This window comes from Cervus elaphus, chromosome 5 (assembly GCF_910594005.1).
Source record: "Cervus elaphus chromosome 5, mCerEla1.1, whole genome shotgun sequence".
NCBI lineage: Eukaryota > Metazoa > Chordata > Mammalia > Artiodactyla > Cervidae > Cervus > Cervus elaphus.
Genome location: NC_057819.1, coordinates 9,485,570 through 9,537,619, shown reverse-complemented (window position 1 = coordinate 9,537,619; position 52,050 = coordinate 9,485,570). Strand labels below are relative to the sequence as shown.

General features: G+C 50.7%; 2 protein-coding genes across 3 annotated transcripts; one reads left to right on the top strand and one right to left on the bottom strand.

Moving 5' to 3' along the window:
• Positions 1–3,184: 3,184 nt before the first annotated feature.
• On the bottom strand, positions 3,185–17,289 carry LOC122693771 (trichoplein keratin filament binding). Of its 2 annotated transcripts, none has more exons than XM_043901575.1 (13): positions 17,199–17,289; positions 15,463–15,656; positions 14,441–14,651; positions 13,644–13,700; positions 12,029–12,097; positions 11,234–11,407; positions 10,326–10,438; positions 10,073–10,139; positions 8,681–8,853; positions 7,757–7,838; positions 6,243–6,428; positions 5,553–5,696; positions 3,185–4,533 (listed from the first exon to the last, which is right to left on the bottom strand). In XM_043901575.1, exons 2-13 carry the CDS (start codon positions 15,654–15,656, stop codon positions 4,501–4,503), a joined length of 1,503 nt encoding a protein of 500 aa, XP_043757510.1. In that variant the 5' UTR covers positions 17,199–17,289; the 3' UTR covers positions 3,185–4,500. The 2 variants fall into 2 exon arrangements, with proteins under 2 accessions (XP_043757510.1, XP_043757509.1); XM_043901574.1 differs by having other exon boundaries at positions 17,083–17,238.
• A 12,552-nt stretch (positions 17,290–29,841) lies between these two features.
• On the top strand, positions 29,842–51,661 carry LOC122693770 (glycolipid transfer protein). The gene is made up of 5 exons (XM_043901573.1): positions 29,842–30,102; positions 44,082–44,140; positions 45,098–45,231; positions 48,074–48,224; positions 50,482–51,661. Exons 1-5 carry the CDS (start codon positions 30,000–30,002, stop codon positions 50,662–50,664), a joined length of 630 nt encoding a protein of 209 aa, XP_043757508.1. The 5' UTR covers positions 29,842–29,999; the 3' UTR covers positions 50,665–51,661.
• The last annotated feature ends 389 nt before the right edge of the window (positions 51,662–52,050 follow it).

Sequence of the window (52,050 nt, the reverse complement as noted above, 5' to 3'; positions counted from 1 at the left end):
GCGGAGGTCTGGGGAAGCTGGGCTTCATCCTCCCAGCCCCACTCCCAGGCCCTTACAAGCACAGCTTCCCTGACCACACTCTGGCCCAGAATTCTCAGCCCGTCTCCCACCCCAGTGCCGCTGCTCCCCGAAACTCCTCTCCCCCCCTCACCCCTTCCCACACCTTCCTTTCTTGGGACTCGTCTTCCCCTTCTGTCTGTCCCCTCAGTCCTCTCCCTTCCTCCCCAGCCCTTGTAGCATTGCCTGTGTCCTGCTGCCCGCCAGCTCTCCACCTCTGCCTTTCAGAGCCCCAGGTATTAATTTCCTCTCACCTGGCCTAGCCTCCTCTCACCTTTATCCTGTAAGGACCCACTGGAAGGACCGTCTCTCTCCCAGGCCCTGCTTTCCTCAGGAGCCCACAATGCATTACAGACAGGGTAGTTTTGAAATCTAATTTGGTCTTACAATTTGCACACTATGGCCTAAGAGTTAGCTGTTAGTGCCCCCTCTTGCCCCACACCTTGCTATCTGCTTCCCTCTCCTAGACCTCCCCTCCCAGGACCTCTTTCGATATTTCCCTACCCCACCCAGCCCCCTTCCTTTCTGAGGGGCTGAATTACCTACATAATTACCTACATATAGGCTCTCATTGCGGAGAAGGAAATGGCAACCCACTCCAGCGTTCTTGCCTGGAGGATCCCAGGACGGGGGAAGCCTGGCGGGCTGCCGTCTATGGGGTCGCGCAGAGTCGGACACGACTGAAGCGACTCAGCAGCAGCAGCGGGCGCTCATTGTGGGCAGTCTCTGGCTAAGTGCAATTTCCTACAGTCGCAACTGAAATGACCTCCCATTTTGCAGACGAGCAAACAGCCCGGCTGCTGGTGGCGGTGGTGCAGGTCAGAGCACAGGGCCTGTGCTCAGCCACAGGTTCTCACTGTCACAGAGGAGCCTCCAGGACGTGGGCTGCACGAACGTAGTGGACGGCAGGCCTACTGGAAGCAGGAGAGGGTGAGGGATGGCCGCACCCTGGACAGAGGTGAGGTGGGAGGGAGGTGGGGGGGCAGACCCGGAGGGACTCCTCTGGACTGGGAGCATCAGGGCGGGAAGGCAGGGATGCCGGTCTCTGTGTGGGCTTCTGCCCACCGTGGGTGCTGGGGGCTTTAAAGGAACGTTGAAAACTTGGGTGGCCGAGCTTGTGTTTGGTTTCCAATTCCTTTGTTTTTTGCCATAAGTATTTCTCTTCTCTTCTGTCAGTTTCAAATTGAGACATGTGGAAACCGCTGCTCAAGTCAGACTCTGATCTCTTGAGCGGAGGACACTGCCCAACTCAGCTGTCTCAGCATTCAGGGCAGTGTTGTCTACACAAGTGTGTACAGAAATGGAGGACTGGGTATTTAGGGGCAAAAAAATGAACAAAAGGGAACTGCAGCCTTTTAAATCAGCTAATAACCAAAATAAAGTGAGGGAGAGAAAGAAATCACTACTGCATCGCAAGGAGAGCATCACAGCATAAGACTTCATGTCATCATCACGGAAGGCTGAGAGAGAGGTCTTCCAGCTGTCTAGCTAGAGATGATCCTAAATGCATGCAACTGAAGTTATGTGTCAGTATGTTCACAGAAACCCAGTTTTTAAAAGAAAAAAACTAGAAGCCAAATGAGAATGAATAAATAATACCATTTACATTAGCACCTAAAAATGAAAAGTCTTAATAAAAAATTTTTTAAATTACAAGCTTATATCTTATGAGGTAGGTTTTTTCCTACCTTTTATCACTTTTGAGCAATCAACATTAAGTCATAAATAACTCTCTAAAATAAAGACATGATGGTGTCAAACTTGCTAAAATAAAACTCCACATGGCCTCATGGCCAGATTTCATCACAGTCAGGAAGCACTGCTAATGCTAATGTGTTTGAAGGCATTATAATGATGCTCTGTATTTTATGAAGGCTGAAAACTACCTAAAAACCCAGATTGTAAAAAAAAAAAAAAAAAAAAATTCATTATGGGACTTCCCTGGTGGTCCAGTGGTTAAGAATCGTCTGGCAATGCAGGGGACACAGGTCCAATCCCTCATCTGGGAAGATCACACGTGGGACAGCTGAGCCCGTGTGCCACAGCTACTGAGCCTACGCTTTCTTAGAGCCTGTGAGCCGCAAGTGTTGAGCCCACGCACCACAACTAGGGAGTAGACCCTGCTTGCCACAATTAGAAAAAACCTGGACGCAGCAATGAAGACCCAGTGCAGCCAAAAATAGATTTCTAAAAACGTAAATATTAATTTATCCATAAGGAAATACGGATGCACTGAATTTATTTATTGCACAAATGGTTCCTTCAGCCCTAAGAGTTACAGCTGGTTCTGTGCCTGCCAGGGACATCTGCGCATCCGTGCACTTGTTTGATTCCTGTCCCTGTTCTTGTTCAGCTTTGTAACTTCCCCAGGCCTAGCAGCACATCCTCCCTAGAGAGGATATATGTGCTGAGTGAGCAAAAAGAGTGAAAATCATTCACATACAGAACATGTGAGTAGCGGCTTCAACACCATCTGTTCTAAACAACTTGAACCTTGCAGGAGAATCTGCTGTAGAATGATATACAAATCATTAATTTTATAGTAAGTAGGAAAAGTTGCTTAAAATAATAAAACCAATATACATGTATATATAGCTACAACACAATCAATAGTTACGAGCTAAAAAGAGTATGTGCTACACCAGAAATAGTTAAGACAGTGGAAGCTCTAAATCTGGAAACAAAGATCGAGGCCCAGTTTAGACAGGAAACATTTAAATGTATTAGGGTAGAGAACTAGTGTAACAGAGAATGCGGAGTCTCAACCACGGGACTGCCAGGGAATTCCCTATAATAAACTTTAATGCTAATAAGACTGCTGCCAGGTTTCACAAACAAAAAACTCAAGGAAATAAAAAATATTCAGTAAATATATCAGTGCCTATTTACCAGGCATTCTGTCCATTTTGAACTCTATCCTGGAGCTCGGACAATGTATGACTGCTTGTAATTCCCTGTAGTTTTACTTAGAAGAGGTTCCAGTGGAAATGAGAATGGAGACAATACCACTGACACAAGAAAGTGAAAATATCCAAATCTGAAAGAGATGTGGATTAAATCAGTAAAACTCTTATCATTCTATACAACCCACTTTGCAGCAGTTATTAAAAGCAACAGTGACAAAAGCTTGGAAGCAGTGCCATCAAACCAGAACTTTATTTCACAATTAATGAACATCTGAGAGGAGGAAAGTAAATATGAACATGCATAATGAAAGCAGTGCTCAGGGGATCATAGTCAAAAAAATTTAAGACAAGAAAATGAAAACCAGACTAAGGATGTAGTTCTCAGCTCAATTTGTTTTTATGGCACAATAGAAATGAAAGGCAGTGCTGCCCTGAGACTCGGGATTTTTTAATAAACTCTGGTTTTTAATAACCTGGAACAGAGCCCTGTAATTAGTTGTAATTTACTGAGATATGGAATCTTGAGCACAATATAATGAAAACTGAAACCTCAGAGGAAAAATATGAAAAAAAAAATACAAGTCATGAAAATATGATTATTGCTGCAAGGAATTTATAGCTATTTATAGAGATTAATCTAGGACTATGTCACATTGATAGAACAGGGAGAAGAGACATTTTTGGCTGATCTGCAGTTGAGTCTGATCTAGTTTCTTCAGGTTCAGTGCCTCTTCCTCTGGGGACATAAATCTCAAAAGGCTGCACATGGCTGAGCCCTTTCCAAGACACTAGAGGCCCAAGGTGTCCTGCCAAAAGGTTAGCCAGCCAGGTGACCTTTTGAGGCTCACTTACATACATTTTGGGGTCACCCATCACCCCCGACAATGCTCTATGCATATTCTACCAAAATGCTTCTAAAACAAGGAAAGACTCATTTCTCACCACCTTTTCAGAAAGTATCCATGGACGCCACCAGACTGTCTCAGGGTTCATAGTTCTTTTCTTCCAGAAAACAAGATGTAATCATTTTGGGACCACTAAATTAATAAACCCTGAAATTAATAAACTAGACCAAGACCCACAAGTTTGTTTTCAATAGAACAATCAAATTTTAATGGCAATTTTAAAAACTGAAAAACTTGTCTCCTATCTGTAGTTAAGAGTCCTCATTGGAGGTCGACAATTAGGGGTGAGACAAGAGGAAACTCGTAGCCTGTCATGGAATACAACTTGTAACTCCTAGCACCGATTTAGAATCTAACATTATTTAACAACATATTACAAGACTGTGACAGCACTGTCAACGTGTGACTATGAAGTCCCTTTCTGGGATAAAAAAGGCAGGAAAGGGCCTCCTGGATAGCCAACACAGCTTAAAGTCCAGCCAGACCCTCACTCCATTTAATTGTGGACCTGAACATTCGCTGAACTATTTTACAGTGACCCGAACACTGGAACAGAGCCTGTAGAACGGTCTGGCGGCTGCATACCAGAGACCTCACCATCCTCACTCTTTGTGCTTACAGTACCAACGAAGTCAGTTCCAAGCGATTCTGGGATGTCCATAAGGCTGAGAAGAAAGAGAAAACATAAGACTGATTTAAGTCAGTAGTCACTGGAGCATTAGCAATTAATCTCAAGAAACAGCTGAAAGCACCATTTTATAAATGGCTGTTTTCAGTTACAGCTAAGTCTTTGACCCTAAGCCATAAATGAGGCACTCTGACTTTTTAAAGTACCAGCCCTAAGTAACACTTCACGTGGCTCTGTGAGACCCTGAGCTGAGACACGCACTGATGCATGGTGGAGGAAGTTTGGAAAACGCTGTTCCCTGCACTCTAGAGCCCCGGCCGGCTGGGACACTGACGCTCTGCAGCAAGTGTGGCACCTGCTCCGCTCCATCAGCTTCCCAGGCTTTCTGACCAGAGGAGCCGGCCTCTGTCGGGCAGCACATTAGTGCCAGGGTGGCCCTGGTCAAGGAGAGACAGCGGTGACATGCCTGGTGTGCCCTCGGCCCCTTCACCGGTGCTTTACTCATCAGCTCCCCCAAAACACGGGTGACGGCCTTCGCTTCTCTGTGCTCCCCTGATGTCCTGCACCAGGGGTCACTCAAGTACTTGGGGAGACAGAGAAAGAAGGAAGGAGAGGACCAGACGACAGGGAGGGGGTGACCAGAGTGCCAAGGGCAGGAGAGGAAGGAACCCAGGTCCTGGTCACCCGGCTCAACTGGGCTCTGCCGTCCGGACAGCTAGGACCCAGCCCCACTGCACCTTCCCCCCTCACTAGCTGCCCCAAAGCTCTTCCCAGATTGCTCTCTGTCCCAGACAGGGCCGCCAAGCACCAGCAGAGCAGTCGGGACCCCAGTCATTGGGCTGCAGCGGCAGGAGCCAGAGCAAAGTCACTGCAAGGTCTATTTGAGGCCCAACGAAGGATCGAACAGACCCTGTGTCCAGGCTCCCTACCAGTCAGGAAAGGAAGAAACACACAAGAAGAGGAGCAAGGAAGAGTCCAAGGTGCTGGGAAGCAGCCCTGTGCCCGGGGCTATGGACAGGGGACCAGGAGAGCAGGGCCAGCTGAGCGGCTCCCTACCTTGGGCCGGTAGCCCTGCTTGGCCATCATCTTTGCCTCCTGCTGCAGCAGGGCAGCCGTGAGCTGCTCTGCCCGTCTCGCCTCCTCTTCCTCCTCCTTCTCCTGCTGGTCTGCCTCCCACACCTGCAGCTGCCGCTCTGCCACCTGGGTACCAAGAGGAAAGTCACCCCAGACGGGCCACGGGCAGGACCCTGCCTCCGATCCCGAGGGACGGCCTGGGGTCCCCTAGCTGGAGCATCAGCGCTGAGCACCAGTGCCCTCATGGGAAGGACACTCATGGACCCGGAGAGGTTATGTGTGTGGTTGTATGTACCTTGTGAAACACTCTGGATGTGGCCACGTGTTTGGAAGATTCTTTTGTGTTAACTATTATGTACTGAATTGAATAAAAGAGGCTTGGGGCCAGAGAGCCAAGTGCTTGCAGAGGCAACCAGGAAAGAGAGGTGAGGGGCAGGAACAGTAAGCTTTGCTTTCCTAGGAGATGGAGGACCCAGAGCGGGACTGGACCTACAACCAGGAGGGTCAAGGTTCCAGTGGGAAACAAAAATGGATGCTCTGAGCTCCTGATTGTGGGCTTCCTACACAAAGTCCAGGCCAGGCTGTGGAAGTTGGTCAAGGGCCCCGAGCCCTGTGCCTTGATGGCGCAGCAAGGCCTGCTGCCCGTGCACTCGTCCCAGGGCTCAGCCCCACCTGAGCTTCCAGCTCCTGCTTCCTGGCCGATTTCAGCTCCTCACTCTCCTCTTTCTCACGACGAGCTGACTCTCTTGCCTCCTCAAGATCTTGAATAAGTTGCTCTCTGTGTCTCAGGGATTCCTCCTGTGCCCGTCGGTTTTGTTCAATCTTTTCCTGGATCTGTTGCTGTCTTCCTGTCAGAACCTATCCTCAGCAGAAAGGAAGAGGGGAGGTTTTAGTTAGACTTTGACAGATGCCTCTTTCACCAGCTGTGGACCGCTCTGCTGCAGCAGCTACACGGACACCAGCCTAATTCTCCGCCTCAGGCCTAAGCGCACCAGGCAAGCCGACCACAGGGTCAGCTATATTTCCAGACAATCGGCTGTATTTCCCACACGTCCCCATCACACACGAGGTGCACGCAGACTGTGCGTGTGCAGACAGTCGAGCACCAGAGAGTCGGAAGCAGGCAGGGGTGGAGCTCTGTCCCCACAGACACACAGCAACAAGGTGACTCTCACTCCCTATCAGCGAGTGCCAGAAAAAGCAAGAAACCACGAGCCACGCAGGCAGCCAGAGGCAGAGTTGGGGTCATCCCGCCAACCTTGTGGCTATGAATTCACTGCTCAGAGCAGCAGAAACCCGGATTCTGGAGGATTCCATCCAGACAATGGTCCAGTCTCAGGAACCACCTGCCATTCCAGACAGTCAGGCTCTCTGGACAGGACAAGTGGCCACAACAAGGAGGGATGTTTTAAATGCGGGGGGCGGGGGGAGTCAAAAGATGCTGGAGAATATCTGGTATTCCTAAAAGTAAAAGGGCACCAGCTGGGACCCACTTTCCCACAGGTTCTAAAATGTAGCATGCTGGTGTGCACGGAATACAAGGTCCATATTAAACCACTTTAAGGTAACTTTCAATACATGGATAATAAAGACTTTTTCCCCAAAAAAAAATTTCCTTTGAATTGGGGTGTGTCTTATAACGCACTACTTCTAAATGACAAATGAAACAGTCATGTTCTTTAGTCTGCTTCTGGTGTTGCACCCCAAGAAAAATATTAAATGTGGAAAAGGTTTCTGCAACAGGTGTTCAGCGCAGTGTTTCTCAAAAGGCTCCAATTAGAAAAAATGGACCCACAAAAGGAAATAGAAAAACAAACTATTGTCTACCCACGTGATATATGTCATCAAAATGATATTTACAAAGAAGATATAATAATATATTAAAATGACTGAAATCAAATAGCTCAGTATAATAAGTAATATGTAGAAAAAATGTTATGCAGAGAAACAGAAGCATAGAAAGAAAGAAATAGTGGCTGTGGAGATGATAGGGGTCTAGGTGACTTTTTGGTTTTACTTTTCTGTACTGAAATTTTTTTCTAGTAAACATATTACTTTTAGGATGATATTAAAAGATGATAAAATAACCTGAGGGGACTCTGTTCCCTGAGCATTCGGCAGGGTCAACACATGGTCACCAACCCCAGACACCCGCCCGGCCGAGCTGCACCCCCTCCTGGGATTACCTCGCTCATCAGCCGGTCTCGAGCGCTCCTCTCGCGGGCCCACTCTGCCTCTCTCTTCTCCCACATTTCCTTGGCCTCTTCCCTAGGGAGACATGGAGCGGATGACAGCAGGCTCCTTACCACCGCCAGTGGTAGAAGAGAACCAAAGAACAATCAAGGCTCCATGGCACCAGGTAATGCCCACTTTCTGCGGGGTCAACCTCCAAGTAAACTCAGTGGATTACAGGTGAGGATAACCTCACAGAAAATACTGCTGTCGTAAGTACTTTTAAGTCCCCTTTTTTAACACTCCCTCTCCTTACAAAAAGCACTGGTGATGACATGTACCCAGGACATTTACACACAGAAGTGAATGAACCCTTGGGACTGGAGAGGAGGAGGGGCACGCGGGTGCCTGAGCTGTCACCACGTTCCTGCGGTCACTCTAGCTCGCCCTGTGGTCCGGGAAGGTGAGTGGTCTTGACTCCCCGTGGCCCAAGTACCCTGCAAGCCCAGCACTGGCCTGGACATCAGGGTTAAACAGGAGGAGGACCGTAATGCACTTAGCACTGCGTCTGGCACACAGTAAGTGCTCAATAAGTGTTACCTGTTACTCCCTTATTTCACTCTACCAGATGATGTTCTAGGATCCAGACTCATTTATACAGGCCTACGATGCATTCAATGTCTCCATAATTTATAACAATTTCCTTTCAAATTTCTACGGTTTCAGATGAACAGATCCTTACTTTAAACCCTAGTGGTTTCCACCTTAAATAACCCGAGGGAAACACCCACAGGCCAGGTCCATTAGCAAAGGTGTGCTCCTCACGAACATGGAGAGGAGCAAGGACGGGCATTTCAACAGCAGCAGACAACCCTCACAGCGACTTGCTGACCTGTGGGGACTGCGGCAGGAGGGGACGCCAGGATGCCACCTCTCACCTCAGCAGCATCTGCAGCTCTGCCTCCCGCGCCCGCTCCAGCTCCAGCTGCTCCTCAATGACCCGCTTCATCCAGGCCACGTCGGCCAGGGCCTGCTCCCGCCGGGCCTGGTGCACACGCTGGTTCTCGTCCTCCTCCTCTAACAGCACCTGCAGGATGCGCTTGTCCGCCTCCTAGAGGACAGACGAGGAAGCGCAGTTACCGCAGGTAACAGGCCCTCTTGGCGGGATCCTGGTCTTCTGCGGAGTCATGGGGCTGTTTCCAGAGCAGGCAGGGTGTGACTGATGGCTCAGGGCCATTGTAGACGCCACAAACGCCCAGGAGTTTTTCTCTGCCCACCACCAGGAGAGACCCTCTGTGCCACACGCACGTCCTTGCCCTCGGACACACCTGGCAGCCCAGCTTTCTAGAACACAATTTGCAAGCAGTTCCACTTCAGAGGACATAAGCTACAGAAATGCTCAAAATGCTCCTTGCAGCTGTTCCATGCGAGGACAGCCAGCCAGGATGAGAGATCTCTCCTGTCCCGTCTCAGCGAGGGAGCCCATCTAAATACTTGCCAGAAACACTGAGCAGCTAGCCAGAAAGGGCAAGCTCAGTCTACGAACACTGATCTTGAGGTCTGAGGTGTACTGTTAGGTACTGTGTTGAGCAATGCCACGTCAAGTACATTAAAAAATGAAACCAAGAAGCCCCAAACCCACCACTTCCCTGAGTGTGTACGGCTCACCCCTGAACAACGTGGGTTTGAACTGGGCGAGTCCACTAACCACAGTTTTTTGTCAGTAAGGATAGTACTTGTATTTTTATTTTATAGATCTTTAATATTTTAATTTTTATCTTGGAACATAGTTGATTTACCATATTGTGTTAGTTTTCCATATACAGCCAGGTGATTCAGTTATAATGGAATATATCCATTCTCTTTCAGATCTTTTCCCATACAGGTAATCACAGAGTACTGAGCGGAGTTCCCTTTACAGACCTTTATATTAACTAAGTGGGGGAGAAGTGTCTGACTGGAGATTACAGTATGCAGACTCAAAAGAACTGGGGTTTGAGTCCTGATTCTATCCAAACTGTCTTAGCTTCCCGCCCTTCAGTGAGTCATTTATCAGTTCCTTTGTTTCTGAGGCAGAAATAACAGTACACAGGTTTTCAATTCCATGGGGGTCAGTGCCCCTAACCCCCATGTGGTTCAGGGGTCAACTGTATATCCAGAAAGATGCATACCCAGACACCTCTGGGGAGGGGCAGGGATTGCAGAGGCTGCTGGTCAAGAAGGGATGTCTCTTGATGTTTTCTCATGAGAACGCACCCGTTACTAAGCAACGAAAAACATGTTTTTCAAAAGAAAGTACAAGCAACACCAGGCTGTCACTTCAGACTTACCAGTTCCTCTTGGATCTGCTGTGTGCGTCTATTGAGCTTCACATTATACTGATGTCTCAGGAAGCGTCTAGAAATGAGAAGATATGGGTTGCCTTTAGTGTTTATGATCATAAAGAATTCTGCAGAGGTTAGACTGTTACTTTCTACAGACTGTATCCTTTCTGCTTTCAGGGTTACCAGGGCAAGCCTGAGAGAGTAAGAGCTCGCTGGCTTGGGACGGGGGGGCGAGGGCTGGGGGCCTTCCCACACGCACCCCAGTTCCGCCTTCTGCCGCAAGGCTGCCATCTGCCGCCTCTCCTCCTCCAGCCTCTCCAGCTCCCAGCGCTGCTTCAGCAGATTCTCCTGCTCCTTCTTCAGTTTGGTGGCCTGTGGTGACAGGACAGCAAACCCGGTTAGGCTCGTCATCCCTCATCTCCCTTTCTAGCAGACACGATCCAACAAGGGCGGCCTGGCCACCTGGTACCCAGGATCCCCTCCCACCTCCAAGGCACTCAGTCCCTTGGCCCAGCTCACTCGGTCATCCCAGCTGGGCCTTTCCCAGCCCCGCCGACAAGAATGACCCCACATGGCCCTGCACTGCCCACACTTACTGCAACTTAACCTCTGTCTCCCCGACCTGACACAGCCCCCAGCTGTATTCCCAGCAGCCAGTCTAGTGCTCGGGCACAAAGGACCCAGCTCTCGAATCATTGAGGCCTGGGGAAGGGGGTGCTGCTCCCCTCAGCTGGATGGGAAGATCTAGCCCTCAGAGCTGCTGGGCACAGGATTCTCAGAACAGCCTCCTGAACCAAAGATCCTCATAGTTTGCCCCAAGACCCCAAAACTGCTAGCTGGGGAGAGCTGTGGGCTGGCTCATCAAAGTCAAGTCTACCAAGCACTGTTGAACTCTGGGTTCTCAGAGGCCCTCCGACAGCAGGCCTCTACCCACATCTATGGGGACAGGTGTGACCCCCCGAGGGTTGGCATTCAAGAATCCGGCACACAGCGGGAGTGCGGAAGAACCACCGGTGGAACCACACGTCAGGAGAGCCCAGCGTGGCTCCCCTTCTTAGAACCACCTCCCAGATGCCATCTCCATGTGGAGCAGCTTCTTAAATGCCTGTTTCCTCACAACAAGCGGCTGCGAGTGAGGTGGCCCTGGCAGCCGGGGCGTGCCCTCACCTCCATCTCCTTCACCTTCAGCTCCTCCATCTGCTGGCGCAGCGCCTCCGCCTGCAGCTTACTCTCCAGCTGCCTCCTGTCCTCTTCTGCTTTCATCCGTTCCAGTGCTTCCCGGCGGGCCGTTTCATACTCATTTTCAAATCGTTTTTCCTTTTCCTCTTCGGCGGCTTCTTGCTGCATGTAGCCAAAGGAACATGGGGGTCAGCGTCTGTAACACGGAGCCAGCGAAGAGCCCACCGCTGGTCAGCAGGCCGCAGGGCCCGTTCACTCCAACACGTCTACACCTGAGCAGGCTGTGAACTCACCGGCCGTGAGGCCCGGGCTCAGCGCTCACGGTGGGAGCCACGGGCGTGGTGCTGCTCTCAGAGATGAGGCTGGGAGCACAGTGCCCGGCACGGAGGAGGGGCTCAGGGAACGGGGTCCCTTCCCTTTCACAAGTCGATAAAACACCTTCCAAAATGAACCCAGAGGCAAAGTGTGGACTTCCATCACCAGAGCTGCTGCTGTCAACCCAGGCTGAGTTTACGATGTAAATTATATCCAAAGAGGAGGCTGGCAACAGTACAACCTCTAAGGATGCATATTGCGTCTACCATCAACCGGCCCTGGACACCTGGTCTCATTCTGCCCCAAGAGTGATCACGTGGGGTTCTTGTCTGTGCAAGAGCAACAAACATTCCGTTTTAACAGGTGCTTAGTAAACCGAGCAAATGTCTATTCCTGGACTGGAGACACTGAGATGGAAAACAAGAAACAAATTCAAAGACCCAGAGAGTCTCCCAACACATACCACACCTGTTTTTTTTCCTCTTTCTGCGTTTCCCAAGCGTTTATCACATGCCTCTTGTGAAGGTCCGATTCGATCTGAGGATGAGAAGGCAGAAAATATAAACTTCCTCAGTGGTTCACAGGATGGATGCTCACTGCTGAGCACTGTACCGTGGCCTGGAATGTGACCAGGTGTCTTACAAGGAAGTGCATGGTGACCCTAACATACACGGTCTAAATGCAAGTCAGGAAGAAAACCAAAGGACCAGGCAATTCTAAGCCATCTCAAGAACTGGAACAAAGTATCAGAAACTTTTCTCCCAGGCCTCTTGGAGCTGAGCGGACACTGAAATGGAAATCCAATCTCAAAGGCTACTGTGATGGGTCTAAAGCCTGCCAGGCCCCAGGGCAGCAGAATCTGGGTGAGGAGCAGACTCAACTTTTTGCCTGGCTCCCCAAAGCTCCCTCTGCAAAGGAGCAGCTGTGAAAACACATACCGCCTGTATTGATGGATGCAACAAATTTGGGGTTATTAATAAGAGATCTGGGTTTAAAGACTCTTTTAGATCAGAAAATGAATCGCAACAATGTCCAAAGGCTTTTGTTTGGAAAACTTTTTATACAAGTTTCAAATTTTTCTCAACTTACAAAGGTAAACATTTGCAACTAACTTGAATGCTCTGAATAAACAACTTGAGTAGCTGACTTCCGAGGATCCACTGAAATCTACCAGTGTCCGAGGAGAGGTTCAGTGCTAACCACATGACACACCAGAGCAGCCAGATGCTCTATTATGACTGGCAACTTCTAAATGTAGTTATGTGCACATAAATTAACACCATCAATTAAGTTGTTCAGACAGTAAAGAATCTGCCTGCCAATGCAGGACACCCAGGTACTATCCTTGGGTCAGGAAGACCCTCCTGGAGAAGGGAATGGCAACCCACTTCATTATTCTTGCTGGGAAATCCCACAGAGAGAGGAACCTGGCAGGCTATAATCCACGGGGTTGCAAAGAGTCAGACACGACTTAGAGACTAAATACAAATTTATACACAAATTATAAACTGAACTAAATTAATGATTTCTGTCATGGCATTCTCTCCCGATAGCCCAATCTCTGCTGAATGATGTCACCCCAGCCACAATGCCCCCCTTCTCTCCTTGCCCCAAAGTCTTATGGATCTGTCCCCTTTCTCCTGCCACTCCAGTTCTGACCACCATCATTCACCTGGGCTGCAGCCGCAACCCCTCAATTGACATCACCCCTTCCAGCCCCCTCAACACTGCTGCTGCTCCCTAAAATGCAGCCAGGACCCCGCTGCACCTCTGCTGAAAATCTTGCAGGCGCTCCCGGGTGCCTCCAGGGGAAAGCCACCCAAAGCTGTCCCAGGTGGCCCCACCTGCCTACCCAGCCTCCACTGTTGGGTTTCCCCTTTCCTATCAGATGTCCCAACCTCTCGCAGCCTCTTGTAGATGTTAAATAACCAAATGAACCAGATCTTCTGTGTGGAGCCTCTTTCGAAAGTGGCTGGAGTGATCTCTTTTTCATCCCAGCACAAGATGCAAACTTAAAAACAAGGTGAGCAATGTGATTTCATCTACTTAGGCAAATCAATGAGAGGATCTCTTTGGTTTTCACCTCTCGAAGTTTGGGGTCATTCTTTTTCCAGTGTTCATACAAAAGTCGTTCAGCAATCTGCCAAGAAAACACAAAGAGGGGAGACTGACGTTGCTTTTCCAATCCATCCACGTTTCGGGTAACCCACAGTGAAGTCAGCTGAGCGTAAGAGCTCCTCCACTGGCAGCCAGCACTGCGCCTGCCCTTCAGACCTCCCTCAGGCTTCAGGAGGTGTCTGGCTCTCAACAGACACCAATCAGGTGCTGACAAATGACTCATTTCTTTGGCTACACCAAGCGACTTGTGGGATCTTGGTTCTGCGATCAGGGATTGAACCTGGGCACTCAGCAGTGAGAGTGTGGAGTCCTAACCACTGGACCACCAGGGAGTTCCCACAAGTGACTTATCATGGTGATAAAAGGGGGCCAAAATCTGATGCTACAGATGGGTCCTAGATGCTAAAGATCTACTTCAAAATATACAGCAACCTTAAAAACAGAGTTTGGAGACCACCACTACACACAACTACTTTGGAAGTTAGGTTAAAATACACCAGTCCCAGCCTTTCGTGGGCCCAGAGAACTAGAATAAAGAAAAAGGACTCAAATACAATGATTTAAGGGGCCCAAGAGAATAGAGATGACTCCTGGAAAACACACACAAAGAACGACTCAGAGTCAGCAGTTTTCCCGGCTGGCTCTGGAGTAAACTGCCATCTCATCAGGTCAGAGCCCCTCAGGGGGACCCCTCCTGGCCTCACTAACAGGCTGGGAACTCGGGCTTCGCAGCCTCCTAAACAGCTCCGTTTGCAAAGTTACCAGTTTCCTTTGCTCCTCTCGGGCTGCCTTCAGGTTCCCATGCTGCTCCCGGATTCTCCCTTCCCTCAAGTTCATGCTCAGCCTCAGCTCCTCCAGTTGCCTGGCCAGCAAGTCTTGCTCCTCCACCAAAAGCTGCCTGAGTCTCTGCCGTCGGGCCTCCAGACGCTTCCTCCCCTCCTCCTTCATCTTCTCCCGCTGGTAGGCATGCATGCTGGGCGAGAGGGGCCACCATCAGCCAGGCGTGCTACCAGCTGCACGGGGGATGCATGGCTGGCTGTGTGGGTGACAGAGGCTAAGCCACACAGAACATGGTGACCTGGGGAGGTGTCCTCCGGCCAAAGTGAACAGACCAGGTAATAGAACCACTGTGCATAGCAGAATCTCGTTCTTGCAAGAAAATATATAAGAGGCGTGTATATGCACATGCTAATATTATCTGAGCAGTTACTATGTACTAAATAACCTGGATGGTTTTTATAGTAGCCATGACATAAATCCTATAAAGTAGGTTCTGTTTTAGCCCCACTTCACTGATGAGGAAACTGAGGCTCATTTTTTACAGCAAGTGACACAGTCAGAATTGCTATCTAGGTCTGTCGGACTCCAAAGCCCATGCTTTTAACTTCCATATTTTTTTTATGTATCTCTCTCTATAAAAATGGGTGTATGCTTGTATCTATATTTACATACAAACACAGATGAAGAAGTGTACAGGAAGATATGGACCAGACAGTTCACGGTGGTTCTCTCCTGGGGAAATGGGGCTAACAGGGGACTTCTGGATCCTACATACATGTCTCATCATCTTATCTTTTTCAATCAAATGTGTTACTTCACTGATGATCTTTTTTTCAATTTCCAGTTGGAAAGACATCACCATGTGAGTACCCATGGAAATCACCACATTTCCATGCAAGTGTCCATGCCGGCCAGTCACCCTTCCCCAGGTCCCTGAGTCAGTCACATCTCCCGGCAGCAGGTGGCCCTCCAACCCTAAGGGAAGGCGCTCACTGCACAGTTACCTCCGCTGGTAGGAGGCCCTGGAGCTCCACTCTGCCTGTTTAGAGCTGCAGATGTCAGACACCTGGAAGTAGCGGCTGTTCCGGTCCCACTGCTGCCGAAGATGTGCCTCCTGCTCCTGGCGGCGCTGTCGGGCGGCCTGCTGATCCGGGAGCCGCCGGCTGCACCAGGAGGAGGGCAGCGTGGGGAGTGCCATCTGAGGAGAAGAGCGGCGCTGAGAACAGGAGCCTGCTGCAGCCCCTCGTCCCTTTGAGGCCTGGTCCTCACCCCCGGGCTGCACACTGGAATCGCCTGGTAGAGCCTGGGCCCCAAGGCAGATGAACTAAGTCAAAAAAAGTCTCAGTGTGGGCTCCCAGACATCAGCATTTTAAAAATGACTTGCTACCAGGACTGCAAATCATCTAGCTGAAGAAGCCTGGCCTGTACCCAGCTGTGAGCCTGACATCATTAAGGGCAGTGCAGAGACAGGGAGCCAGTCCTGACGACACTGGACTAGCACACCGGGGGTTTCTGTGCTCTGCCTAAGGTAACAGAGAGGATAACTGAAGGCATACGGATGTGGGCCAAGCTCTTGACTGATATGACCTTTTTCATTGTTACTATCGCCCCGTTTTTTTTGGCAGCTGAGGAAACTTAAGTTCAAAGAGGTAAAATGACTTGCTGAAGATCACAAAGCCAGGTAGCAGAGGAAATTTATACAAGAGCTGGGAGCCTAATTCATGTTAGGCTGGGATGAGGGCCCAAGCTCTGTAGACTGCAAGACGGTACCTGTTGGGACCAACATGCCCTGGCTATGAAGTGAAATGAAAGTCGCTCAGTCGTGTCCCACTCTTTGCGACCCCATGGACTGCAGCCCACCAGGTTCCTCTGTCCATGGTATTCTCCAGGCAAGGATACTGGAGTGGGTTGCCATCTCCAAGTGTCACACCTGTTCTGGATGAGCATGGAGGGAGATCCCTCCTCTTACAGATGGAAAAACTACCACCCAGAGGGAAGAATCAATTTGCACGGGTCAAGGGGCTATCTGGGGGCACGGCCGGAGACTCGAAGGCAGAACCAGTCTCTCCAGACACCTCCCTCCCACCACCCCCGGTCCAAAAGCTGCTCCAGGTGCAGGGTCTACACAGTGCCTGGCTGTGACAGTGCTCAAGGAGCTTTTGGCGAATAAACAAACTCAAGAGTCCTTCGAACTGGGAGGGAAACTATCGCGTCTGAGTCAAGCTGAGCCTGAGGCTGCCAGGTCATGATCTGTCTTCAGACTGTGGCAGGCCTGACAAACATTTTTCTTTGCCCCATAGGCCGCCTGCGGATAAATCTTTGCACGAGGATTCAGGAAAGTGAAGATTCCGGCCCCAGATGAACCATCAACAAGTTGGGCAGCTCACTGAACAAGTCGCATCCCTCTCTCAGCCACATACGACAAAAGCGGTTATAGAGGAAAGGGTCGGACCCAGGCCGCGCGAGGAGCCGAGTGAGGACTGGAAGCCGAAGCCCCGGGCGCCCCGCGATCGCGTCCCGGGACGGCGGGCGCGCTTCCCGCCAGAGCGGAGCAGACTGCGGCAGAACTCTGAGGGTCCCCACCCCAACGCCGGTCCCCGGCCGAGCCCAAACCCCCGACTCACGTTTCTCTGCGAGCCGGAGTTTCCCAAGACTGCCCCGGCCCAAGGTCCCGCAAGCCCCAACCCCAACCAACCCCTGCCCGGCCCACGGCGACCCTCTCCGGCAGCGTTGCACTTACACCGGCCGTTTCCCCGCGCTCGTTGCCGAGGCAACGGGCCGGCGACGGAGCGCCGCGAGGGCCAAGCCTCCTGCAGCGCGATTACTCGGCGTGCAGAGAGAGAGAGAGAGAAAAGGAATCTGTGTTTTTCCCTGGTGCCCCCTCGTGGTGGGCGGGAGCTCAATCGCAGACGTCGCTCATCTAAGGAAAAGAATCCATTCAGGATGGTGGCTACCTGAGCGAGGCAGGTGAGCGTCGGGGAAAATCAGAGGGATATAATATGGAAGGGAATTATAAGCCAGTCGCCCTCAAACCTGGCTGCACAAGAAAATCATCTGGAGAGCTCTGAAAAATCCAGATGTCCAAACCGGACTCCAGACAAACCCCATCGAGCACTCTGAGGGAATCAGAGGTTGTCTAAGCCCCCCAGGTGTGTTCGACGTGCAGCCAGCTCGAAGAACCGCTTGTGGTAAGTAGGTTCGAGCTATTGGCAACTTTCTGTCGCCTTAGGATGGTGGTGGGTTCAAGGGTGTTCCTTCTGTTAGTATGTTTTATAACTCACATGTTACGTGTATCATTTTATGTACCAACAATTCTCTTAAAAAATAAAATTAAAAGATTGGAAATTCCCTGGCAGTCCAGTGGTTAAGACTCCCTGCTGTCACTGCCGAGAGCCTGGGTTCAATCCCTGGTTGGGGAACTAAGATCCCACAAGCTCTGCAGTGTGACAAAAATAAATGAAAAACCAAAGTATTAACTCCTTTATTCATGCTCTTTTCATTTTACCATTTTTGTCTTCATTTATTCTTCCCTTCACCCTTTCCTCCTTTTGTTTTATTTTTCTTTTAATTTTATTTATTTGGCTGCCAGGGGTCTTAGTCGCCGGCACTCCCATTTTCTAGTTGTAGCTTGTAGGCTTAGTTGCTCTGCCGCATGTGAGAACCTAGTTCCCCAACCAGGGATCAAACTTGGGTCCTCTGCATTGCGTGATGGACTCTTTACCACCAGACCACGAGGGAAGTCCCCTCCTTCCTTCTTTTATTCACTTCTCTGTTTTTCCTGGATGCAGTATAATGTCTGGTTGAACAGAGTGACCTCTGTTGCAGCCTCCACCACAATAGTCGTGTGGCCTTGGACAGGTCACCTCATCACTCTGAGCCTCCGTGTCCTCATCCGTGAAATAAGAATGTTCAAGTACTTGAAAAACAGCCCATTAGACTGGGAAGGCTGTGACACGTCCATAGCCTATGCAAGTCAACCTAAACCTAGGCCAGAGCCAATGCACCCCAACTGGAGAAAATGAAACTTAGCAATCACAAACAGCCAATTGGGCTTTCCCAAACAAAGCAACCTCCTAACTTATGATTTCCTTGCTTTCACATCTTCTTTCTAAAAACCTCTCTCCTAAATACTGCCGGTAGAGTGTTCTGACCACCTTTCCTTTGCCTGATTCCGATCAGCAAGTCTTGAAAGTTTTACTGTGCCTCAGGTTAGCTTTAAACAAGAATACCGACAGGGCTGCTTTCTACAGTTGCCCTTATGAGAGGAAATGAAAGTTTAAATGGAGAGGACTCAGGAGCAGAGCACCTGGTGCATCTCAGGTGAGCATGCACTCTCATGTCTTGCCTTTTTTTTTTTTTTCTAGTTTTTTGGCAGCAATACAGGACATGTAGGATCTTAGTTCCCTGACAAGGGATTGAACCGCGCCCCTCTGTGGAAGCACAGAGTCTTTACCACTGGACCACCAGGGAAGTCCCTCTCACATCTCCCTTTACTCGACACATGTTTACTCAGAATCTGACCTGCCCCGGGTGTGAGATCCCCCGGAGTTAGCCTCTGATTGGTCCCAATCCCTCGGGCTAAGCTTACAGCCAGTCATCCATATTGTGTCCCCAACGGAGAAGGGAAGCAGCCACCCACTCTGCTCAGCCCAGCCCAGCCAGAGCCACACACACAGCAAAAAAGCCTGATTAATAAATTGTTATTGATGGGCCTCCTTGAGTGTGATAGGAACTTCAGAAATGCGTGAATTGTGCTGTGGGAGACGAGCCTTCAGGTCCTGGTTTTGCACCTCTTGGCAAGGACCTTCCACTCGCTGGGCCTTAGTTACCTCATCTGTATAATGGCCTTAAAGGCCAAAACAAGCTCAACTACTGGGATCAAGGGCCTAGGGCTTGATTGACCTTGTCCTGGAAGCCTGAGGCCCCAGGCCATAGCCTCTGTCCTTTCTTCTGGGACAGGAACCGCAGCTTGTAGGTTGTGGAATTTGCCCAAGGAACCACAGCTTGTAGGTGGTAGGCCCAGCCTTGAACCCAGCTCTGTCTGATTCCAGGGCCTGGACTTGCTCTGCCGCTCCACAAGGTGAGGGATCATTACCTTCCCTGCAATGGTTCTAGTGTCCAGCACGGTGTAGTCACTTAATAAATATTCATCGAGAATGAATGAGTAGATTCCCCCCAACTCTGAGCCCCTTATTTTTTCTCCAAGAGAAAAAGGGAAAGATGGTGTTGAAAGAAATAAAAAAGAAAAACAAAAAGGAGCTAACATTGTTTGAATACCTACCACATGCCAGATGCTTTTAGATGTATTTTCTTGTTTAAGCTTCCCTCCAGCTTCACCCAGCAGGTGAGGTTCCTGCCCTTGTTCTGCAGATAAGGAAACTGAGACTCTGAGAGGCCAAGCAAGTCTCTTGCCGGCACCATGAGAGCCAGGATTTACATCCAACTTCCAGAGCTTGTGAACCTCTTTTCAGCTTGCTTTTCCGGAAATGTGTGGCTTACAGATATAGCTCTTAAAAGAGGCCAGTAGATGTGGACCAGTTGGGTGCTCAGGAATATTAAATATTTTGTGACAGGTTGATGACTATGGCCCACAGAGGGGTAGCCCTGGCAGGTAGCCATCGAGATGGACACTTGCACGCACAGGCCCTGGGCCAGCGCACTGTTTCTTGGGGCTGTTCCTGGGCTTGTTTGGAGGTGTTCTGGCAAGAGAGGAGAAAACAGGAATGGGAGTGGCATGGTAACTCTGAAGCGGCTTCCCTATTAGCTGAACCGGGACCGTGCTGGAGGCCATGCGATGCCCTTACAGAAGCAGCAGGTGGCGCTGCCGAGGCACATTTATCTAGGCTGGGTTTTTCCAGCATTTCGTCAACCACCCTGGGTTCTCTCTTCATACCTAGACTGGTCTCCCCACCCTTCCTGAAGACAAGGATGTCTTGTAGACAGGGAATCTCAAAGACTCTGGGGCTACAAGGCTGCCTCTCAGAAGTCCAGTTTTGTGTTTTAATAGCAATAACAACAGGAATAATAATAAAGGTAGGTATTATCCATGAGAAAAAAGTGTAAAAGGACTTTTTCTTCAGAAACAGTGGCTGTCACTAGGGGCCAGGATTAGGGGTGATTTTAATTTTTCTCTCTGGGTTTTTAATTTTACAATGGTCACTGTTACTTGTGTAATTTTATTAAAAATAAAGCATTGGGCGACTTGCCTGGCAGTCCGGTGGTGAAGACTTCGCCTTCCAGTGCAGAGGGTACCAGTTTGATCCCTGGTGGGGAAGCTAAGGTTTCACATGCCTCTCAGCCAAAGATCCAGAACATAAACAATAGAAACAATATTGTCACACATTCAATAAAGACTTTAAAAATGGTCCACCTTAGAAAAAAAAATCTTAAAAAATTAAAACTTTGGTTGGTTGATCATAACATATTGCACTTCCCCCATGCTTTATACTTATGAGGTGCTTCCATGCATGAATCGTCCAACCCTGGCAGTTCTGAATTGCCAGGAGAGCTTTCTGATAAATCCTGATGCTTGATGCCCGAGACAGAGGTTCTGATTGCATTGGTCAGGACCGGGGCCTGAACATCTGATATTTTTTAAACTTTTAATTTCAGAATAGATTTAGATTTACAGAAAGTTTCCAAAGAAAGTACAGAGAGTTTCCTTATATTTCACACCAATTTCCCCTGTAATTATTAATAACATCTTATGAACATCTCATACACCCTTAGGACAGACATATGACATGGGTTTGGAGGTAAAATACACATAAAAGAGACAAAAATGACCACTTTAACCATTTTTAAGTGTCCAATTCAGTGACATTAAGTATATTCACAATGTACAACCGTCTCAAAGTAGGATTTTGTATTTTGCTTTGTATTTCTTTTTTCGATTTTTTTTTTTCTGTTTCAACTATTTAATGTAAAAAATCAGGTCATGGGAATACAAATCATTATTATCATTATCACTCTGCAGCTCAGACATCACACTGTGGGGAAGTTTCCATAACCGGGGTGTTACTGGCAAGGGAAAGCGCGAGAAAACAAAATAACTATTCAAATACTCCTCTCCCCAGGCAGGCTGGCAGTCAGCTGCAGCCCACGTGCAGAGAGAATTCTGAAAGAATGCCGCTCGGTGGCAGCGAGGCAGGGGCCTGGATTAGCGTGGTTGCTTGAACTCCGCTGTTTCATCACCCGGGCTGGTTTCCCTTCCCACGGCGGAATTTCTAAAGACAGGTGTCACCACGGGCACACAGCACACTTTCTGGGAAACAGGTGATATGTGCATCTTTCGCTTTTAGAATCCAAGTGTAATTCTTGGACCATGTGAACCACTGGGGAAGGGATGTCAGGGGTTCTCCCTGACATCTCTCCCCCTTCACCTCGGGGGAGGTGAAGCCCAAGAAGACTTGTCTCTTGACAAGTCCCCCTGCTGGATCTGACGTCACCACAGCTGGAGAACCACCTGGCCCTGCGAGGCGGGGCTCACCCATCCAAATCCCTTCCTCTCCAGGGGAACCGAGGCCCAGAGATGGGGAGGTCATACCCAGATGAGGTCAGTGGCAGAGCCAGTGTCTCTAGTGAGAGCTGTTGGTGGCCTTAGTGCATGGAGGCAGCAAGGAAGAGGAGACTCGGTCGGCACCTGCTTAACACTTAGTGTCTCTAGGAATTATGGGTTACCACAACTCCATTTTTCAGATGGGGAAACTGAGGCTTAGCATGGCTGGCCCGTATGACGTGTGCCAGGTCCCCACCCCAAAGCTTATGCTGGTTCCATCCTGCTGGGCCATCATCAGATCTGGGCACAGTCCACAGAGATGGGGCATGGAGCCAGCCCTGTGTTTTCCATGCCTTTCCCAGACATGGGCACCCACTAGCCATCCCCGGATGGCAGAGAGCCTCTCGTCCCTAAGTACCAGGTGACTGGTGGCTGGTGTCGGGACAGCTCCCTTTCTGCTTGACCTTGAGCCCTCCCTGGCTCCCCATCTCCCTTCACGTGAAGCCACACTGTGAACAACTCACTGAACCTGGCACGGTCTGGGCCCTGGCTGACTTTGCCCAGCACACTAGCCATCTTTTTTTTTTTTTGAGTCTCACGGCACTATTTCTGCTGTGCTGTTCCCCCTGCCTAGAAGGCTCTTTCCCCTTCTGACTCTTTCTCATCCTTCAGGTCTTGGTGTAAATGCCCCTTCCTCTAAGAGGCCCTCCCCCCAACCCCTCTAACCTGGTCAGGTCACCTAGCCTCAGAACACACTGGATTCTTCCTCCATACTGTTCCTTGCAGTGCTCAATAAATGATTTTAAAGAGTAACATCCTGCCCACAGTGGACTGCAAACTTCATGAGAGCCAGGGACCTGGCTGTCTGGATTCTGGTGTGTGTCCCAGCCTCTGCTGTGTTGCTTGGTATACAGTGGGTACTTAATAAATACCTTGAGAGTGGGTGAATGAAACTGTGGCCTGTGGGGTGCTACATCCTCATAGTCAGGAGTGTGGGGCCATGGACTGGAGGGCCACACCTCTGCCAGAGAGGTTTGCCACAACCTGGGCAGTGTGCAGGACCGGTTTCTAAAAATCAGTGCGATCTCTGTTAAGCAAGCACCTGGGATGTTTCCAGACTCTTCTGATGCGTTTCAGGAGCCTTCTTCCTGTCCCCTGAGCTGCACCTCCACCCCACCCTCTTTGGCACAATGAAGTACTCACATTGCTGGCCTGGGTCCTGCAGCCAAGCCAGCCCCCTGGGGCAGCAAGAGTGAGGGACACACCCCCAGAGCCACGAGTGGAACCAGAAGGCAGAGGGGCTTTTTTTTTTAATGGCTTCAGCTTAGTTCATTTATTTTATTTTTAAAAATGTTATTGGAGTGTTGTTGATTTACAGTATCGTGTTAGTTTCAAGTGTAAAGCAGAGCAAACCAGTTACACGTTTACATATCCTCACTCTTTTCTTAGATTCTATTCCCACATAGGCCATTACAGAGTGTGGAAGAGAGTTCCCTGTGCTATACAGTAGGTTCTTTTTTTTTAAATTATTTATTTATTTGGTGGCATCAGGTCTTAGTCACATCTTCGTTGCCTCATGTGGGACCTTTTGTTGCAGCACATGGACTCTACTCGTGACTTGCAGGCTTCATAGTTGTGACATGTGGGCTTAGTTGTTTTGAGGTCTGTGGGATCTTAGTTCTCCAACCAGAGATTGAACTCACATCCCCTGCATTGCATGGCAGATTCTCAACCACAGGACCACCAGGGACGTCTTAACAGGTTCTTAATACTTACCTGTTTTCTGTGTAGGAGTGTGCATATGTCAATCTCAGCTTTCTGACTTATCCCTCCCCCCTAAAAAGGGCTTTTGAAATACTTGTTCCAGACCCATCTGCTCTGTGGGGAAACTGAGACACAGAGCGGGAAACAGAGTCTGGAAACCAGTCAGCAACAGAGTCAGGACCAGATCCAGGGGTCCCCTGAGAGGTGGGCCTGGCTGCTTTCACTCTGCTTCCACCCAGAATTACTGAGAGCTGGGCAGGGCATTTCTAGAACCATCAACATTCTCACCTTCAGCATCCCCAAGTGACTTAGGCCAAGCACCAACCTGTGTCCCAGGTGGTTCCTTAAATCCTTGGGTGCCATCTCCTTGAATATTCTCAGTGCATTGAAGGAGGGGCTATTAGGATACCCATGTTACAGATGTGGAAACTGAGACTCGGAGAGGTTCTTTGCCCAGGGTCACACAGCTAGAAGTGGTAGAGCTACCAATAGCAACGGTAGTTCGTTGTCACTCTGTCTTAGGTCAGTGACCTGGTTGGGTTCCCTTACAGCATTTTTTCCCAAGGCTGCCCCATGGGTAGAAAATGAAGCAGAATTTCTCCCTTTACTCTGCGCTGTTTAAATGCCCAAAATACTATTTTCATGCAGCAACTGAAACAAAAAATGTTCAAATATTTAGCTGTCGTCTGTGGCACTGTTTTCCTGGGATGGCAGCATGCGGGCCTGCTGGCGAGCGGCGCCTTCACGTTAATTAGGGAGAAGCGGCAGACGGGCACCGCGAAACTGCAAGGCGGGTTGGCATGGTGGTTCTTCACACCCAGAGGAGTTGGCTCAACAAAGCCAATTTGGCACGTTTAATCCTGCTGAAAACCTGGCAGTTGGGGAGGTGACATCACTGGAATCAATTACCCCTAGAATTGCCAGTTCTGGGTAGAAATAACTCAAGAAATCGATTCGTAATAACCACACCATTCATCGAGGGCTGCCTGATTGCCAACGCTCCCGCCACCCCCGCCAGGTTTCCATTAACCTGTTAAACCCCACATCAGCCCTGAGAGGTCATTACCATGATTACTATCCTCATTTTACTGGTGGGATAAACTGAGGCTTGGAGAGGGGAAGTATGGGCAGCTGAGGAACGGCCCCCAGAGAGATCAGGTGCTATCCCCTGAGCCTCTCAGTGTGATCTGATTTGGAAAAGGGGTCTTTGCAGATGTGATTAAGGGTTGAGATGGAGAAATCATCTTGGATTATCTGATGGGCCCTAAATGCCATCACAAGTGCCCTCCTTATAAGAGAGAAACAGGGGACTTCCCTAGGGTCCAGTGGTTAGGACTCTTGTGTTTCCACTGCAGGGGGCACAGGTTCGATCCCTGGTCTGGGAAGACCCCACAAACCACATGGTGTGGCCAAAAAAAGAAAAAAGAGACAGAGAGAGACTTCACATACACAGAGGAGAAGACCATGTGAAGACTGAGGCAGAGGCCAGAGTTATGCAGCCAGAAGTCAGGGACGCCTGGAGCCACCAGAAACCAGAAGAGAAAAGGGATCAATTCTCCTCTAGGGCCCTCCTGGCATGTGCAGCGCTGCTGACACCTCGACTTTGCCCCTGAGATACAGATTTCGAACTTCTGGCCTTCAGACTGTGAGAGAATAAACTTCAGTAGTTTGAAACTGGCAAGTCTGTGGTCATTTGTTACAGCAGCCACCAGAAACTGCTACAGGAAATGATTTGCCCACGGCCATACCGCTATGAAGTGGCTCAAAATGTAGTAAGTGCTCAATAAACGTTGGTGTGGTTGTTTGGTCACTGCATCGTGTCCGACTCTTGTGACCTCATGGACTGTAAACTGCCAGGCTCCTCTTTCCATGGGATTTCCCAGTCAAAAACTTTGGAGTGGGTTACCAGTCCCTTCTCCAGGGATCTTCCTGACCCAAGGATCAAATCTGCATTGATAAGCAGATTCTTTACTGCTGAACCATCAGAGAAGCCCTCAATAAATGTCATCTGTTACTATTATTGTGACCATATTATGACCAAATCAGCCTTGGGAAGCTGATTTCCAGGGTGAAATGTCCAAAAGAACATGAAATTGGTCTTCTTTATCCATCCCAGCAGACACTGTTGAGAAGGGACCGTCTGAGTCACCATATTTGATGATTCGGTTTGGGAAGAAGTTATTAACACAGATGGAGTTGGTTCAGGAAAACGATGAAACTTGGTAGGATGAATGCCTCACTCCCACTGAGTCAATGCCAAGCACTAGAATTAACTCCACTGGCCAAGCTGGTCCTGCAAATCAATTTGAGAGCAGGTTCGTAGCTGATGGAGCAAGTGTGATGGCCCAACAATTCAAAAAGATGAGGTGGCTCCTCTGTGTCTGGAAGTATCTCCCACACAAAACCTCATTTCTTGTTGACTACATCCTCTGTCCTCTTTGGTTCAGAGTAACACCCAATACATATGTACCGAATGTGTGAAGTTTGCCCCCACTACAGGAAGCTAAAGGTGGGGATTGATGGTCCATAGCTGATGGTCCCAGCTTGCTAAAGTTTATGTGGCTCCTCCCCATCTTTCCATCCCCTCTTCTCCCTCCCCTTCCCGCCCATTCCCTTCCCTTCCACTATGCTTTGTTGTTGTTCAGTCACTAAGTCGTGTCAGACTCATTGTGAGACTGTAGCCTGCCAGGCTCCTCTGTACATGACAGGTGGATTCTTTACCACTGAACCCCCTGGGGAGCCCCCTCCTCCCACTTCCATTGTATTCGATAATAGTTTGATCCAGGAATTTCCCTGCTGGACCCGTGGTTAAGAATCCATCTTGTAATGCAGGGGAGACGGGTTTGATCCCTGGTCTGGGAACTGAGATCCCACATGCAGGGCAACTAAGCCCATGCACGTGCCATAATAAAGAATCCAGGGTAGCCTAAACCAAAGTTTGATCTACTAGGGGGTCCCAGCAACATCAATGTGAGCTGTAGGGGGAGGGGGATAAGATACATGCTGGTCCACAGAGGGATGTCATAGCCCAATGGGATAAGAAGAGTGTCCCTATGGGGTGATGGTGGCCCCATCATAGGGGCCAGAGCTTGTGTGCGTGAGGAGGGCATCCTAATGGAAAAGCAGCTTGGCATGGGGGGTCAGGTGGCCTCCCAGGTGGCACCCAGCTGCCAATGCAGGAGAGTAAAAGGTGTAGATTTGATCCCTGGGCCAGGAAGATCTCCTGGAGGAGGGCATGGCAACCCACTCCAGTATTCTTGCCTGGAAAATCTCGTGGACAGAGGAGTCTGGCAGGCTATGGTCCATAGAGTCACAAAGAATTGGACATGACTGAAGCGACTTAGCATGTGTGCATGGGGTGTCAGAGATTGAGTAGGGTGTAGAGGGTATCCTTGTTGGGTAGAGGGCAGCATCAACAATAAGAAATCATGATATATGGGGTGGGGGTTGGTCAAATAAGTGAATACACTGAAAATACTAGGTTTCTCACTGTTGGAGAGGCGGTTACCAACATGAAAAGGCTAGAATTAACCCTGTGGAGTTAGGTTGGAATTGGATCTATTAGGGTGAACTCATGCTGTTCAACATCAATAGAATACCGTGGAAACAAATATAGATACAAATGTGTGTGTGTGTGTGTGTGGACTTCCCTGGTGGTCCAATGGTTAAGAATACACCTTGCAATGCAGGGGACTTGGGTTTGACCCCTGATCGGGGAACTAAGATCCCACATGCTGCAGGGCGTCTCAGCCCAGACACCCCAACTAGTGAGAAACCCGAATTCTGCAACACAGATATCACATGCTGCAATTAAGGCTCAACATAGTCAAAAAGTACACGAAGAGCCTGGAATATCTTGTGCCAGACAATAAAGAAATGTTTAAAGAATGATAGGGAGACAGAAGCCAGCTGAAAAGGACCATCACGGGCTGAGTCTAGGATACACTGGGTGCCCAAATAAATAATAACAGCAATGGATTGTAACCCATGGAATCAGAAGAATGTACTGCTGAAAAGAAAGAAATGGAAAGTCTGATGAGAGATGGGATAGTAGTCTCAAAGTACCTCCCTATGAACTATGTATTATTTTCAAAGAGGAAAGAGGAGATACAGAGGCTTTCTGAGAGTGGTGGGGACTGTGGAGAGCTGGGGATTCCATTCCAGAGCAGGCACTTAAAATTTTTGTTGTATGGATGGGTAGGCATCAAGACATTGCATTCACTCAGAACAACGACCTGTCTCACCACATCAAACCCATATTCCATGGCAAGACAGTTTTTCTAGACTTGAGTTTTTGATATCAGCCACAGTCTCCGGTGGTTTGGCTGAGATGGAGCAAGTTGAGAAATTGGGTGTCATCTGAGGCTGGCGGTCCCCATGTAGGCTGTGATCTCTCTGTTGAATTAATGGCAGGGCTGTGTCTAAAATATGGGTGGGGATTCTGGGTCCAAGTTCTGGGCGGGCTGGTGAGGGAGGCTTCAAGGAGATGGTATCTTAGGATGCCTGAGGGGGGTGAGGTTGGGTGGGGTGGGAACAAGCCAAGGTTGACAACTTGGGCTTCTATTCGTGGGTGATCTGACTTGATGGAACATGTCAGGGTTTGGGTCATGAGTAAGACATGACGATAATCTTTTTTCCCCCAGATCCTTTCATTTCCTGACTGTACATGGGTTTAGAACAGCCTCTTTTCTCATTTGCCCCTTGCAAGATTACATTGAAAATATTTAATAAAGTTTGGCAATTATTTTTACTGACACCGGTGAGTTCTCATTGTTCTTAGCTTAAAATCCAAACTTTATACCACTCTCTACTTAACCCAACAAGCCCCTGCTCACCTCCCTGAGCTCAATTCCTATCCTCATTTCTCTGCCTCATCTTCTCACTCACTTCACTCCCATTCCCTCCCCTGGTTGCTTGCACACACCAAACTTTTTGTCATCGTAAAGCTTTTGCATGTGTCCCAGCCACTCTGGCTGTCTCCTACTTCTTCTTCAGGCCCTGGATCAAATGTCACCACCACTTCATAGGTACTTACTGCCCCTCACTCCCTACATCCTATCACAAGCACATCCTCAGTCATCCCTGTCACTCTGCCTTATTTTGTTTCTTCATTACACTTAGCATTTGAATTTGTCTTATTTACTTATATATTGCATTGTAATTACAATGTATTATCTTGTCTCCTCAACTGGAATGTGAGCCCCACAGGAGCTAGAATTTTGCTGTACTGTTCATCACTGTATCCTTAATGCCTAGCACAGTGCATGGTGCATGGTGCATGGTGGAAGCATAGTGAATTGTTTATTCTGAGAATGAGTGAGAAGCTCTCAACAGCTATGTGCTAGATTTTAGGATACAAGCATCAAGGTGGGTTGTGACTGAGATGAATTGTGCTCCAGGTTGCGGCAAGCATGTACCCTGGGCTATTGGGGGTGAAGTCAGGTTTAAGGAAACAGGCACCAGTCAGGTGGTGACTGAGTTGGATTGTAAACTGGGCTGAGTCCATCAGGTAATATCAGACTGTACAGGTCAGCCTGGACCCCAGATTTCAGGTGACAAGAGTCCCAGTTAGGTATAGCTGAGTTAACTTGTGATGGGCCAGTGTCCAACAGGCAGAAGATCACTAAAGAAGAATCAAGGATCCCCACTGGTTGTAGCCAAAGAGAACTTTGATCACAACAGTGTCCAAAAAGTCTCTTGGGACTGTTAAAGCTTAGCCGCTCTTTGTGGGCAAATGTCCTGAAGGATGCTGGCAGGATTGGGCCGTAACCTGGGCTGGTGGATGGGTTGTGAATTGTGACCTTGTCCATCAGGCGAGGACGCGGCCTGAGCCAGCTCGCCTGGTTGCGGGGTGCCACGCCGGGGGTGGCAGGAAACACGTGGGGAAGGGTCACCTGGGAGCGGCTCACCTGGGCGTACCTGGGTGTTGGAGTCGGCGCGCTTCCGCGCCGGGCGGGCTGGCCCCGCCCCCCGACCAATGGCGGGGCGGAGGCCCAGGGCCGTGGGCGAGGATTGGGCGGGCAGGCGCGGCGGCGGGCGCGGATTGGGCGCGGGCGGGCGGGGGCGGGGCGGCGCGGCAAGCAGTTTAGGCGCTCGGCCTGCGGGCGGCGCTGAGCGCTCGGCTACGCGGGCGCAGCGCGGGCGGAAGTGGCGAGGCTGGCGTCCCGGGAGGCTGCGGAGGGCGGCAGTGACGGCCCCGGCGCTGACGGCGGCGGCCCGGGGGGCGGCGTGGACGCCCGCGGCGCCGGCTGGGGCATCACCGCGGGCCTCGACCCCGAAATGGCGCTGCTGGCGGAGCACCTGCTGAGGCCCCTGCCTGCCGACAAGCAGATCGAGACGGGGCCCTTCCTGGAGGCGGTGTCCCACCTGCCGCCCTTCTTCGGTGAGCCGGGGAGAAAGGGGGAACTGGCCGGGAGCCCTGCCCCAGGGAGCTCCCAGATGCACCCGCTTCCTCCTTCTCCCAAACATCCCCAAACCAGCCCTTCCGTGGACACCCCAAATCCTACTTCCCCAGGCACCAAAGATCCCCTTTTTCTGCAGGCACCCCAGATCCTCTGTCCCCAGAACATGTCATATCCTCATCTCTTCCCGGACATTCCCAAATCCTCCGTCTCCCCAGACACTTCATTCGTCAGATGCCTGCGGTTTTCCACCCGCTTGTGCGCCCCAAACGTCCATCTCCCGACAAACACCCCTACTCTACCAGATCCCCAGTTCTGCAGTCCTCCGTCTCCCCCAAAGCGTCCCACCATCCCCCACCGCCCAGGTCTTTTATGCCTCACCCCATCCTCCTGTTCTTCCCCTTCTGAATGGCTCCCAATTCTCTCCCTTTAAAATGAACCCCTCATTTGATAAACCCCCTCTTTTCTGTAAATTCTTCCATTCTCTCCCTCGTGGGACGGTGTGAACCCTTCTTTTCCTCAGAATTCCAAATCCAAGACCCCCACCCCCTACCCCCACTCCAGGGGCAGAAAGCCTGGCAAAGTGAGGAGGGAGTTTTTGGAGATGGAGTCGCAAAACTCTCGGGCCCCCTTCCTGGCGAGAACCACCTAAACTTTCCCTTCTGTTTGGAGCAGGGGTCGGGACCAGGGGACCTGCTTTGTGGGGTGACATCAGACACTGGGTGCTTGGGGTGGAGTCCAAAAGAAAAAGCCCCCTCCCCCCATTTGTCATGCCCTGGGAGGTCGCAGGAACACCGGAGGCGGCCCTAGGGTTTCTCCCGTCCTCCAACCCAGCCCACACCCTGGATGGAAAATGGGAAACAGAAGACTAGGGCCCTGCTCTTTGCCTTGCTGGTCTCCAGTGAAGAATGCAACCTGAGCTCTGCTCTCTCCTCTTCATGTGGGCTTTCCCCGAAACCCTGCCCTGCTGGTTTACTTGGTGGCCTTGCTGGAGAGACCAGTCCCCAGGGCAGAGTCCAGCAGAGACCTGCAGACTGATAGAGCCTGACACTCACTTGGACTAAAGGGATGGTGGCACCCAGGGTGGTCACGCCCTTTGCCCCGGAGGGTGATCAGGGCTCCCAGTGGGCAGTAGTCTCTACAGTGCCGTGGGCTCTGGGGTGGTTGTGGCTACGTGAAGTCACATCCCTGTTATCTTCCTCCACCCTTTGAGCCTCAGCATCCCCATCTGTGAAATGGGCATGCTGATCTCTGAGGCTAGCGGCAAGGACTAAATAGGTGGAGTGATAAGTTTCCAAGGCCTTTAAATGCCAAACACATCTTAGCTATTGGGGGCGTGGTTGTTATACAAGTTCCTGAGTTCAGTTTTGGTTCCTTCATAGCGTAGATGATTGACTAATGAGTGTTTGAGTGAGTGCCATTGGCTGGTTTGTACCATTCTCAGACCTGGGTCTTTCACATCTACTGTCGCATCCCTGTTGCATCCCCAGAACAATGCCTGGTGCACAGTAGGTGCTCAGTCAGCACTTAAATGTACGGAATATTCTTAATATCGGTATCTCCATGTTGAGATAATGCTAAATCTCCAGGCAGGAGCTTGGGAACTGTCTGAGTTTAGCATTGAGGAGCTGTTGGTTTTTGTGATGGGTTTTTCCCTCCTCTTTTAGTTCTACAAACATTTGCCCTGAAGAAGCATTCAGAATCTGTTTAAGCTGTGGTGCTAAGTCGCTTCAGTCATGTCCGACTCTGTGCGACCCCATAGACGGCAGCCCACCAGGCTCCCCCGTCCCTGGGATTCTCCAAGCAAGAACACCGGAGTGGGTTGCCATTTCCTTCTCCAATGCATGAAAGGGAAAAGTGAAAGTGAAGTTGCTCAGGCGTGTCCAACTCGCAGCGACCCCATGGTCTGCAGCCCACCAGGCTCCTCCATCCATGGGATTTTCCAGGCAAGAGTACAGGAGTGGGGTGCTGTTTAAGCTAGTCCTTCTCAACTCAGAACAGTTTCACCCCCTCAGGGGACAACAGGCAGTATCTGGAGACATTTTTGGTTGTCGAACCCTGGGGGGGGAGGGGCACAGGGAGGTGGTACTGGCAGCTGGAAGTCAGGCATGTTGGTAAACACCCTCCAGGGCACAGCACAGTCCCCAGCCACAAAGAACTGAGCCAGCCCCAAAGGTTAGCTGTCTCTCAAGGCGGAGAAACCCCCGAGGTAAGCTCTGTGGCCTTTTCCTCCTGCACCTTCAGCAAGGTTGTCCGTCATTCTGTGTCCAGGGGCACCTTCACTTGATGCGAGTGTCGGACCAGTTTTACAGGAAAGGGGATGGTGGTGGCTGGAGCCTGCGGGGAGCTGGTGCCTGGGTAGGAGAACGTCCCCTCCCCCCTTCCCCGATCTCAAAAGACCCTTGTGTTTGCTGCGAACTGGGTGCCGTGGGCCGTCACATCTGTTGACAGGGCCGCCATTTATACAGAAGCCTCAGTGGGTCAGCCCACAGAGGATAATTCTTAGCACTGTTTGAAAAATGTGATGATCTGTTCTGAAGCATTAAGGTTTTCTCGGGAGAGGGTTCCTCCCGAGGGTTGAAGTTTGGGGAGGATGCTCCCACCAGTGGCTTTCCCCTGGCATGCGGGGGTCAGTGGAGATCGGCCCATCTGCTCTGACACATGGGCTTTGTCCGGGTCTTGGGAATGTCTGGTCCCTTGGGTGATCTGTGATCTGGGTGCTGTGTGTGTCTCTGGCATGGAGCAGGCCTGAAGTCTGAACTCAAGAAGTCTGAGTGGCATTGTGGCAGTTCCTTCCAAAGCAGGGTTTCTCCACCGTGACACTGCTGACATTTGGGACCAGGCCATTCTTTGGAGTGGGGGTGCTGTGGGTGCTTTGTAAGATGTTCAGTGGCATCCCTGGCCTCTCTCTGCCAGATGCCAGCAGCATCCCATCTCCCCAAGTGTGACAACTAAAAATACCTGCAGAGAGACAGAGTCACCCCCAGTTGAGAGCTTCCCCTCTTGATGTGAATAGAGCAGAGGGCTAAGAGCAGTGTTTTTAAAAAGTATTTATTTCTTCAAGGAAGATCTGTTTCTCGGAGGAAAAATTGAGGAAGAAGAAATGATAAATTAAAAATCTCCCTGCCATTTTTTATTGAGCTTTATTCCGTGCTAAGTAGTCTATGTAGATGAGTTCACTTAATCCTTTCATGGCTTTTTGAGGCGGAATTTTTTGTTGTTATTTTTTTAAAAAACCTTTATTTATTTGGCTGCATTGGGCATGTGTGCTTAGTGTGCTCCTTTATTTATTTGGCTGCATTGGGCATGTGTGCTTCTCGGCCTAGGGGACTTTAGTTCCAGGACCAGGGATTGAATCTGCATTTTCTGAATTCAATATATAGTCAAAGTCACTCAGTTGTGTTCAACTCTTTGCGACCCCATGGACTATATGGTCCCTGGAATTCTGCAGGCCAGAATACTGGGGTGGGTTGCCATGCCCTCCTCCAGGGGATCTTCCCAACCCAGGGATCGAGCCCAGGTCTCCTGCATTGCAGGCAGATTCTTTACCAGCTGAGCCACGGGATTCTTATCCACTGGACCACCAGGAAACCACCCAACCATCAGGAAAGTCCTGTTTTGTTTTGTTTTTTTTTTTTTAAGAGAAATCAGTGGTGACATTTCAGACTATTTTCCTTTCAGACCCATTTGTCTCTTTATCTGTCTTTAAGGGGAAAAGGATAAACTGCTTTTTTTTTTTCTTAACCCACCCATATAGCATAACCAGCTTTCCATGTCAACCATCATTTTTCAGAGCTACTTAGAATTTTGTTGTTTGAATGTAGCCATAAACTATTTAACCAACCCCCTGATGTTGGATATTTACATTGTTTCTTTTATTTTTCTCTAGTAAACCATGCTACAGTGAACATTCTTATGTTTATTTCTTTGCATACTTCTTTGGTTATTTCTAACTTTTTGAAGGGAAGTTACTGGGTCGAAGCAGGTGAAGGCTTTACATGTGTTTAGCGCAATCACATTTCTTAATGCTTCATTGGGTGTGGTTTAGGGCAGAATTGGTTGGGCTTGATGAATGCTGATTCTTTTGGGCTGCAGGTCATATGTGGTTCAGGGCACCTGTACCCTGGGCTCGTTCTTCCATATCTCTGGTCTGAGTCTCCCAAGCCGGATAGGTTTTGCTGTGTCCACCTAGAGGTCAACAACCCTTTGTCCGTCTTCTTTCTCCACCTTGACCCAGTAATTGGATCTCACCTCTGATCAGTTTGCAGTTGACTTCTGTGAGGCCCTTCTCTCTCAGCTTTTACGGTGGATTACACAACTGTTCCAGAGCATTAGCAATTGAAGGGTGGGGAATGGAGGGGGAGAGAGGCGAAGGGAGAGACCTAGTTGTCATTTAGTTTTGTCACTCTCTGTCTAGAAGCTTCAGTGGCTCCCTATTACCCCACCTTGAAATCCATGCTGTAGCCTTTCTGAATGGCTTGCAGCCCCAGAGATGGTACCGTGATATCACTTGCTTCTGGCTCTATACCTGCATCAGAGTCTCACTGCCTGGGGTACCACTTCTCTCCGGCCCATCACCTTCCTTTCACCTGGATGGGTTCCACTTACACTAAAGTCACTTATGGCAATGGGTTTTGCAATTTTTTTTTAAAAAAAATTTTATTGAGGAATAGTTGCTTCCCAGGTGGCTCAGTGGTAAGGAATCTGCCTGCAATGCAGGAGACACAGGTCCCATCCCTGGATCAGGAAGACCCGGGAGAAGGAAATGGCAACCCACTCCACTCCAGTAGTTCTTGCCTGAGAAATGCCATGGACAGAGGAGCCTGGTAGCGTCCAGAGAGCTGCAAAAGAGTCAGCCGTAACTGAGCCACTGAACCACAGCATAGTTGCTTTATGATGTTGTGTTAGTTTCTGCTGTACAACGAAGTGAATTGGCTGTGTGTGTGGACACATCCTCTCCCTCGGACCTCCCTCCCACTCCCCCACTTCCCCCACTCATCCCAACCCCGGTTTTGCAACTTTGAACTGAACCAGCCTGCCAGCTCCTCTCATCCATTGGAGGTGCCTTTGCAAGTAGGGAGTGAGGTCTTATTAACTTTGAGAAGCATCTCCTGTGTGTTGGTGAGACCCACTCGTGAGCTCACCTGGCCCAGATTAGAACCTGGCAACACCTGAGCAGAGGGCTGCCGCTGGCCCCGTTGTGTTAACCTGTTCGTCTGTTGGCTGCTTGGGAGGCTTAGAGAGAAGTTGCTTTGAACCCGGGTTTATTGTTGCTTATTGAAGTTATTTATTGTTGGTTTATTGAAGTCCCTGAATTGGAGTCTCTAGATAGATGGAAATTGGTATCAAGCAAAGCCAACCTGAGCTTGAATGCCAGTTCCACGGTGTCCAGCTGTGTGTCCTCACCCAGGAGCTTCCCCTCTCTGAACCTGCAGCCCCGACTGTAAAAGGGGGAAGCTAGGCCTCCCAGGGGGGCCAGTGGAGGTGGCCTCCCCCAAATGATGTTGGCATCCAATGCAAGAATCTCTCCACCTTTTTGCACAGGTGGGGCAGACAGCCTCCGAAAGCCTGAGAACACTGCCCTTGGGCAACAAGGTTCTTGCAAAAAGAAGCTGCCTCGGGCTCTTGGTGACCAGCTGCCAGGGCTAGGGGCCAGCTGAGCGGCCTGGCTGCTAGAACAACTCTCATTTATAACATCCAAAGGCCAGCACAGAGCATGGACCAGTGATGTCCACCACCTTTGTTCTTCTAGTGATAAGGAGATCGTCTTGATCTTCTGGGTTCAGAAAAGTCTGGCCCTGAGGTCAGGGATGGAGGTCTGGCCTCTGCTCCTGGAGGGAAGAAGATGGAGAAGCCGGAGGGAAAAGACCCAGATGTTCGCTCTGTCCCCTGCGAGCTCGTCCAGCCCCCACCTCATTCTTCATCTGTGGGGTATCCGCTGCATAGGGCTAGTTGCAGGAACAATGCCCCATTGTGAATTGTGTCCCAGGCCCCAGCAACGTGCCTGGCAGAGCATCGGTGCCCAGCCAATGGGTAACTTGAAAGGGAATGGAAAGAATGCATGACAGCAGCTTTGTAAGGTATAATGCCTGACCTCAGAGCTAGCGTAACCCGTGTTTTGAGTGACTTCCATGTGCTTCAGCATTGAATAAGCCGATCTCTCATTTCCATTCCTCCTCCTCACGACCTTATGAATTAGGAGGAATGGGCACCACTTTACAGAAGAGGAGACCAAGGTTCAGAGTGGTAAAGGGATGTGACCAAGTCACACAACGAGGAAGGGCTTTGTAGGGGGCCAGCCCTGCAAACAAGTCTTTCAGAGCAGAAAGGACCTTTTTGAGCTGTTTTCGGGGAGGGGAAATGCTGGACGTTCCCATCTGGCATTGACTGTGTGCTTATTTCAATGAGCTTATTAAAATGGCAATGTTGAGTTCTAGTCTTAGGTTGCATTGTTTCAGTTTTAAAAGGGCCTGTATGGATGTTAACTGCTTGTGTTACATTCTTACCATGTTACTCATATCAGGGCTTTTTTTTTTTTTCCAAATTGTTATTGTGTTAACTGTATCTGAGCCTTTACAAGTCCTTACAATGGATCAGCGCTCCCCAGGGTCCTATAAAACCTCTTCTTTCTGTCTGCAGTTCTGTGGCCAGCTCACTTCCTCTGGCTAAGAAATGATTCATTTTCTGCACTGCTGTTTCGCCACCTTCCTTTCACCTCTCCCTGCTGAGATCTCAGACTGTAAGGGTCAGGAGTGCATGGTCCTTAGTTTATAACTGGAAAGTTCCTGCTGATTTTACCCATATCCACACCTTTCTCTACCTCTCCCTGCTCCCTGCCTTCATCTCTTTCTCTCTCTCCCTCTCTCTTCTTTTTTGTCATGCCTGTGGGATCTTAGTTCCCCAGCTAGGGATTGAACCCAGGCCCTCAGCAGTGAAAGCACAGAATCCCAACCACTGGACCACTAGGGAATTCCCTTTTTTGACATCTTAATTATTGGAATCATTCGTTCCTAAAGAATGATGCTGTAACGTATGATAATAATTATTATAATCATAAAGAATGATTTAAAAAAAATTGAGCCAGAGATTATGCTAACCCCTTTATTTCTACAACCCCATTTAAGCCTTGCAACAGCTCTATGAGATGGGGTCTATTATTAACCTCATTTTACAAATGTGGAAGCTGCAGCTCAGAGAGGCTAACTATTTTTCCCAGGCCACACAGCAAGTAAGACAACTCATTTTCCCATTTGCATTCCCAATTGCTGGCTGGTTTTTGCCAAAGGGGACAATTGTGGATAAAGAGAGTTGGCATGTCATGGGGGTGATTTTTATTTATTTTTATTTTTTTAATTTTAAAAATTACTTTGAAATTTCTTTAATTTATTTGGTTGCACTCAGTCTTAGTTGCAGCATGCAGGATCTAGTTCTCTGACCAAGGGTCGAACCTGGGCCCTCTGTATTGGGAGCACAGAGTCTTAGCCATTGGACCACCAGGGAAGTCCCAGGGTGATTTTTAAAAGTACCATTTGGCATTCTTTCCTCTTAGGTAGAATTTAGAGTGGGAACTAGTTTTTGAAAGGTGGGCATTCTTGGGCTCTTATGCTTCAAAATAGTCCTAATTGCAGACTGAGCCATCACACATGCACACCCCACATACCATCAGATTAATAAATGATTCATTTCCATCAACTGTAATTTGAGTGCCTCCCATTATGATCCTTGTAACCTAGGATCTGTAAAGTTAATCTGCCCCATGTGATTAACAGCGAAACCTTACTATCCAGCTATTGAAAAAAAAAAATTGAATTTGAAATAGAACCTCCCCAAACCAGGCCCCTAGCATCCTGACTTTGTCTTCCTTTTTCAAATGAATATTTACAGGTTGGGCCCAGATTTCCCACACTGAACCACACAGGCTGAAAGTGAAGGTGTGCGTTTTAAAAGCAGAATGCCTTTTGTTCTTGAGTGAAAATTATTCCTGAGATGAAATGAGAGGGTGGGGGCGATTCGGTCACCTTGTGGCCCAGTGTTGGGAGCATCACCTACTGGAAGAGATGGTTGCCTGGAGAGGCAGGCGTAGAGGGGGCAGCTTGGGTGGAAATTTCCAAATACGTGCTGGGGGCTTGCTTGGAGCATAACAGCAGGTGCTTTCCCACTACACGGAGGCCAGAAAAACAGGAAATGAATGTGATTCTGTGCGGCATATGGGGACTGCTGGGCTTTGGGGGGTTCTGCTCTCCGGACAACCTCAACCGTCTGTACTACGGCAGAGACCTGGGCAGAACTGTCACAGAGGTCACAGAATGTTGCTGGGTGTCTGCTTCCTCTTATTTTGTCTGTGATGCTGACAGAGTTGGCTGTTTGCTCTCCCAGGATCTCGCAGAATCAAAGCACTGCCGAGAAAGCAAGAGGAATTTTTAAAAAACCACACAAAGCTGGGGACTTCCCTGGCAGTCCTGTGGCTAGGACCCCACTGCCACTGCAGCGGGCATGGGTCCCATCCGTGGTCAGGGAACTAAGATCTCACACGCCGCAGGACACAGGCAAAAACAACTACATAATGCTGTCCTAAAACCCTGGAAACATACCATGTAGACCCGTTTAGGGAACAGTTGAGGGGCCCTGTGATATCACTGGGTCACACCTTTATCATAATTCCTATTTTTGATGATGGCCCTGTTTAGTACACGGCAGATGGCTTACTGTACAAACGCAGGGATGTTTGACTTACGTTTGGATAAGTTCCATCTAGGATGGCTGAACTAGAGAGAAAGTCGGTTTTGGATAAGTTCCATCCAGGATGGCTGAACTAGAGAGAAAGTCGGTGCGTTCATCAAATTTGGTAGATGGAAAATAATTCACTGCTTTTTTTTTTCACTATTGAGATTAAATGTCTTTTAATTGTCCATTTTTCTATAAGGAGGTTATTTCTTATTAATTTCTTAGAGCTCTTTACATATTAGGGATAATAGTCTTTGGTCTATGATATTTGTTACATGGGTCACCCCCTCTCCTAAGCAGTTTGCTGTTTGGCTTTGATTGGTGATGGGATTTCCTCCCATGCCCACCCCATCCCATATAGAAGGTTTTTGGGTTTGTAATCAGACTTATTGGCCTTTTCGTTATGCCTTTTGGGTTGAGTGGCACGCTTAGGAAAAGTCTAAACAGAAGGGGCCATTTGCCATGTGTTCCAGGTGACCAAGGCTTGACTGTGTTTAGAATCCATGACCATTTAGTGGGATCGTACTTGATTTTTCTTTTGTTTTTGAGATGACTTCTTTTTTACTCTGGATGTGAGACGATAAAGTAGAAAGCCAACCAAGCCCCCTCCCTCCCTTCTGGCAGGTTCCGGGTGCCATTCTAAAGAGCCCATTGGCTGACAATAATGAAAAACAAGTTTGGGATAACTGCAAAACAGGTAAAACTAGAAAGGTAATTTTGAGGCAGGACTGTATTCTGTATGAAAGGTAAAACTGGGTAACCTGACAAGAAACGCATCGTGTCCAGAGCAGGGGCCAGCGTGAGTTTCAGCTCTTAGGCCACTGTGTGCTCAGGGGTCAAAATCATTTTCGGTTTTCCGGTCAGAGACCTCTCACTTTTGCCGAGCTCACACACACACACACACACACGGATGGAAACGTTCTAGAAAGAAAGGCTAGAGGGGATGGTGGTACCAGCCTTGGGTCTGGAATTGTGTGTGAGTGCCTGACTCTCACCGGGTGACCCCGCACCAGTCACGTGGCTCTTCAGGGCCTGGTGGCGTCAGGCTGAGCCAAAGCAAACAGAAGCCCAGAGCCGTCCACAAGGCGTGTGGAGGCCGGCTTCACCTGGAGTGCCTCCTGTTTGCCCAGCGACGCGGGGCTCTGGGAAGGGAGGGGCCTGAGCCCAGAGCAGTTAAGTCACTTGTCCAGAGTGACGCCAGAGCTGAGATCTGAACTCAGGACCGAGGCTGTGTAGCTCTACCCTGCTCCTCCTCTGATCACAGGCGGTCCAGACACTGCCAACCCATCTGCTGTGTGTGCTTCTATGTGTACACACCACCCGCCTCTCCCAGGGGCCATCTCCCAGCCCCACCTCGCCCCTCTCTCCTTCTGCTCCCTTCCCGGCTCCAGAAGCCCATCCAGGCCCCACATCCCACCCCACGTTGAGCAGAAGCCTGGTCTCTGCACGGTGGCCATGACCTGTGAGAACAGCTGCCTTGGGGCCGGCTCCTGCCGATCACGACGGCCTCGGGCCCCATGTGGCGTGCTGTCGGGAGAAGGTGAGACAGAAAGCCTTTCTCCCCGCCATCTGGGGGTGGGGTGGGGGGGAACACTCAGAACCACACAGAAGCCATTTCCAGAGCCAGGGAAGCCGAATGTTACTCTCTGCATCTCTAAAATGCCTGTTGACTGACCTGAGTCACTGCAAGAAGCTGGTAAGCCACCCACAGGGGGCTGATGATCACCAAACCCTGGTTCTGCACCTCCACGCGGGATGGCGTTACTCAAAAATCAGGCCGCAGTGGTAATCAAATCACGGTCAGGCTCTGAGCCCTGACTTGGCGTGCACAATGCCTCTGCCACCCCCCACTCCCCCATCACAGCAGCCACACAGGGACGGTGCCTTTGCAGACGGGGAAACCGAGGCCAAGCCCCTTCCCATAGCCTCTGCCATCGTGGTCGTGTGAGTCCTCAGACCCGTGCGTTGGGTCAGTCTGCCCTACAGGAATGTGGCTAGAAAAAGAACCTGGTAGGGGTGCCTCTAGATTCCCGTTTCCCCCCATCTGCCGCCTCGTTCATGCCCCTTTCTGGGGTCCAGCTTCATGCCAGGTATGGGAGTGGGGAGCAGAGCCGGGGACAAAGCCCACCTGGTCTCCGCCCTCTCAGAGCTCAGGGGGAGGTGGACAGAAAACAGATTTACACGTGGAACCACAGGGACAGTAGCAATGCAGTGAACTTGGAGAAAAAGTGGAAGGAAGAAGTCCGAGTTTTATAAGCAGGAGAAAAAAAAAGCCTGACATTCTCTTCCAGTATTTTATATGAAAAATTTCAAACATATAACGAAATTGGAAGAATTTTACAGCAACTATTCACATACCTGCCATCTAGATTCTACCATTAATATCTGACTGTACCTGTCTGTCCACCTCTCTGTCCATCTGTCAACCCGCCTCATGTCTTTGGACAGCATATATTTTTGAAAGATGAGGTGAAACCATGGTCATGCCTTTAGAAGGGTTTTGCCAGTCCCTGCAAAGCCTATGCATGGCACCTGCCTGGCCCCCGTGAGACTCGGAATTGGCGACCCTTGGCTGCAAGTCAAGAGGGAAGGTCACTAGTGGTGGAGAGTCTTGCATTTTTTTTCTTTCCTTAAGGAGGTTTCTTTTATTTTTTGGCCACTCCGCTTGGCATGTGGGATCTTTGTTCCCTGACCAGGGATTGAACCCGCGCCCTGGGCAGTGAAAGCACAGAGTCCTAGCCACTGGACCATAGGGAGCTCTCTGCATTATTACTGAGCATCGTCATGCTTCGGGGGAGTCGTGGTAACTGTCCCGGTGGAGGACACAGGGCAGGACTGGCAAACTGCTCAGGCTTCCCAGGTTGGCCTCGCAGGATGAGGTCAGCAATACATCAGGGAGGATGAAAGGGTGGGTGGACTCATTACCTCATTAATGCCCTTGGGAGGATCTGGTGAGACAGGATGCCTGCACCCCCGCCTGGCACCTCAGAGCAGCTCCTGCAGCCACCCGGGAAGGGAGACGTGACCCCACAGGGGTGGGAGAGAGGCTGGCAAGCTGAGAGGAGGGTTTTTCCGTTCAGGCTGAGGCTCTTGTACCCGGGAGCCTGCAGTTGGGCGAGGCGGCTGCCCGGGCCCCAGGGGGCCTCAGTTGGGAATCAGGAGAGTAGACGTGACCGGGGGCGCAGGCCCTGTGCTCCCACTCAGCGGAGGTCCTGGGGGACCTGGTGGTTTCCAAGCCTGGCTGACGTTTGCTGGAGCGTGGAGCCTAGCCCTAGTCGCGTCACAAAGCCATAAAGACGGTCAGAGTTCATTTACTGAGGGTTGCCGCCCCGGGCACTCTGCTAAATGTGTTCAGTGAGTGGATTTCAATCCCCACCACAACCCTGTGGGATAAGTACAGGCGGCACTGGTGGTGAAGAGCCTGCCTGCCAGTGCAGGGGACGTAAGAGACGCAGGCTCCATCCCTGGGTCAGGAAGGGCCCCTGCAGGAGGGCATGGCAGCCCACCCCAGTATTCTTGCCTGAAGAACCCCTGGTAGGCTACAGTCCATAGGGTTGCAAAGAGTCGGACACGACCAAAGTGGCTTAGCAGGTACACATGCTGCCCCATTTACCATGTGCACGGAGCCCAGGCAGGAGACTTGCTCACCTGGATTCAAACCCAGTCTGTCTGGATTCCTACCTGACCTCCTCTCTATGGGGCTTGGGGCTTTTTCATGTATAACGTCCAGTGCTGTTTCCTAAATGCACCTCTCTTAACAGCTGCGGTTAGAATGTTCCAGATGGCTGGCCAGGTGTGCCAGGTCACCTTGGGTGGAATTCAGCCCACAGGTGGCCCTCCTCCAGTCCTCTGCCCCTGCGCAGCCAGCTGGTGCGCGCCCGAAGCCCCTGCCTGGCCTGCGGACAGGGGGACGCGGGCGGGGGCTGTTTCCCCGCCAGGGGTTTTGGTCCCCACTTGTGGCCTGCTCAGGTGTCTTTGTCCCCTGGGCTGTGTATCGAGGATGCTCAGAGGTGGCGGGGAAGCACAGCTGAATTCAGGCTCTGAGGCTGAAGTCCTTGTTGAGTCTGCTCAGAAGAGAGCCGCCCTTCCCTGTCTGTTCCCTCCATGCCCAGCCCTCAGCAGGGAGCTCTGACCCGTGGGCTGTCTCTGGTCCCTGTGACGGCCTGCTGGAGGGGTCACAGAGGCGGGAAAGGAGGAGAAACAGGCCATAGGCTGCTCATATTTCCCAGGGAGCCCTGAGTTCCAGGCACTGCCAATTTCTTGGTCCACATTTCATCAACTCCAAGGAGCCACCTATTTTAAGGTGCTCTGTTGTTTCGTGAACCACCAAGAAAGGAACACTGCCTCCGAGAGAGAGCATTTGGATGTCAGAGATGAACAAAGTATGTGTCTCGGAAGTGGGTGGTTTCAAGTCATCCTCGTAGCAGCTCCAACTGCTTCTGTTGGCCCACTTGCGAGGTGGGAAAACTGAGGCTCGGGGAGCAGAAGGGACACTCCCAAGCCCCGACTGCCAGTGTCTGCAGAGCAGGGGTGCAGCCCCGGTTCATGAAGCTCTGTTAAGTGACGGGGGTCCCCCTGCTGGTGGCTTCTCCTAGGCTCCTACGCAGAGTCTCAGGACCATGGGGCCTCTGGGTCGCCAGCTCACTTCTGCCTTAGAAGCTGGTGAATGAGAAGGTTATCTCTCATAAATCTGGCCTGTCTTTTCCCACGGACTAAGATTCCTTGAGCTGCTTCCTGGCCAGCTGGTTTGTTAGCGGCCATCTGCCTTGTCGGCCAAGATAGTTTCTCAGAGTGTTAGTTTTGTGAGATGCTGTACTGTCCAATATGGTAGCCACTGGCCACATGTGGCTATTACATTTAAATGAATGAAAGTTAATAAAATTACAAATTGAGTGCCTTGATCACACCACACTTGAAGTGCTCAGCAGTCACATGTGGCCCATATTAGATGGTGCAGGTATAGAACTTTTTATCCTAGGATGAGAGGGTGCTGTGGACAAAAGCATTTGCCCCTTAGAGAATCTGGTTGTATTTTAAAGGCTCTGACAAGTCCTGCAGTAAGAAACCAGTCTTACTTGGAGCCCAGGACTCCAAATTTACTTGCCATGAACCGTTTTCATACCTACAAACAGTTCTTTCCTTAAACACATCGAGTGACCTTTCCTCCTGTCCCATGGCGGTCCTGAATATCAGCCCTGTTGGGATTCTAACACCTCTCTTCTTGTTTTGTCCCCAGATTGCCTCGGCTCCCCAGTGTTTACTCCCATCAAGGCGGACATAAGTGGCAACATCACCGTATGTACTTGGCCTGGCAGCCCTGATACCCAGATCGGGGTCTCTAATCCCACCCGGGTTACCACTGCCCTGCTCCCCACTGCAAGCTCCCCAGGCTAAAGAACGGAAGGAGACGTGGAAAACAGGCCTGGCCCCCAGCTCCTCTGACTCAAGGCTCCAGGTTCTTGGTCCTCCTTGCAGTCATGCCATCCAGTCACAGCCAAACTATGATTCACAGTCTGGAGGGTTGACCTGAGAAGGAACTGGCCGGTACTTGGATTCACTCCACCAAACAAAAAGTAAACTTCAAGGTCCACAGTTGCACTGACCCAGCCCTTCCCTTCCTCAATCCTTAGAGCTCCCAGTGGCATCCCCCAACCACTGACCCTCCCCCGGCAAGGACCCACCATGAGGCTGGTGCTGTCATTATCCCCATTTTACAGTCAGGGAAACTGAGGCCCAGAGCTGTTGAGGGACTCACAGCAAGGAAGTGGCAGAGGTGGGATTCACATCCAAACTTCCTGCCTCTGACTCAGGAGCCTTCTTCCTGTTAGACATCTCTGAATCCTAAGGACCTGCTTGTGTTTGTCCACAGAAGCAAAACCTCAGATACTTGCGGTTCAAGGTGCTGTTAGCAGTGGTTGGAGAACGTGGACTCCGGGGTCTGGTCAGGGCTGGAACCCATTCCCACCTGCACCGCTGGGTGACCCCAAGCACATCGCTTCGCCTCTCTGAGCCTGCTTCCTTATCTGTAAATTGGGACGATGGCAGGCACGGCAGGGTTGCCGTGGGGATTAGAGAAGGCTCTAATGCGCCATGTGCATCCAGTGAATGCAGATGGTCCTGGGATTATGACTGTCACGACCAGCCCCCACTGCTGGTCCTGGTGCCCGTGGGCAGGAGAGCGAGGCTCTGGCAGGGCGGCATCTATGGAGGCAGCCTTCCCCAGGGGGAAACCCTGTGTGTGCTGTGTTTCAGAAAATCAAAGCTGTCTATGACACCAACCCAACCAAGTTCCGGACCCTGCAGAACATCCTGGAGGTGGAGAAGGAAATGTACGGGGCCGAGTGGCCCAAAGCGGGGGCCACGCTGGCACTCATGTGGCTGAAGAGGTGATGGGCTTGGGTGGCGGGCTGTGTGTGTGACCGGGGGGGCCAGGGGACCTGCCCTGCAGAGGAGGGACAGCCAACCCCGCCACTGCCCCAGGGCGTCTGCTCTGACGGGGTGAACAGGCACTTCCGTCTTCCATGTAGGCACCCTTCTTGTGCAGTGCTACTTAGTGACAGAGAAAAAGCACCCTGGGGGCCAAGTTCTGCCTGATGGTGACACTTGCTTGCTGGTTCCAGTCTCACCAGAGGCATAACAAACCCACGGATACTCCGGCCGCTGTACTAAGCTCTTTAGAAACCTGATCATATTTTATGTGCTGTGAGTTAGATATGATCATCCCCATGTATCCTCATGTCCTAGAGGAGGCTGCTGGTGGCTTCTGGGGGCCAATTCATGGGCCCAGGGCACAGGGACAGTGCTGGGACAGAGTGGCTGAGCTCTACAGTTGTGCAGGTTGTGCACTGCACAAAGATGTCCTGTCTACGGCCCGTCAGTCACATCACGCACATGGCAGATTTGTATATTATGGCAGCTTATTGACAGAACGACAGCATCTAGAGGAAAAAGAACTCTAATTCACATAAATTTGACCTGTGGGCTGGGGGCAGGGTACCCCGATATGGGATTTGAACTCAGTCTCACCCTAGAGTTGACAGTGCTTGTGACCATGTTACGTATTGTCCTCGTAGCACATACTTGGAACAGTGTATAGTCATTCCATCTTACAGATGAAGCCACTGAGGCTCAGAGAGGCCAGGCAGCTCGCTTGCTGAGCTCACGCTGCTCCATGCCAGCTCCCGAATTCCCTCAGCTGTGCAGACTCCACAGTCCCTGGCAGCAGCTACAAAGCCAGGGGCCTATTCTTTGTCCCATGGATGTTCCCAACAGTGCCCCTTCTCTGGGGCCTGGAGTCAGGAGCCAGGAAAGTCGCTCTTTCCCTGGCTCCCCATCTCCAGAAGCTAACCCTCACATTCTCTGTGCACTTCTTTGGTGAAATGGAACAGGAAGAGTTCTGCTCCCCTGGAGGATGTGGCTGGTGTGGGCATCAGGGCGTAGGTGGGCTGTAAATAACACCCTTATGGCCTATTTTATGACTTGTCCACGCTGAGCTGCCCTACTCTTGTCTATCAGCTGGAAAGTCGCACACCTGGAATGAGGAATGCCCCGGGTCCATCCACTGGCAGGTTCTGTAGGTTTCTCAGGAAGAGCCAGGCAGAGAGTGATGTTCAGGTCAGGAAGTAGGTTGTTTGTGTCCAGAGGAGACATAGGCAGAGCCCGGTGACTGGGAGAGCAGATCCTGGTGGATGTCAACAAGTCAAGCACATAATAAGCACCTGCTGTGTGCTGTGCCTGGTGCTGGATGTGTGGGATGCTGCTTGGAGAGGCGTGGTCCCTCTTAGGGTATCACAGTCCAGCCCAGGCAGGGGGTCAGGCTGCTGGGTGGGTCATGACAGCAGGATATCAGAGCCTGGAACAGAGAAAAATCAGGGAGGGCTTCCTGGAGGAGGGTTACCAATTAGCATCTCCAAGACTGAGCAGCAGGGTCCCAGAAGGAAGAGGCCTTGCAGGGGTGGGAGGGCAGGAGAGGTGCAGAGTATCTGCCCCTCCAGGAGGATCTGGTCCAGCCGGGGCCCTGGATGCAAGGCGGGAGCAGGGAAGGATGTGGTGGGATTGGGCAAGGATGAATTCCAGCCTCCTCGGGTGTCCTGGGAAGCCACGGAGGGGCATGAAACTCATCAGCAACAGGGTAAAATGGGGCTTGACAAAGACTCACCCCAGCTCTGGGCAGCGGGGGGATCATAAAGGCTGGGAGAAGCAGGGGCTCAGGTGAGGTGAGGTGGCCAGTCAGGGCGGGTCTGGGACTATACCCTGAGCGTGGTTCACACTCCAGGCTGATCCCCAATGATTGAGAGTTGTGATCCAAGCATGGAGGAGTTCCTTCACCTCACAGGTGATAAAGCTGAATTTTATCCTTCCAGTCCTTGGGCCCAGTGTTTCTGCCCCAAGAACCCCCCAAACTGATCCCCACCCCCTTGCAGGGAGGGAGCAGAGGAGCCCAGTTAGGGAGTGAGACAGGCTCTCACTGTCTAAGATATGAGACTGAGATATGAACTCATATCTCAGCCTTTGACTGAGGCTTTTGGAGTACCTCTGTATTCCCCTCTGTGAAGTGGGCTGTGCTGAGCTCGTCTCACGGGAAGGACTGAAGGGAACAGGTGAGATAATGTGGAATAAAGGGCTGGCACTGATCTGATTCTCAACTTGGTGGCCCTGCCATGACCCACACCCTTCTCCTGGCTCTTGGAGCATCATCCTACCCCAGAGGAAGGGCTCAAGTGACCACTGGAGGATGCGGACCATGGCACAGGCAGGGATGGAAGCAGGGAGCCCGCAGGATCAGACTCGCTCCTGTTCTCAGCATGTCCCTGGTCAGTGGTCCCTGAGCCCTTTGAGGACCAGAGCTGGGGCTTCAACCTGTGTTGACTGGCTTCGTCCCTCAAGCACGGATGGCCACGTGGCCATAGAAATGGGCAAAGCGCGTCCTAGACCCTGCCCTCTGTAGACTTCACAGCCCAGCAGAGGCCATGGCCGGGGTCAGCCCCAGGCCTGGTATAGACGAGGTACTTGGGACACGTGAGGTGATCCCCTGGGAGGGTCACGTTACACGAAAGCAAGTGTACACATGACAGCTGAGCGACTGCCCGCTTTGGTATTCCGAGGTCACGGGAAGTGCTTTATTCAGGTACATCCGGGTCAGGGTCCATCCGGGTCTCTGTGTAGTGGGTGGGCGAGGCCGGCGGGAGCGTGCTGGGCCCTGACGCACCCTCTCCTTCCCCGCTGCAGAGGCCTGCGCTTCATCCAGGTCTTCCTCCAGAGCATTTGCGATGGCGAGCGGGACGAGAACCACCCGAACCTCATCCGCGTCAACGCCACCAAGGCCTACGAGATGGCCCTCAAGAAGTACCACGGCTGGATTGTGCAGAAGATCTTCCAGGTGAGCCGCCCCGCGGGCGCAGAGGGACCCCTGGGTTGTGGGGTTCGCCCTCCGCCCCACGCTCCGTCGCTGTGGCCCCCCTGCCCCGTGTCTGTGTTTGCACCGCCCACCCCGAGCTCAGGAAGGGCTCTCCCCCGTCTCTCTGGGGTGAGGCTGGTGCAATGAGGGGCCTTTGCTGCGCGGTGGGCATTTTCCTAGGTGCTTTGTGGCTGTTCTGACGAGGGGCAGGACTGGGAGACCATGAGAAGAACCAGGGCAGAGACGAGGCCCTCAGGTTGACGGTGGGCTGACCTCACTGGCCCCTTGGATCCAGCTGGGACCCTGGCACTGGGGGGAATGGGGAGGGGAGGACGGGCCCCTGTGCCCACCCAGGGGGTGTCTGCTGAAGGGACATCTGCTCATGAGGCTCTTGGTGACTTGTGTTGGGGTGATGGTGACCACAGGCCTTCGGCACCAGCCCGGCTATGGGAGAAGCCCACTGGAGAGGCGTCGAGAGCCCACGGGTGCACTGCACACTGCCCTGGCCCCCCTTTCTCCTACAGCACCCGCTGCCCGCCCATCCTCTCTGTGGAGAGAATGGGGCTCTGAGGGCGGGTCTCTGTCCCGCGTGGTACAGGCCATGGGCAGGCAGGGGCAGGCGTCAGCTGAATCCAGGCAGGAAATATGGCACCTGTGAGCCATCCGCCCTGGCAAGGCTGGGGACAGCACCCACCCGGGGCACGGACTGCAAGAGCCCTGCCCCCCCTTGCTGCCCACAGAGCCTTGCCGCCTGTGAAGGTCTCAGGACCACCACCATAATTGGGGGCCCTGGGTGCCTTGCTCAAGGCAGGCTGCCCGTGGAGGGTCAGTTTCACGAGAGGCCCTGTCCTTGCCTTCATTTCACAAATGAGGCAACTGATGCCCAGAGACGTTAAGTATCTTGCTAGAGGTCACACAGTAAGAAATTCCTGAGCCGGGATTCGTGAGCTTCAGTATACTTATCTTGCAAATAGACGTAAAATAGGCCCTGCCTCACAGGCTCATTGTGACGAGTCTATGTATTATTCTGTATACAGTGCTTGGCATGTTGAAGCTATTTCTATTTTGATTCTTTTTTTTTTTTTTTAATTGGAGGATAATTGCTTTACAATGGTGTGTTCGTTTCTGCTGTACAAGGTGAATCAGACATGAAAGTGAAAGTTGTTCAATTGTGACGGACTCTTTGCGACCCCATGGACTATACAGTCCATGTAATTCTCCAGGCCAGAGTACTGGAGTGGGTAGCCTTTCCCTTCTCCAGGGGACCCTCCCAACCCAGGGACCGAACCCAGATCTCCTGCATTGCGGATGGATTCTTTACCAGCTGAGCCACAAGGAAAGCCCAAGAATACTGGAGTGGGTAGCCTTCTCCAGGGGATCTTCCTGACCCAGGAATTGAACTGGGGTCTCCTGCATTGCAGGCAGATTCTTTACCAACTGAGCTATCAGGGAAGCCAAATCAGTTATAAGTATACATATATACCCTCCCTCTTGAGCCTGCCTCCCTCCCACCCCCCCATTTTGATTCTTAATGATGATGTTATTATTTGTAATTTCCTCACCTTCTCAAACTTGTAGCCTAAGCCTTTTTATCCGGTTGCATTGTTTTCCTTCTGGTTTGGAAATTGTATGCATTTCTGGTTCTCTGGGCTATTCAAGTTGTCGGGGAAGCCCTGAAATTGAGGGAAATGTCGCCCCCTGAAGGTCAAAAAAGGAACAGCACAGATCTGCCATCCTTTCCCCGCCCCGCCCCTCAGATAGTGGGTCTCAGGAGGAAGCTGTTCACCTTCTCCAGAGCAGGGAACCCACCGGAGGGAAGAGGCCCATCCTCGCAGAGCACCTACTGTGTGCCTGATTCTGTGCTCAGCACTTGGCATGACCTCCTTGATCTTGACAAGAGCAGCCCGGTTGGGTGGGTACCATTGTTATCCCCATTTTACAGATGAGGAAACTGAGGCTCAGAGAGGCTAAGTAACTTGCTCAAGGCTCACCACTAGTCAGCAGTACAAGCTGGAATTTGAAGCCAGGTCTGGCTGTCCCCAAAGCTTCCTGCTGTCCCTCACCTGGTAGGAGGAGACACACACACAAACCCCCCTCCCTTGGCCTTTCCCGTCCAATGCCATGAATAACACAGATCTCCTGCCCAGCGCAAACCTTGGGGGCGTTCCCTCCCAGAACCTTACCAGTGGCTGGGGCTCCCCCTCCTCTAACTGTGCCACCCCCTGTCACCCGTCTTAAGGCAGCACTGTACGCGGCCCCCTATAAGTCCGACTTCCTCAAAGCGCTCTCCAAGGGCCAGAATGTGACAGAGGAGGAATGCCTGGAGAAGATCCGCCTCTTCCTGGTCAATTACACGGCCACCATCGACGTCATCTACGAGATGTACACCAGGATGAACGCCGAGCTCAACTACAAGGTGTAGGCCAGCTCCACAGCGGGTACTCCGGACGGCACACCCCCGGACCGCAGACCCCTTGCAGGAACAGGCAAACCCGAATCACTGTGAATCTCGCTGGCCAGCTGCCCCCTGCCCGTGGCGCGCCCCCAGAGCAGCCTAGAGTCAGGCCAGGGTCTGCAGGGAGCCAGCCCTGGTCTTTTAAAAGTCACGTTTGGGATCTGTCCTCCTGGAGCAATAAATAACCATCATACTTCCGAATCTCCTTTGAATTTCATGACAGCACAGACTGACTATGCCTTCATTTCAGTGTGGTAAAAATCAATTAATATTTCTAATAAATCAAGTCCTAGGGTTTTTTGGTCCCCTCCAGCCCCCACTCGGAGCATGACTCTGGGGGAAGTGGTGTTAGATCCGTCACTTTGAAAATAGGCACGTGTCTTTCTGAGGAGCTGGCTGACTGATGTTTTGAGTATTTTAAGGACCATGAGGGGGTTTGATCTGAAATTATACAGGGCCCCTCTTGTGGGACTTTTTTTCTTTTTAAAGCAAACTGGTGTGTGTTCTCATGTGGTTTGCACAGCCGAACCTCCCAGCACTGTCATTAGAGTCCTCTCTTACTGTCTTTTGCCAGACAGTGTTTTTTATAGCTGAAACCAACCAGCAAGCCTTTGATGACCAAGGGGAGGCTTATTTTAAAGCTATCAGGCACAAATAATCGACCATAGATGACTGTATTTGCATTCTTCTGCATAATTACCTTCTTCAGGGACAGCCTTTCCAACCTAAGCAACTACCTACCATGTGTATTCTTTTGAGGGGGAGAGGATGAACCCACGAACACGCCTTACTGCCTTACTGTCCTTCCTGGCTCTGAAAAGAATTGTCTTTTTAAAGTGTCGGGATGCCCAAAGCAACCCACAAAGAATTGATGTATGTTTAAAAACCCAATGAGGAACAATTGGTGATTTTTATGCAGAAACTAAATAATCCTTAATAAATAAATCTCTATTTTGGAATCACATTGATGTGCTGTTTTGATTCTTGATTCTTTTTTTTTTCCTTGTTCTTTCTGGATCAAAGGATGCAACTGGGGACCAGCCAAGGGCTTGCTTTTTAGTCTGGGTCCTATTTTCTGGTTTTGAAAAACAGAACTGGCTGCCACGTTAAGAAACTGACATGTCCCAGAAAAATCTTTATTTCTAGCTTCTTAGAGAAATCAAACTGCCTGGCTGGAAGTGAGAGATGACTGCCCCCTTGGCCGGATGGGGCGATTGGGTGGATATACTTTCACTTTGCCTCAGTCTCCACCAATCCCTGTTGCCTCCCCAACCCTGTAACCATTGGTTATTTACACTTTATCATGGGCGGGTGCTTTTTCTGGTACTAGGGTTAAATGTGGAGGAAAATATT

Coding starts and splice junctions, on each gene's coding strand:
- LOC122693771 (XM_043901575.1), bottom strand. CDS start 15,656: ATGGCACTCCCCACGCTGCCCTCCTCCTGGTGCAGCCGGCGGCTCCCG. Junction 13,701..14,440: donor GAGAGGAGCAAAGGAAACTG/GTAACTTTGCAA, acceptor TTTTCTTGGCAG/ATTGCTGAACGACTTTTGTA. Junction 6,429..7,756: donor GAGACCGGCTGATGAGCGAG/GTAATCCCAGGA, acceptor TGCTGAGGATAG/GTTCTGACAGGAAGACAGCA.
- LOC122693770 (XM_043901573.1), top strand. CDS start 30,000: ATGGCGCTGCTGGCGGAGCACCTGCTGAGGCCCCTGCCTGCCGACAAG. Junction 30,103..44,081: donor CCACCTGCCGCCCTTCTTCG/GTGAGCCGGGGA, acceptor TTTTGTCCCCAG/ATTGCCTCGGCTCCCCAGTG. Junction 45,232..48,073: donor GCACTCATGTGGCTGAAGAG/GTGATGGGCTTG, acceptor TCCCCGCTGCAG/AGGCCTGCGCTTCATCCAGG.